Genomic DNA, 72,089 nt, shown 5'->3' on the forward strand with positions numbered 1-72,089 from the left:
CTGATGCTAATCTGAATTCTTCCTTCTATGGGCTGCTTCTCTACAAAGACGCCTCTGCCATGTTTGTACCAATAACAGGTTGAGGATGTTCTGCAAGGACCCCCTGAGTGGGGGTTAAAGGCCGTTATGCTGGCTTTTATCTTATTAAGTGGGTTTTGTAAATAATAAGCCAAAAAGAAAGGAGAGAGTCTTCCACGAAGGGAAGAGAGAAGTTTTCCTTGAATGGAAAGAGCAGGAGAATGGAATTGGTGACAGTTGGAAGCAAAACTCTAAGAAAAGTTATGATTTTATATGGAGCATGAGAAATATTTTGCTGTGTAACATGCTGTGTAATTCCTCTCCTAAGACATCTTCAGTAAGGACACCGTTTTGGGACTGGTTCTTTTTTCTTGGTTGGGAAACTGCAGTAGAAAGGGCCTAAAGAAGGGAGAAAGTCATCCCAAGAAGGCCCAATCAGTTTCTGGAACAGAAAAAGCAGGGACTTTGGACTCAGATGGTCCTAGGTCTGCAAAAGAGCTCTTTTTCTCAGCTTTAGTTTCCTCTTCTGTAAAATGAGAGGTGGGAGGAAAGGGGAAGTAACTTTTTTGCAAAGTTATTGTAAGAATTAAATAACATCCATAGGGGCCTGATATGGAGCTTGGCATATTCTAGGCCACATTCATTCCCTTCCCCTTCTATTGAATTATAATTGTCTTCTCCGTAGTTCCTAAGAATTGGCTCTAGCTCTACTCTGCAGAACACGAAGACATTCTATTACCTTCATGATAGAAGCTCTTCATGTGATATCTTCATGTGATAAAGCTCTAGTTTGTCTAGAGCTTTCAAGAAAAGGCATATCAACATCTCTATATCAATCCCTCTCAAGCTTTAAATGACTTAACTTTTCAATTACTGCTTTTACTACTCAATTAGAAACACTTTTATGAAACAAGAGATGAAAAATGAATCAACATACTGAACAAATCCTTCAACTATTAAAGAATAAGATAAGTATACATCTCATCTTGTAGCTTTTCTAAAGGCAAAGGATGTATTTTGGTAGCAAGCACCTTATTAAGTACTTACTAGGTGTCAGGGATGTCCAGGTCTTCTGCAGTATTGAGCTGCTCTTAACTACAAATAACTGAATACAAAAATAAGAGTGGCTTAAACAATGAGAAATATTTATTATCCATCCCTGTCCCCAAATAGATTCCCAAGGTAGGCAATTGCAGGGAGAGCTCAATGGCTCAACAATGTGCAGGACCCAACCTTTGTCATCATTCACCTCCTCCGTGTTACACTGGTTCTTTGCAAGATGGCTCAGAAGTTCCAGGTTCAGACATAAACGTAACAGCTTATGGTTGAAGAAGGCATTTTCTCTTGGGTGACTCTTATCGTTAGGGAGAGTAATCTTTCCCAGACCCATCTCCCAAGCCTTTTCCCTGGGTTCCGTTGGTTAGAATTACATCACATACCCATGCCTTAAGCCAGTGCTTCCCAATTTTTTCACATGATGACACAAATAAGAAAGATAATGGTTTGTTTGTTTGTTTTAATGTTTTACTTATTTTTTTTATTTTTTTAATGTTTATTTTAGAGAGAGAGAGACAGAGACAGAGTGTGAGTAGGGGAGGGGCAGAGAGACAGACAGACAGACAGACAGACAGACAGAATCTGAAGCAGGCTCCAGGTTCTGAGCTGTCAGTGCAGAGCCCAATACAGGGCTCAAGGTCACAAACCGTGAGATCATGACCTGAGCCGAAGTCGGACACTTAACCTACTGAGCCACCCAGGTGCCCTGGAAGATTATGGTTTTTATGACATACAGGGGTACCTGAGTGAGGTTGCTTGTGGCCAGACAAGACAGTCTCAGGTTTCAGTAGTTGACCCCTACTGGAATATTCCAAAGGCATAAGGGATCAATACTATGTCACATCTCTAACCCATTCAAGACATACCAGCGTGTGCTGGCACATAGATTGGGACACTGTGCTCTAGACTACAAGAGAGACTGAGAGAGCATTATCCATATACTAACTGTAGTGGGAGAAGGATCTACCAGTGAGAAGGAAAAAGGACATGGTGGTCAAGGGTGCCTCATCTATTCTAAATCTTACAATACAATGAGAAGAAGTGTACTTGACCTTTGAACAACATAGGATTGAACTGCGCGTGTCCACTTTTTCGAAGAATTTTTACAGTACAGTACTATAAATGTATTTCCCCTTCCTTACGATTTTCTTACTAACATTTTCTTTTCTCTGGCTTATTGTAATGATACAGTATATAATATACATAATATACAAAATATGTGTTAATATGTGTTTTGTGTTATTGGTAAGGCTTCTGATCAACTGTAGGCTATTAGTTGAGTTTTTGGTGAATCAAAAGTTATAGGCAGATTCTCAACTGTACAAGGGGTCAGCATCCCTAAATCCCTGCCATGTCCAAGGGGGTTGAACATGGAGAATGAAATTGAGGCTAATAATTTAAATGACTTGCTTAAGGTCACAGAGCCAGTAAGTGGCCCAGTTGGCACAATGGATGAGAACCAGTGGAATGCTGGTAAATGTGTAACAATCAGCTTTTCCAAATGTAGTTCTGACATGCCTGTTGGTTAATATTTAAGATAAAACTGAAACAGCAAACGTGTATGCTTTGTCAATGATCTGAGTAGCTCTAGTACAGAACTGGATGTTGTGTACCAGTCACCATGTAACAGCTATAGACATAATATGCTTTGTATTTGTATTTATTTATTTATTATTTATTATTTATTATTTATTTAGTTACTGAGTGAGAGAGAGAATGCTCCCACACACAATCAGGGGAGGGACAGAGGGAGACCCTTAAGAGAGAACCTTAAGAGTGTTCTACTCCCAGCTCAGAGCCCCACATGGAGCTCAATCTCACAATCCATGAGATCATGACCTGAGCTGAAATCAAGAGCCAGACACTTAACCAAGTGAGCTGCCCAGGTACCCACAACATGCTTTTTAAAGTTTAATCTGCATTGACAGTTTCTCTGTCACTTAAGTCTAGACAATCAACAAAGTGATAAGTTAAGTCCTGAATGGTGGCACTTGCTGATTTCTATGGTGTAAATACTCCTTTCATAGCCAATTTCAAGCCACTGAAGTGAAGTCACTGAATAGAGCAGTGAGAAGAGATGTGCAATAACACATTACAGAGAATTTTCACCACACAGACACAAGACAGGTAACCTCAAGAGCACAGATAATAATAAGCTATATTAAAATAATTTGGAAGTGGTGAGTTTTTAATACACATTATCTTTGCTTAAATTTTATTTACTTTGAAGTTTTATATAATTTAATTTTTAATAATGGCTTTATTTAACAAACTACTGGCAAACTCCTTGAAAATCTAAGTGTGCTCTCAATGCTAGTATAAGCCAGCTCCACACACCGTTGTTGACTCTAAGCCCATACAGTTTCTGCTGAGTCTCCTTGCTGCCTTTATTACTGGCATGTAAAAGCTAGAGATGATCTGTAGGATGCAGGGGAAAATCTGGGTACCAGCCGTTACTTCTGGTGCCCCTGGATTGCTGCTACTGGACACTTCATTTTCTCCTCTGGAAAGGATGAGAACAACAGTCCTTGCCCTGCCTACCCACAAGGGATGTTGTGAGCATTAAACTGGTTGGTCTAAGTGAGAGTGCTTTGAAAACGGCAGAGCCAGACACAGAAAAAAGTCTTTATTATGATTATCATTTCATCACTGGTGTTCAACCAGGCCACCACCAGTAAGGATACAAAATGGAGGGGGGGGGCACCTTGGTGGCTCAGATGGTTAAGCATCTGACTCTTAATTTTGGCTTAGGTCATGATCTCATGGTTTGTGAGTTCAAACCCCCACATCAGCCTCTCTGCTGACAGTGTAGAGATCCTGCTCGGGATTCTCTCTGCTCGCTTGTGTGTTCTCTCAAAAATAAACATGAAAAAAAGAAAGGATGCAAAATGTGTTGCAGCTTTCAAAGATATGGTTTGAGATCTTCTGTAATGCCTACCATAGACAGTAAACCCAGAAAAACTGTTTTTGAGAAGTCCAAATTTTTGCTAGTCTTCACTTACTGAGAGTAGCTATCTATATTGGGAGAAAAGAGATTCTTTTTACTCATTTCTAGCTGTTGTTGGATTGTCTGAGGGGATCTCTCCCTGGGGTTATAGAATGCTTCTTATTTTTAATTATTGAATAGAGATCTTTTGATTTTGTAATTTTGATTTTTCAAGCTGCTTTCCTTTTGGGGCCACACAAATTCACTAAGTTATTTTGTATGGATCATGCCCCTCTGTTGAAGGTGGTTTCTACGTGAATTTGATTAAGTATCCCAAATATCCCAAGTTGAAATTCTAAACTTGATTGCCTTTATAAAAAATGTATACCTTACGCTTGCTGAACTTCTCTTTGGCCTGTAGACAACTTTTCTGCCAGAGTCTTCCCACATCAGGCCCTTTGCCTATGCTGACCCCTCTGCCAAGAAAGCTTTCCCCTGATTCTTTGCAAAGTCAACTCCTCCTCATCCTTTAGCTCAAATGCTACCTTCTTTTTTTTTTAATTTTTTTTTTCAACGTTTATTTATTTTTGGGACAGAGAGAGACAGAGCATGAACGGGGGAGGGGCAGAGAGAGAGGGAGACACAGAATCGGAAACAGGCTCCAGGCTCTGAGCCATCAGCCCAGAGCCCGACGCGGGGCTCGAACTCCCGGACCGTGAGATCGTGACCTGGCTGAAGTCGGACGCTTAACCGACTGCGCCACCCCGGTGCCCCTCAAATGCTACTTTCTTACAAAAAGTCTTCTCTGAACACCTGTTTCAAATCATCTCTCCAATCTGTTTTCTTCATAGCACTGATCACAATCTTAATTTCCTTATTTGTTTGCTTTTGTGTCTATATTCCTGATTATAATATCAGATCTTTGAGGGCTAGGACTTTGCCCATTCATATCCTTATCTACTTCCAGCCTAGCATACCATAACTATCTGTTGAACAAATGAATTTGTCTGAAAGGATCCACACCAATGTTGTGGAGCTGTGGCCATATACAGTTCTCTTGAGGTGATAGCCTCCTCTAAAGACTCTCCAAGCCTTGGCCTGTGGTGTTCATGGCGGCCTGCACTTCCCTCAAAAGGCCTAGGAGGAGTCACAGTGGCAACACAAGACTGCTGGCTCGAGTCTGCTCCACCCTAATGGAGCTGCCTCAGTGATGTCACACAGGGCAGGATTCTCTAATCCTTCTCATTCTGTGACAGTCCTTTAAAGACCTAAGTGTTTCATGACTTGACATGGTGCAAGGGGAGGGGGACGATGGAGAAAATAGGACCAGGGTGGGGGGTACACCCCCCACCAACAAAATTAGTTTAGGGGCACTATCCACTGATTTGTACTGCTTCAGGAGAAAGTGCGTAGCAGAGGCTGTAATTTGGGCTAAGATAAGAAAAAGTGAGAAGAAAAGAATGGGGAAAAGAAGGGCAAAGGAGATCAAAAAAGAACAGAAGAAAGGGAGAAGAGTGATGAGAAAAGAGAGAAGAGGAAGACATATGAAGAGGATATATGTGAGAAAGAAACGCGGAACAGGTAATGAAGGTGGAGGAGGAAGAGTTGGATCTCATTCTGCTTGACTTTGTGACTCTTGAGTAGTGAGTGACTGACTTCAGTGGGAAAGGATGGATGGCTGAGGGGAGGGGAATTCTCAGGCGCTTCCTAGAGGGGTCACTTAAAGGGCGACCCTTATTTTGAGAGGCCCAAGCCAGGATGTCTCTTGGGTGACTCTCCTGGGTGGATTCACAATAGTAATTTGGGAACAAGTGATTTGACCTTCACTTTAAATTACGATTGTGGAGGGAAAGAAGAGAGAGTGTTATTGTTAACCAGACTGAGCTTCAGACTCCTCACCTCGGCCCCCACCCCCATCCTCACCGCATGCCTCCCAATTACTAGGCTAATCACATACAGTTAAATTCAGGACTTGAAAGCCCATCTTTCAGAAAATCTTCCTCTTTGGTAACTGTAATGTAAACAGATTTCTGACGCAGAGTAGGATTGTGTTGTACCTATAAAAATTACTAAAAAACAATTATGGGAATATATGCTCACTGGTGTTTCACAGAAACTCACTATGAACATCCCAAATATGTGTAGGAGGCCCAAGCAAAGCCTTTAGTTCAGACGAAAAGAGAACTTTTAACTCTCTTTTTTCAATGTCCTTTCCTCCCTTCTAAATAGTTGGGTTTTGCCCATAGCATATTTAGGAAACATAATATTTAGTATAATAATAAGGAGGGGGATATTATAAGATCGAGCATATTTATTCAGACAATACTAAGATATCTTTGTTCCAAACTTTAAAATGTTAGCTTATAACCCATGAGTTTCCTAGTTCATACCAAAATGTCCCTGCAAGCTGTATCCAGAAATAAGAAATAGTAGGAAGGTACAACTTTATCAGCAGTCTGTGGTACACTGTGCAGCCTTCTTCAAAATCTCTTTATGCTCATATTTTCTATTTTTCTGCCTCTTCTGCTCTAATTGACCCAGATTCTCCTCCAAGTGTAGAACAGAGAGAAGAAAGATATGGGAGCCTGAACGAAGGAAGCAGAAAGATAGGAAAGCCCTTCAAGTTCACTGTGGTCCACTACTGCCATTGGCTGTCCGGGCTCTGCCTTATGAATAAGAAAATTTGTTTTCCAAGGGCACTTCAAATGGTGGTTGCCACATGGGCTTTTCAGTTTCAGAATGGTAATGAGTCCACTAGCATGCAAATCATGCTGTTACTTGTCTGAAGTATTAAGGATTTCAATACAGAACAGTTTCAAAGATCTTTGATCTAATTTCCTTTTTTTTTTTTTTTTTTTTTTTTTGGCAAGTGTATGGAGAAGCAATTAGGAAATGTGTCCTCAGATGATACTGGGACCAAATGCATAAGTGAATTTTATTTTCACGTTGTATACCTGGAAAAGATCCATCGTCATCTTACTCTAAGAAATTCAAACACCATAGATATTGGGTAGAGTGACTTTTGGGTTCCTTGAAGAATGGGCCTCCCAGTGACTATTTGGTGATACTGTTTTATCCTGTTGTCAGGTTCCAGGCCTAAACGTGAAAGGAACAGAAACTTCCTCAAAAAAAGTCATGTAGAAAAAATTGGAAATGCCTTTCACAGCTTCAAAAACAGCTAAGTGTTCGTTGAATGACAAAAAGAAAAAAATAGATTGCTTTTTGATCTAGGAGGTGTGGGGCAAAGTGGTTTTAGGAGATAGTAAGTAGCAATGTAAAAATTGCTACAGTGAGTTCCTCAGATAAAAACGGATAGGACTCATCACATACTAACCTTTTTATTGGCCAGAACACAATTTGGTTAATATTTTCAGGTGTTCTTTTTAAAGTACCTGCCTCCTCCACTGAACTATTTGGTTTTTCTTTGTAGATACAAGAGCATCTTTTTAAAACGCGGATCTTGCTTTTAAACTTCTCTTCCAGCAAATGTGGTATAGGTCAAATCCCTGAACAGGTTAAGCCTCTGACAAGAAAGGGAAAGGCACCCCAGCCAATGGGAACTCGTGCTGGTGATGTACTGCTCCCAGTTCTGATTCATTGGCCGCCTAGGGTTTGTCATTCTATCCCGGCGTCTGCAAACAGCGTGGGTCGGTTTTCCGTAGACCAGCTAGCTAAACTGGATTGTGGCCGCCTGCATGTGCAGTTTCAATTAGGTTCAGTTGATCTCTAACTCTTAACAGAAACAGCTGTTACGTTTCTGATTATCCTCCAGATTTTGAAAAATCTTTAGTTCTTTAAACCTCGCTGGAGGTCGTAGGAGGTCCCCTGTGACAGAATCACGTGACTGTCTAACATGTGCAAATAAATACAATGTGGAATCTGATGACCTACAGATGGAAAACCTGCCAGAAACTCAGAGCATGTGCCCCGTGTATCGGTTGCATTCGCGTGTGAATGGGTGGTTGTAGGGTGTTGCTGCCCTTCGGGACTCGAGGTGTGTTGTAGCAGAAGCACCTGCGTGGGGCTCCCAGGGTCACTGGTGAGGGTGGCTTAGAGCCCAGGGGGAGGGGGTCTGGCCGCAGCCTGTATCCAACAGTGCGTTTAAACCACAGCAGCGAGGCGGCAACCAGGCCGCGACTGCGCCGGAAAGAGGTCGGTCCTCGGTGCTCAGAGAACGGCGTCTCTGCAGGGAGTGGGGTGTGTATTTAATACAAGTGGAAGCGCCGGGGCGGGAGGAGCCGACGCCCTAAGGGGGAGCTCCCGAGTCCCGGCTGGACAGACTGTCGGGCTTGGAGAAGCTCTCGACGGCCGGGGCGCCTTACACTCACACACCCTGTCCAGCCCCCAACGCCGGGGGCATAAGGACCCCAGTGCCGGTTCTGATCCGGCATTCGGATGCTCCGTTCGGCCTTCGCCTGGGGCCCTGGCCGCGAAGGGGCTGCGGCGAGAGAAGCAGGGTAGGGCAGTGATGTCATCTGCGGCCGCCCCTCCCCCGCCTGCCGGCCCTCGCCGCAGTTCCTGCCCAACGACATCCGGGTCTCTCCAGCTGCTCCGCCGCGCCGCAGCTGTAGCGGCCGCTGAGCCGCCGGGGCGGGGCTGACAGAGGAGTCGGGGAGGGGCCGCACGGCGCCGTCGTGAGCGCGCCTGCGCGGGGACGCGCTCGAGGCGGCGGTGGCGGCGGCGCTAGGGACGGGAGCGCGCGCGGGAGCGAGGGAGCAGTGGTCTCGGCGCCGGCCCGGCCCGCAGCTTCGGGTGCTCGGGCGGCTGCAGCGCCAGAACGGGTGGTTGGGGAGGGGGGGTGGGGGGGCGCCAGGCAGGTGGGGCGCGAAAGCGATGAATCTTTGGCTCTTCCTCCTCCTCCTCCGGGACCCGCTCTCCGCCTCCCGCTCCAACGCCCGGATGATCTGAGTCGCGAGGGCGCCGAGAGCCGGGGGCCCGGACGCAGCCCGGCTCCTCCCCTCCTCCGCCCCCTCCCCGGCCTGACCTGGCCGGCGGCCGCCGCGGTGACCCCCTTCCAGCCCCCTCCCCGGCCGCCGTCGCCGCCGCTGCCTTGGCCGACCAGGGACCTGCCCGCCCGCGGCTGCTCCGGGTAAGCGCGACGCTTGGGCCGAGGGCGGGCGGGCGGACGGCGCGGGCCTGCGCGGCGGCGGTGGCGGCCAGGCCTGGGCCTGGGGCCTGTAAACAAGCCGGGCGTCTGCCCGGGCGCTCCCGGGAGGAGACACGACAACTCCACCCCCTGGCCCGGCCTCCTTCCCGAAGCCGGGCGGCGGGCGGCGAGGGGTTAACGCTCCGCGAGGGCGGTGGCGGCTGGGAGGCGGGGGCGGAGTGTTGGTGGCGGCGGCGCGGGGAGGGGGCGCGACCCTCCCGCCGCCGAGGCCGGGCGGGTGTTCGTGGCCGCGACGCGGGCGAGGGCCGCAGGCCATCCTGGCTCGAGAGCGGCGGGCGGAACTTTTTTTCCGGGGCGAGGAGTGGGGCGTCGCGGCGCCCGCCCCCTCCCCCCCCCCCGCCCCTGCCCGCCGGGCCGCCCAGGGCTCCAACCCCTGGGAGGGAGGCCGGGAGAAAGAAGGGGGTTGGCTTCCTCTGGACCGGACTTAGCCTCGAGGCACCAAATTCTGGACGGTTTGCTTCAGGTTTATAGGGGGCTGAGCTGAGAGTGAGGCTCTTTCTGAACTCCAGTCTGTGATGCCTCCAGTTCATTCATTATTAAGGCATCGAACAAATGCATTGGAGTAAATCACACTGATTTCTTCTCGTATTTTTAACTGTGTAAATTGGTAAAAGTTCTTAACGTCAGTTTGATGGTTGAGGTATGGTTCTGTTCTGCCTGTAGATTTTAAATATTTTCTTGAAAGACAGCTGGCTGTGGAGAGCCTTTTAGCAACCGCAGTTTAGATACGTTTTGAACATTTCATCACCCACCTGAGGTCTTTTTCCTTCTCTCTTCTCAAGCACCGCATGGGACTTACAGATCCACAAAGGTCGTTCTTAAGTTGTCCAAAGAAATCTGCGCCGCCCCTCCCCTCCCCACTGAATTTTCTGCTAATTGGAATAATGAGCCGAATGAATTGTAAGAAGTGATTGGAAGAGTAATGGGAGGTGTAAAAATCAGTGGGATATAGGTATTAGAAATTCGAAATTAAAAAAATGGTTCTGAGGAAAAAGGCTTAATCTTTTCAAACTCGCACGATGGGATTTTAAACACAACCACTTTTTTTTTTTTTTTTTTTTTTTTAAGATGCAAAGAGCTCTGAAGAGTCAGGATTTATTTATTTAAACTGTACTCTGCTGAGCTTTCTGAGTTCCAGAGCTCACAGGAGTCCAACTGGGCTTACTCCCCAATTCCTCTCTAATTGGAACAACTTCACTTTTACAGCTTTTATCTTTTTAACATATTGGGCCTTTTACAAATACTGCATTTCTGTAACTCTTTACAGAGTAGAAAACTGATTAGAGAGATGGTGACCCACCCCACTGCCTGTTTTCTAATCCTAGATGTTACCTTTGATTTAATGTTTCTTTGGTCAAAAAATTGAAGCCCAGAGTCACATCCCTGGCCTCGTGTTGTAGTTCTGTTCTTATGTATAACTCACATATGTCTGAATAAACATTCAGTCATGTAGGGATGATTACTTTTAAGTTGCAGGTTGCAGCCATTAATGAGAACTTCACGTGGAAGTTGCTTAAGACATTTTCGATTTGATATCCTCAAACATTTTTCACCTCAGTGAAGTAATTTTATTATGGGAGGGGTATATTAAGACCAGTAAGGTTTGGCTAGCTATCTCAGATTATATTTGAGAAATAACTGTGTTAAATGCTGGCGTCATCAAAATTTCTTTTTTGGTGGAAATTTACATAAATTTGTTTTCACATTCTTTTTTAAAACACGGGTTGTATTTTTTTATATTTTAGATTGAAGGGCTGAAGTGATCATAATTACAATATAACCTGTTGAAGGGAACACTGCGCTGGGAGATAAGAAATGTTTAGTCATGGCTGTGCTCCAAAATATCTGTGTCCATGGACAAATCCTTTAACCTTTTGAGTCTCAGCTTTTGCATATTGGTAAAGCTAAAGTGGTATACTGTATTGTCAAATGCATGCCCAGTTGTTAAATTTTTTTATTCTGTTAACATTGCCTATTCAGTATGCCTTGACCATACCAGGCATTTAGATGTTTCAGTGTTCTAAAGATGTGTGTTACTTAGAAATAAGTGTCTTAATTAAAAGAATTTTAAATTTGTGATTCTTCTTTAGGGAAGATAGTCCTGTAGGTAGGCTTTATTGATTTTTCTGTTGGGATTGGGAAGTCTAGAAAAACTCTTAGGAGAAAAGAGGAAGGAAGAACTCGTAGGTCGGAGACAGGGGGTGGTTGAGACTATAGGCTTGAACAAGCACAGGACCCTGGGTAGTTTGATGTGAAGGGCATTATAAGAACACATTATATCTTTCTGTGAGTTCAGGCTGGGTCTTGCTATCTTGACTTGTTAATAAACCTTTGTGTGAAAATTTGTTTCCTAATACCTAACTTTTTTCCAAAGGAATCTATAGCAACATCATGTTGTCACATTGTAAACATTGCTAAACAGTTACCAAAAACTTACAGTCTTTGAATTTGTTCACATTATGCCTAGACTGTATAATGGCCAACAGAATGTGTAGCTGATTCTGGTTTAACTATGAATGTTTATTTAATAATTTAAAGACTGACATGTCCACAGAGAGCTTATTATCCTTGAAGTGTTCACGCATGAGAGCTGGATTAATTTCTTAAGGTGTAAGTCTATGATCATGTAGAAATAATTAATTATAGGGTGATATTTTGATGATCCCCCTCCTCCTCCTTCTCCCCCCCCCCCCAATGATTATCGAACTCTTGCCTGAGCACCTGCCTCTGAGTGGTACTGATTACTTTCCGTCCTTAGATCAGAGAAGTGAGGCAGCCATGTAAGAAAATTGGCTCAAGTGGAGTCCTATAAGAGTTAAGCAAGAAGATAAAACAAGGTGTGGCCCTGTGAAATATGTGGACGATGGGTGAAGGGAAGGTGTGAGGCAACTGGGCAAAAGTTTGTTTCTTCTTGTACCTTGGGTAGTAATTTTATGCCAGAATGTGTTCTTACATTTCAAATAATGTTGGTGGCAAAATTTTTAAAATTCAGTTGCTTCATCTATTATTGCATTATTAACCAAGAAATTCAATGAATTTCTATCTGGGATGACGAACTGCCCTAATATGAAAGGAGCTTGGGTTAAATGATATCAAAATCAAAAGGTTGATTATATTCTTCTTTTGCTCTTTCTAATGTGCTTCATATTACATGAGTAAAGATTTTGTATTTGATTGAGTCTCCAGAATATATTCCTTGATGATTTTGACCTTTGCAAGTCCTAGCTATCTGTATACTACCTAGATAATCTCTTTACCTAGCTTTTCTTTTGCTGAGGCAGGTAGGAGGAGCTAGAGAAAGTAAAGGTTTAAGAGAGGTGAGCTTCTGTGTACCTTTATCTAAAATCTAATAGACTTTAGAATTTTTTAAAGAGACTGAGGGAAAAGTACTAGATGTTAATGCGTATTAATAAAGTAGGCTATTGATACATGTGTTTATAAAATAAGAGATGTTTTAAACATTCCTTGAATGTGTGATGAAGAAGGGAACTTGAGCTTTTATAATTCTTAATATGTTTATTTGGAATCCATTGACTGAGTTTATGTAGGATCTGGATTGAAAGTCATTAGAGTTTTTGTCACTGGTATGATTTAAATTAAAATCCTATGAGACCAAACTACTTCTAGATAAAGTGAATAATAAAAGCCATAGTTTATTATTTGTCAAGCTTTAATTTTCACCACAACCCTCTAACATATATGATGTTATCTCTGTTTTACAAATGAAGAAATACAGACTCAGAACCTAAGTAACATGCCAGAATCAGAACTATGTAGATATAAAAGTATTTTCAAAATCTTCCTAAGTGAATTTGTCCCAATTAAATGAGCCTTCTTGTTCCTAGGAATCAAAAGTTGAAAAGCTGAATGTTAACACTATGATTCAGATTAAGTCATCCATTACAAGAGTGTCTTCTGAAAACATTCAGAAGTTAAATTCATTTTGTCATTCCCCAAGTTTCAGAAGTCAACAGAGCTAGACAGTTTTATGTCTTCACCTATCATTGTTCAGGTTGAGGAATGGAATCAATATTAAATTCTCAAATGGTTGGTATCCTTAATGAAGGATTAAGGGAAATGTTTCTATGTACATACAGTCAATACAACCACATTAAAGGCTTTAGAGGGGAGAAGGTGGTAGAATTTCCTAGTGGGGTTATTTGGAGCAAGCCACTTGATTTCTCTTAGTTTTCTTTATTTGTCATATGGAAAAGTCTTTCTCATAAGATATTCTTGAAGATTAAGTGAGATGATTGTGTAAAATACTTCTTCTACCATGAAGAAAGTACTAGATAAATAGTAGCTGCTATTGAGTTTGTGAAATCTTGAGATACAGGAATAGAGATTTACTGAGTCTTTGAGCACAGTTTTAGCAGTGAACCTGAAAGCCATACTGTAAGAGATTGAGTAGAGACTTTAGAAGATATTGTAAAGATTGTAGGCATATAGAACTTATAAGAGGTAACGGAAGAGAGTATGATTAGATCTATTTGATTATATGAAGCTGGAGAGGTCATGGGTTTGGAGTTAGTGGTTAGGTGGGAATAGACAGTTAAGCAGAGGATAAAGAATAAGAGTAATAAAGCAACCGTGAATGTTTAGACTAGAGTGATCAGTAAGTGAGGAAAGACAAGGGTTGCTATTTTGAAGAGGAGTTACAGTCTATGATTAGAAATGGGCAAGAAGATACTGCTACAGGAAAAAAATGTGAGAGAGTGAGAAAACTAAATTATTCTAATTAACCAGTTCTTGTTAAAAAAAAAATAGGGAGTCTTTACATAAATATATTAAGGTTTTCAGGTGGCTCCTGTGTCCTTTAAGGTTGAAAAATTGTATTGAAATACTACAGGTCTTGTCACTTCATACCCAGACCATGGTTTCAGCACTCCAGCTGGTCTTTCCCACTTTCATCTTGTGCTGCATCTCCCTCCCCCATTCTATAAACCATTACAAACCCCGTCCTAATAAACTATTTGCACCATATTATTTCTTTGCTCAGCATACTCAGTGATTCCCTTTTCCTCCAGAATAAAGTTTAGAAATCTTTGTTGGGCTTTTGACACTTTCCATGACTGAACCTCAGGACTGATCTATTTCAGCCGAACTGGTACACTTTCCATCTCTAGAACACACCCTGTACTTTTCTCTCAGTGGATTGTCTGTCACTCATGCTAAGTGGTAGCTTGGAATTCTTGCCCTTCCTTTTTCAGCTTTTGCTTTCCTCTGTATCAAAGCTCTTTTCTAGTATTTCCTCTCCCACAAAGCCTTCTCTGATCACAATGTTTCATCTCTCATTTCTCTGTACTTCTGTATTCTATAGTAGTATCTATTGTATTATTTGTGTGGCTTTAATAGTATACTGCTAGGTGTCTGTGTTGTAATTATAATTGTTCAATTTAATTACAAATTCTGACGGGGAAAATACAATAGCTTTTTATTATCCTTGAAGCCTACCACAGGACCTTGTGGATAGTAGATACTCAGATATTTTGTAAATATTAGGCACAATCTACCTGAGAGTGGGAGTGATTGCTTTGGAGGTGGTGGAAAAAGTTAAGAGCTTTCAAGTAGTGGACATTGCTGCTTTTCTTCCTATGTATTATTTTCGTTGAACCTGGATATTTAAGTGTGAAGATCATACAAATCAGAAATGTGGGAGAGTTCTTACACTGGTGTAGAAAATTAGGTTGATTGATTCTAGACCTAATGGTTTCATTTTAATTTCCAGTTAAAGGTTAATAGGACATTCATAATCTTGCATCTCTTTCCAGAGTTATATTTGCAGATATTATGACCTAGGCAACCTTTTAACCGGAGTGGTGGAATCACAGTAATTAGATGATGTATTAGTTAAAGATGGGAGATAATTCAACTGATTTAATTTAAACCAAAATAAATGTCTAACATTATGAATAGTCTGTTCATATGAACCTTAAAGCTAAACTTTAAACCATATCAAACTGTTAAACTACTTCCAGTATTTGAAAAATGCATAGTAAAATTTCCTTTATTGAATTTTAAAATGAATAATTTTATATAGACAGTCTGTGGCTGCTTAGATTCCTTTATTGAGGTATGATACTAATGAGACCAGAATCATAAATTTGATTCTTTGTGTGCCTTTTAAGTTTTTCTAGCTTTAACATTAGCTACTAACACTGATAGCTAATATTATTGAGCAGTATGCCAGGCATTATCATAGAAAATTTTTAATTACTATCTCATTAAATCTTCATATTTCTGTATATGAGGTAGATACTACTGTTAGTTGTATCTTAACAGATGAGGAAATTGAGACAGGTTAAGTTACTTGTTCAGTTTCACAGCTAGTAACAGAAGCTAAACACATGTCGTTGGACTTCTCATAGTTGTTATATATATGCAGTTTTATTGCTTCTGCTAAAAGAAATTGTTGGCAGTTGTGATGGTTTAGAAAATCTTTGATTATACTGGGGTGCCTGAGCGGCTCAGTTGGTTAAGCATCCAGTTCTTTAAAAAAAAATTTTTTTTTTTGATGTTCATTTATTTTTGAGAGAGAGACAGCGTTGTGGGGGGAGGGGGGGAGGAGAGGCAGAGAGAGGGAGAAACAGAACTTGAAACAGGCTCCTGGCTCCAGGCTGTCAGCACACAGCCCGATGTGGGGCTTGAATTCACAAGCTGTGAGATCATGACCTGAGCTGAAGTCAGATGCTTAACCAACTGAGCCACCTACGTGCCCTGATTAAGCATCCAACTCTTTTTTTTTTTTTTTTTAATTTTTTTTTTTCAACGTTTATTTATTTTTGGGACAGAGAGAGACAGAGCATGAACGGAGGAGGGGCAGAGAGAGAGGGAGACACAGAATCGGAAACAGGCTCCAGGCTCTGAGCCATCAGCCCAGAGCCCGACGCGGGGCTCGAACTCCCGGACCGCGAGATCGTGACCTGGCTGAAGTCGGACGCTTAACCGACTGCGCCACCCAGGCGCCCCAAGCATCCAACTCTTGATTTCAGCTCAGGTCATGATCTCACAGTTCGTGGGATCGAGCCTCACATCGGGCTCTGCACTAACAGTGCTGAGCCTGCTTAGGATTCTCTCTTTCCTTCTCTATCTGCTCTTCCCCTGCTCATGCACGCGCTCTCTCTTTTTCTCTCTAAATAAATAGATACAAAGAAAATCTTTGATTTTGAAGCTTATAACTACATTTCCATCATACTCAATGAGTGAATCTTGTGATTGAGCTGGGTCTGAGGTAGACGTGTACACTAAATTTGAAAAGTATAGTGTCATGTGTCACATCATGTCAGCTCTCTTTAGAGCTTTTTACCAAGTACTGGGGCCACTGGCTGGCTCACGTCCATGGAGTATGTGACCTTTGATGTCTGGATTGTGAGTTTGAGCCCCACTGTTGGAGCTTTTTTTTAAAAGGAGCTTTTTACCAAGAACTATTAAATTTTGTTATATAAAAAGAATATAAGATAAAGGCATAATATAACTGGTACCACAAGCCACATGCAATTTTACCTTACTTATGTTCACTGCTTTGCAACCCACTGACATGATTTCATCATTCCTTTATTCAAATGAAATTCTTAGTGAATTTAAGAAGAATTCTTAGTGAATTTAAGAATATAGCACAAGCTGGGGCGCCTGGGTGGCTCAGTCGGTTGGGCGTCCGACTTCGGCTCAGGTCACGATCTCACGGTCCGTGAGTTCAAGCCCCACTTCAGGCTCTGGGCTGATGGCTCAGAGCCTGGAGCCTGCTTCCGATTCTGTGTCTCCCTCTCTCTCTGCCCCTCCCCCGTTCATGCTCTGTCTCTCTCTGTCTCAAAAATAAATAAATGTTAAAAAAAAAAAAAAAAGAATATAGCACAAGCTACCTAATTGGGCTTACAGTAAAAGTTATACTATAAATGGAATATTTCATTATTAAGATTTTTAAAAAAGAAATCTTTGAAAGCAAGGACCAGGTTTCATTTAAGTAGATGTTCAATATTGGATTGTTTAATCCTTGTAGTCCCCTTGCTTTCTGATGAACACATGACAAAGAAAATTGATTGTGAGCCAGAAATATAGCAAACTATGAGAGCATAGGTCACGTACAATCCATTTTAAATTTAGGCTCGTTCTTTTTATTCAAATCTGGGTTATGACTATCTCGGGCAGGGATGTAGATAGATAAATGGGTTTTTTGTGTGTTTTGAGTCATGCTATATGTAGCTTAATTATTTCTCTTAATATGTTATTCAAGAACTATTCTGGTGTTTCTAAGAATGTAATTCATTACTGACTGAATAAAGGCCTTGGCTTTGTTTGTTTGTTTTTGTTTTTTAAGTATTGCTCCTTTTCTTTAGTGTGAGTGGTAGAAAAGTGCATCTAATTTGACATTATATCTATAGGAGATGCAACTTGCTTACTTACCTGTGTTACCAAATTTCAGAAATGAAAATATTAAGGGTAAGCAATGAGTGGCTATATATTGGTTCTTCTCTTGTTTTGCAAACAGGATTGTTTACAAGGTTTACAATTGTTTACAGATTGCTTACCAGGCTTTAGAAAACATCTTTGCAGTATGCCATTATGCTTTAGAATGTAAATAGATAGTAAATAAAATTTTCACTATTTAAAACAGTAGTTATTATCCCTGCTGAGAGTGTGTAAGCCTGTTTGGGATGTTAGGGGCTGATCTTAGAAATAGCAGATTTTGTTTTGCTGTCAACCCACAACTTAACCCTGTATTAATTACTCCATATCTGTCATCTTCATTTTTCTCTATCTATGTAAATGCTTCCTGATAGTATAAGTAAGTACTTCTACTAGTCAGCGGTCTAGTGTGATCTAATGTAATGGTTTGCTATAGTCAATAGAATAAGGAGCTCCTTAAGTGCAAATGAGATTAATTCATTTTATACAGTAAAACTCCCAGACTAAGTTAAAGATACTTTTGTCTAAAATACATTGAAAGTGGATTTCTTAGCTCTCAGAAATTATTCCTTTGTGTCTAAATTACCTTGTACTTGAGGTGCCTGGGTGGCTCAGTCGGTTAAGCGTCCTGCTTCGGCTCAGGTCATGATATCACGGTCCGTGAGTTCGAGCCCCGCGTCGGGCTCTGTGCTGACAGCTCAGAGCCTGGAGCCTGTGTCAGATTCTGTGTCTCCCTCTCTCTCTGACCCTCCCCCATTCATGCTCTGTCTCTCTCTCTGCCTCAAAAATAAACATTAAAAAAAAATTTTTTTTAATTACCTTATACTTTGTTTCTCATATAGAAAAGACTTTTAAAATTTTACCCATTCATGACTATTGATTGAGCAGATAAATAGCACAGGGAAAGAGACTGTATAGGCTCTAACTTACAGTCAAAACTACATCTTTCTCTTTTGTTTCCTCTGGTATGTCTTCTGTGGCATTTTTCAACAATAAGAGTATGTAACTAATGATGTCAAGAAACTTTTAAAAGTCATTAATGAACACTAATCTGAAAATCAGATTTTTGATTAATAGGCTGCACATTTGTTTTAAGGTCCAATATTTTCTTATTAGAAATCAATTAAATTTCTGTAGAGATTTTAAAAATTAGATTATGCATTTTGTAGAATAACAAGATGGAAATGGTAGGATATAGTTTGTTTGCAGAGGTCATCGTCCGGGAATACCTTTCCTGGGTAGAAAAGAATTCCTAACTCTGTTGACAAGAGAGAAGTCATGATAATGGCTGTCACTCCTTTGTCCTACATATTAAACAAGTGTCTGACTATATGCAAAGTACTATGAACAAAAAAGATATAATCCCTTCCCTCATGGATCTTACAATCTAAAATGAGTGAGAATTCACAGGGTCTTCTGTGCTATGATAAGGGTAGAATACAGGATTCTGTGAGCTTATGACTAATGGTAGATCTATTTCCTGAGACAGGGAACTGAGTAGAAGTGGCAGGGCATTGAAAAATTCACTTTAGGTCATGTCATTTGAGGTGTGGCTAATCAAGTATAGGAGGTAGTTGGATATATATATTTTTTAAGCTCTTAGAAAGATAGAATCTTCACTTAAAAAAAAAAAGTTTTCCCTTCCCCAACACCCTTTTCCGTACACAAAATATCTCATCAAAACTTGTGGACTCAGTGAATGAATCTGTTTTGAAATGTATGGACTGAAGTCTTTCTTTTAGAGGCAAATATTTTTTGGTCCTCTTTTCTGTATTTTGTGTAAAATATTTAGAATTGCTACATATTGTTAAGACAATAAATCTTTTATTGTCTTAAATATTTAGTAAGTTTTATTTCCGCTTCTTTCAGGTTATCAGCAAACATATAAATGCTCAGTCACACGGGGGTTTGTTTATTTTAAGCAAAAGGAAAAAGGATGGATTGGCTAAGGGAGTCAGTTATTTTCTAGGTCAGTCTGAGTCTGAATCCTCAAATATGCAAGGATTAAAAAATAACAGACTGGAAATTGAATCCACTTCTGTAGACAGTTATTCAAAACTGAGAAATTTGAAATAGTTGACAGATGAGGCAAATTGAAATTGTGAATACTATAGAACATTCTTAGAAAACTTTAAATAGCTCCATGTTTTCCACATCTTTTCAATGTTTTGCTCATACTATAGCTGTTAGTGAAAATAGGTCAGTATCTAATTTTTATGGTCACTAGAAACCTCAAACTAAATTGAGCTTAGATATTTTTCAGGTAATTATGTACTTCTAAAGTTTACTTTTAAAAATTATGCAGTACATACCTTTGTATGTACTTCTAGTACATACCTAGAAGTTTAATAAGACTACCTTATGGAGCATGTAGTTCATATCACAGCACATGTCTAGAAGATATTGACACATTAAAAATCATGAAATATGGGTCACCTGAATGGCTCACTGGGTTGAGCAACTGACTCTTTTTTTATTTTATTTTTTTATTTTTATTTTTTATTTTTTTCAACGTTTTTTTATTTATTTTTGGGACAGAGAGAGACAGGGCATGAACAGGGGAGGGATAGAGAGAGAGGGAGGCACAGAATCGGAAACAGGCTCCAGGCTCTGAGCCATCAGCCCAGAGCCTGATGCGGGGCTCGAACTCACGGACCGCGAGATTGTGACCTGGCTGAAGTCGGACGCTTAACCGACTGCGCCACCCAGGTGCCCCAAGCAACTGACTCTTGATTACCGCTCAGGTCATGATCCCATGGTCCTGGGATCGAGCCCCACGTTGGATCATGGAGCCTGCTTGGGATTCTTTTTCTCCCCCTGTACCTTGCTCTCCACCCACCCCCCCATAAATAAATAAAAATTTTAAAAATTTAAAAATAAAGTAAATAAACTGTGAGAAAACATGGAGGAAATATCAAAAGCAACAAGCTCTGACTTGCACATACCATGTGAAATTGAGACTGCTGCTCATAGCCTGCACAAAGTAACTATGGTTTGGGTAAGTTGTACATTTTTCTTTAAGTTTATTTATTTATTTTGATAGGGAGAGAGCCATTGAGCACGTGTGTGCATTAGCAAGGGAGGGGCAGAAGGTGAGAGAGAATCCCAAATAGTTTCCCTGCTCAGTGCAGACATGGGGCTAGATCTCGGACCATGAGATCATGACCTGAGCCAAAATCTAGAGTCAGACACTTAACCAACTCAGCCACCCAGGCACCCCCAAGGTAGTTGTATATTTTTACCTAATTCAGCAAAGACTAATTATTTTTGAATAATTTTTGGTCGGAAAAAAATGACCTGTGTCATGGACTTCATGGAAATGCTATTTAGCATAGAAGAGCTGTATTTGACTTATTTTGTTTGGTTTGCTTGGTCACTTTTGGTTTGCTTTTTGAAATTTCATTTTTAAGGTTTTAATTTAGGACATTTAAATTTAGGTATTACTTAACTCTGTAACAGTCTTTTTGCATTATAATTCCTCTGGATGAAATTTGGTTTTTTGGAAGAAATAATTTAAATCAAAGAGTGAAGTCAATATTTAGTTGAAGCTGTAAGATGAAATATTGGGCAGCTAAGGAAGTTTTCAGATAATCTTTGAAAAAATTTAATGTAGTATTTTCCATGTTGTCCCATATAATCTATAGTCATCTTTAAAAATCTTTTAATGCAGGAATACCTGCGTTGCTCAGTCAGTTAAGCGCTGGACTCTTGATTTTGGCTCAGGTCAAGATGTCAGGGTTTGTGAGATGAGCCTCACATCCGGTTCTGCCCTGACAGCTCAGAGCCTGCTTGGGATTCTCTCTCTCCCCATCTCTTTGTCCCTCCCCCCACTCATTCTCTCGCCTGCTTTCAAAAATAAATAAATAAACTTGGAAAAAAATAAAGATAATCTTTTTATGCAAAATAAAATATAGATACAGAAAACCGTGTAAAACCATCTTTTTAAATGGCTTTATTGAACAGTCTTTATTGAGATATAACTCACGTAGCATAAAATTGACCCATTTAAAGTTTGTATCTCAGTAGTTTTTAGCGTATTCGCAGAATTGTGCAACCATTAACCACAAGTTAATTTTAGCACATTTATATCTCCCCCAAAGAAACTTTATACTCATTAGCAGTCACTCCCCATTCTCCTCTCCTCCAGCCCTTGTCAACCACTCATCTACTTTCTTGTCTCTATAGATTTTTTTTTGATATTTCATATAAGTGCAATCTTAGATAACTTTTTGATCAGTTTATAAGCATGTTGTATATCTTATGAGATAACCAGTGATGAATAATGTAGCCTCCTTTTATAGCTTGAATAATGGTGGTTTCCTTGTCCTCTGACCAGGAAAAATTATTCAGTAATTGGAAGACTGTATCCAAATTTAAACCAAGAATCAGGCTCTTCACTAGTATTAAAACTTCAAAGAACATGTACCATTAGTCCTCATCTCCAGTACTGTGGGTTGCTCAGTAGCCCCTCAGCTTTCCCTGAAGTGTGTGTTAGTAGCCATTTCTCTTCTACCTTGTAAACTCAATCTTGATGAGTTCACTGAAATGTTTCTCCTGGCAGCTGACTTGCCTGAACTCTACCTTCTTACTCCCCTAAACCCAAGAATGAGAAACAATTAAAGGCAAGAACAGGAAAATAGAACAGATTGTGATCAAGGTTGTAAGAACAGGAAGAGAAATGGTATAAAGTTTGCAAGGAGACTGAATTTGTAGATACAAGAATAAAACTTGGAGGCTGTGTAGGAGAGAATAAGACCTAGAGGGAAGAAAAGGCAAAGATGTTATAATGTAGTAGAAGAAAGGAATTTTTTTAAGTTCTCAGTTCTGAATGTTGAATTTTAGTCATAATGTCAGTGAGACACAAACGATAATTCCATTTTCTGATGAGATTTAATGCCCTTGATATATTTTCTTTCCAGAACTTTGTATAGGAACTTTGAAGCTTAACTATAGTCATGGTTTTTTTTGTTTGTTTGTTTGTATGTTTTTTTTGTTTTTTGGGGGTTGTTTGAAGATCTTCAGGTTTGAACCAGTGCAGCATGGGAAACCCTTATTAGCTTGGGATTATTGTTCAGAGATATTCCACAGAAAATTGAATGGCACTGTCCCCCCTAGAATTTCAAATTGGAGGGGCAGAATCACGCTAATTGAGAGGTTGTTTCTGCCAAAGAAGATTTGATTTAATAGATTAGAGGCCTTCTGGTTGGATTAGAATTGTCAGTAGGATTTTAAGAGCATTTGCTAAAAGTGCCCCCAAAGAGCCACAGTCCTACATCAAGTTTTAAAGGAGTAAAATCCTATAATAAGCAAAGTCAAAATTTGGGAGGAGGGGAGTACAAAACTGATGGGAACTGTTTGTGCGTGTATTTTACATTTTGGATGACATATTTAAAACCCTATATTCAGTTCCTTATCAGAAATATTGCCAGGGTGCTTGGGTGGCTCAGTTGGTTAAGTATCCAACTCTTGATTTCCACTCAGGTCATGATCTCACAGTGGTGAGATCCAGCCCTGCATCAGGCTCCATGCTGGGTGTGGAGCCTGCTTAGGATTCTCTCTTTCCCTCTCCTCTCTCTGCCCTTCCCCAACTCGTGCTTGTTCCCACTCTCTCTCTCAAAAAAAATATTGCGTACTGTATTTGTATATAACTTTTTAAAGGAGCAGGTGATGAAGATAGTTTTCTTTAGAACAATTGAGATTCATTATTTAACATGAAATATGTTATATGATTTAAATGTTTTTAGTATTGGTACCCTAAGTTTATAAAATGTGTGAATAATTTTTTTAATAACAAGGACTTGTTTCTTTTCAAAAGAACTCTATTATAAATCTGCATAATTCTTTTATAGGTTATATTGTAGGAGAAACTTAAGAGTACAGTTATTTGTTGATTTAACTGACTATCAGATTGAGCTTTATTAAAAGAATATTTAAATTTTATTTTTTTAATGTTTATTTTTGAAGGAGAGAGAAAGAGACAGAGCATGAGCAGGGGAGGGGCAGACAGAATCTAAAGAGGGAGACAGAATCTAAAGCAGGCCCCAGGCTCTGAGCTGTCATCACAGAGCCCCACATGGGGCTCAAACTCACGAACCATGAGATCATGACCTTAGTGGAAGCCGGACGCTTAACTGACTGAGCCACCCAGGCGTCCCTGAAAGAATATTTAATAAGAAACCTGTGAAAATATTTTAGGCCTGAGGGAGATTGGAGCAACATTCCGGAGGTCTTAGCCCTATGAGCTGCAAACTAATGGACCCTATAAGAAACTTCTAACTGAAGTAAGATGGGGCTGCCTGGGTGGCTCAGTTGGTTAAGAGTCTGACTTCAACTCAGGTCATGATCTGTGGTCTGTGAGTTTGAGCCCCACAAGGGGGGTGGGGAGCTGACAGCTCAGAGCCTATAGCCTGCTTCGGATTCTGGGTCTCCCTCTCTCTCTGCCCCTCTTCTGCTTGCACTCTCTCTCTCAAAAATAAATAAAAATTAAATAAAAATAAATAAAGATGTACAAATTTAGAGACTATGATTTATGTATATTTAGAAAATAGATAATGGGTCACCTGGATGGCTTGGTTGAGCATCTGACTCTTGATTTTTGGCTCAGGTGATGATCCCAGTGTTGTGGGATTGAGCCCCATGTTAGGCTCCGTGCTGAGTGTGGAGCCTGTTTAAGATTCTCTATCTCCCTCTGCCCCTCTCCCCTGCTTGCCTGTGCTCTCTCTCTTACATACACAATTAAAAATAAATAAAATATGAGATACTAGAGGAGCGTTTGTTAAATGAGATTAAGCTGTATGTATAGAGTAAGGTACCATTATTTTACTGGTGTTTTCTGGTTTCATAGTGGAATAAATATTGATTATAGAGTATAAAGAATTCTGCTACTACTACCATGTTCTAGGGAGTTGACATCAACAGAGAGAGATTAGTTAATAGTTCCTGGGCTTTCAGGGGTCCTACAATGTCCAAGTCTTAAATTTCTAAGAACCTACTTATGTGGACTATTTATGCTACTTTCTGTTTATGGAGAATTCGATTTTCTATTTCTCCTTCCCCTTTCCCTCATCCTTTGGTTGTAGGTTTTTTTGAAGTGAACATAATTTTATTTATTTCTTCAAATCAGTCAACTGCATTTATTACGTTCGTTTTTAGTCTGTTGTCATCCTTTGAAATTTTGTTATCAACAAATTTTTAATTCTTTTAAAAAATTTTTAATTCTCGGGGCACCTGGGTGGCTCAGTCAGTCGGGCGTCTGACTTCAGCTCTGGTCATGATCTCACGGCACTCATGAGTTAAAGCCCCGTGTCAGACTGTGTGCTGACAGCTCAGAGCCTGGAGCCTGCTTCTGATTCTGTGTCTCCCTCTCTCTCTCTGCCCCCACCCCGCTTGTGCACGCGCTCTCTCTCTCTCTCTCTCTCAAATATAAATATTAAAAATAAGTGAATAAATTTTTAATTCTTAATTTCCATAAGTGGCATTTAATTCTTTCCCAATTTGCCTGGTGATTTTTAAATGATTTCTTCTCATTTTCGTGTGTGTGTGTGTGTGTGTGTGTGTGAGAGAGAGAGAGAGAGAGAGAGAGAGAGAGAGAGAGACAAATCTTGTTAAATACTCCTTACATAGTTATTTTATATCTTTTGTCGTGTTAACTCCTACTCATGGCAGCCTGTTTCCTTGTATATTTGGTGAGTTTTTTTTTTTTTCTGTGAGCTCATATTTGATTAAACACAACATTCCTTTATCTTCTGTATAACTGTCTATAATTTTATTTCCTCTTTTTGTAGCATAAAAAAGTCATTTTCTTTTTTATATTTAATACCTAATGTAATCAGCCAATATATTTTATTATGCTTAACTGTTCCTTATATCTCATTCCTGGATTTACCTTTCTTGCTAAAGTATATCCTTTAGTAATTTTGTTAGTAACAGAGTGTGGCCTGTAGATATCTGTAGTTTTTGTCTGAAAGTCTATTTTATACATTTCTTTCTTTTTTAGCAAATAAAGACTTTTTGGCTAATAGGGTACCCCCCTTTCCTATTAGTACCCTCAAGGTATTATTTCATTGTATTATGAAACTTGACTCCCTGAGAAGTCTGGTTTCTACCTAGCTGTTAGGCTTTTGTATATAATTTTTCTCTCTGATAGTTTTAAAAAGATTCCTTTTCTGTATCTGTCACCACTGTGTGACCTTTGGCAAGTTGCAAACAGAGATAATGAGATGTTATCTGTGTTGTGGGGGGGGTTGTAGCAGTGATTACATTAATCTATGTAAAATGTATGTAGGACAGAGTCCTGTTTTTAAGTGTGATATAAATATTACTATTCTAAACACATTCTCATATGCCTAGATATGTGTATGCTGTGCTGTATGTAAGTATTCCTTGAAATACGTGGTTGATATGCATTGTTGATCTAAAGACGAGTATCTTTCAATTCTAGAAAATTCTCTAACCTTTATATTTTTCTTTTTAAAAAATTTTTAATGTTTATTTTTGAGAGAGAAAGAGACAGAATGCGAGTGGGTTGGGGCGGAGAGAGAGGGAGACACGGAATCAGAAGCAGGCTCCAGGCTCTGAGCTGTCAGCACAGAGCCTGGTGCGGAGCTCGAACCCACGAGCTGTGAGATCATGACCTGCGCCGAAGTCAGACGCTTAACACAGGCGCCCCGTCTTTTTAAAAAATTTATTTTTAAGTAATTTCTACACCTAACATGAGACTTGAACTTAGATTCCTGAGATCAAGAGTCACATGCTTTACTGACTTAGTCAGCCAGGTGCCCCTAAATTTTTGAATATTGCTTTTGTGGTGTTTGTTTTAATCTCTGTGTTATGTTCCAGATACTACCTAAGTATCAGTTTTCAATTTACTAATTACCCTCTTGACTTTATTCAGCTAGAGTTTACGTGGCCTCAGTTGTTTTAATTTTCAGTGAATATTTTTTCCTTTTCAGGATCTCTGTCTCTAATAGCCACCTATTCTGATTTGGTTTCTGTTTAAAATTTTTTCCTCTTCATGTCTATTGTTTTGTTTGTCCATGTTAGTTGGTTTTTTTTTTCCCTCATGTGTTTTGGAATTCGGTTTTGCATTCTCATGTTAGAAGTTTTTTGTTTTCACCCTTATCCAGTGTTTTTGTATGTGCCCACATCTTGGCCCTAGGGTGTCCAGTCTGAAACCATGTCTTATATTGGAGGTGTGGTTCCTGATTCTCAATAGCATCAGAATCAGCCTTATCTCTCCCAGGAAAAGACAAAAAGATTTCTATACTTCTCACTGGGCACCTAACTTCATTCAAAGTATAGCCCCAGGTAAGGATTAGTAAGTAGCCTTTTCCAGCTCCTTTTATAGGCAGCAGGGCCCTTCCGTCCCAGGCATTAGTTTCAGTGAGGTAGAATTCTTTTTCAGCCTTGCACAGGGCATTTTTAATCTCTGTTACTATCTCTACAGGATGTAGACTCTTGTCCATCTCTGGGAGTTGAACCCAGGAGGCTCATAGTTTCAGCTTCACAAAGAGCTTTGTATTTCAAGAATTTATCTTTAGCAAGTGGCTTGGTCTTCTTAATTTTGTTTTATAGTTCATTTATTTATTTAAAAATACTTCTGTAGTAGAAGGGCACTTCAGAGTGTGAATATACAAAACCATTTAAAGGGCGATCAACATTTAAAATTAATGTGTGTCGTATATATCCTTTAGAAAGATGGCTGTTTACTCTTTATCTAGGAGAAGCATATTTTTTGTATTCCTTTGCCAATAGTGGACATTATAAATTTTTAATCTTTAATAATGTGTAAAAAATGAATTTATGTTTAATGGCTAGCGAGCTTGCTTATTACTCCATGTATTGTCCATTTGTATGGACAATTTTTTTAAAATTTATTTTTCATTTTATTTTAATTTTATTTTTGAGAGTGAGCGAGACAAAGCACAAGCAGAAGAGGGCAAAGAGAGAGAGGGAAACAGAGAATCCAGAGCAGGCTCCAAGCTCTGAGCTTGTCTGCACAGAGCCTGATGCGGGGCTTGAACCCATGAACCGTGAGATCATGACCTGAGCCAAAGTCGGATGCTCACTGACTGAGCCACCCATGCACCCCTGCAAATAGTTATTTCAAAGATACTTGCCTTTCAACTTTATAAGCCTGGTTTTATAGTGTAGAAGTTTTATTCCTCTGGAGTTGCTTTTTATTCCTTTAGAGTCTTTTTTTGCCACAATGGCAAAAAAATGTCATACTCAGAAAGTCCTTTCCTACTATAAGATTATCGAAATATTTGCCTAGATGCACTTGTATTGTTTTATTATTAGTATTTCAAGCTTAAATCTTTAATTACCTGATATTTATTTTAAGCTGTGTGATAGGGATTCAGTTACTTGCCATGGGAGAGGGGAGGATTAGAATAGGCCAGCTGTTTTAACACCATTTTTTGAATTTTTGTTTGCACAGTTGTCTTTCTGGAGTCTCAATTCTATTCCACTGATCAGTTCATTCCTGCAATAGTATTCCCTCTTAATTACCATAATTTGAAATTGTTTAATATTATGTATGGCAGGTGCTAATGTTTTTTAGAATGTTTTGGATATTCTCAAACATTTATTGCTTCATAAGAATTTTGGAATCATTTCATCAAGGTCTGGGAACAAAAGGACCCAGTTGTGGTTACACTGAATTTATCGGTTAATAAAGTGAGGATAACTGTCTTTGTAATATTGAATCTTCCTGTCTCAGAAATAGAAGTGTCTTTTATTCTGAGGCTCTTTTCTTTTTTTGTGGGGGGAGGGGGGGTTTAAGTTTATTTATATAGAGAGAAAACACTTGGGCATGCATGTGATTGGGAGAAGGACAGACAGAGAGGGAGAGAGCGAATCCCAAGCAGACTCCACACAGGGCTGGATCTCAGAAATGTGTGAGATCATGCCATGAGCCAAAATCAAGAGTCATACGCTTAACTGACTGAGCCACCCAGGCGCCCTGAGGCTCTCTTCTTAAAGGTCCTGAATATTTCTTTGAATATATATTCAGATATACTTCTGTTGGCATTTTTTCTTTATTTTGTAAGTGGTTATTAATAGTTTTTCTGTAATCAGATAACCTTACTGAACTTTTTTTTCCTAAAAATGTTTTAGATTTTGAGTTTGTCATGACATAATAATTATTTGCAAATAGCAATTTTATCTCGTCTCATAATTTTACACCTTTAAAAAAGTGCTAACTGTATTGATCACCATTTCTAGACATTGCTAAAGGATAAGAGCAGGTGTCCTGTATTCGTTTTTTTCCTGGGAATTGTCCTAATCACTGTGTGTCCTCTTTGGCTTCAAATATATGTTATATTATGGAATTAATTTTATCAGATCCCTTTTATCATATGAAGAGATGATCATGTGTTTTTTTTTTCTTTGAACTTTTTTTAAGAAGATGACATCTTAATAGGTTGTTAAATATTGGCTCATAGTTAAATTCTTAAAATGAGCTCTACTTGTTGATTTGTAATATATATTCATATTTTACTTAGGGTTTTTTGCTTCTGTATTAATATGTTCAGACTGTAGTTGTATTTTTGGGCGCTGTCTTTTTCAGTTTTTAATCAGGATTATGGTAGGGTTGTAAAAAGAAATGGGAAGCTTTTTTCTCTGTTCTTTAGGTAATTTAGGTAAATTGGGTATTATTACTATTTCTTTTAAGGCTTGTAAGATATTGATTGTGAAATTATCTGATACACTTTTGTTTTTAATAACTTTATTTTGAAAACAATTTAAATTAACAAAATTTTAAGAAAAAAAATACAGCGAACTTTAATATTAACCTGAATGACTAATTAACATTTGCCACATTGGTTTTACAAGTTTTATTTTTTTTCCTTTTGTGTGTATACTCATGTGTGTTCTTTTTGCACACACAAATATGTATAAGCCAGTGCACTATTATACATTACACTTATATCTCTTTGGTCTTCTTTACCCTGGAATGGTTCTTATGTTTTTTTTATTTTATTTTTCATGAACCCTAGAGCTCTTTAGTTCTTTGATAACTTTCTCATTTTGTTCCAGAGTTACTGGTATCTATTTCATAACTGCTTGAAAAAATTTTGATAATTTATTTTTAAGAACATTGCCTGTTTCCTCCATATTTTCAAATTTATTGGCAAAGAATTGTACAGTGTGTTTTTATTAAAAAAAAAAAACACCTCTCCGTGAGGCAAGTACAGTTTGTTTGATTTCTAATTTTGTATAATATTTTTTCTTAGACTAGTGGTTTAACCTATTTTTACTCGTATTTTCCTCCTATAACATCATATTTACGTTAATTTTTTCCTTTTTTTTGTAATGTTTATTTATTTTTGAGAGAGAGACAGACAGAGTGTGAGAGAGGGAGGAACAGAGAGAGGGAGACAGAATCTGAAGCATACTCCAGGCTCTGAGCTATCAGCACAGAGCCTGATGCAGGGCTCAAACTCACGAACCGTGAGATCGTGACCTGAGCTGAGGTCTTACCGCCTGAGCCACCCAGGCGCCCCTTACCTTAATTTTTCTTAATATATTCCTTAATATATTTCTCTCCATAGGTCTTGTGTGTAGGTGTGTGTGGTTGTTCTTTTTACTTATTGAGTTGATGTTTAGTATGCTGATTTTTACTTTTTTACTAAGGAAGTGTGAGTTTTCCTGAGTAAGGTTTGGTCACATCTCATTAAAATTGATACAAGGTTTTTCTCATTATTATTGGATTATATAGGATTAAATATCCTATAATTCTAAAAATATACAAACTCAGTGCAAGGTTTATTAGACGCATGCCTTATTTAAAGCAATATCCAGGTCTCAGAAGTGTTCTTCTTTCTTTACTGCTACCAGCATCTACTGTTATTGTAGTAAAGTCAGATAGTATGGTCTGTGTCATTTGTTTTTCTCTTTCTTTTTTGGAGGGGAGAGGGGTCCTGGGGTAGGATGAGTGGGAGTATGTTAGGAAACTTTACCCCTTTCGTTTTCCAGTATACAATCAAGTAAATGCTTGGTTTTTAACTAATGTTTTAAGCATGTTTGAACAGAGCATATAGTCTTGATTTCAATATATAGTATATTTGAAAGATTGTTCTGTATTATCTGGCATAAAAATATTTAGCCCATAAAATTTGGAAGTTATAATTTTAGAGTACACTCTCATCAATTAAAAAAAGACAGTCGTATTTATTGACTTAGTCTTATGCTTTTCTTTGTCTGAAATTAAAATCTCAACCCTTGACTTTCGTTACGCAGTTGACCCTTGAACAACATGGAGGTTAGGGGTACCAACTCTCCACGTGGCCAAAAACTCACATATAACTTTTGTCTCCCCCAAAACTATTGATAGCTTACTGTTGATTAGATAGAAGCCTTACTGAAAGCATAAACAGTTGATTAGTGCATATTTTGCATGTTATGCGTTGTATACCATATTCTTATCATAAAATAAGCTAAAGAAAAAATTAAAAAACTCATAAGAAAGAGAAAATACATTTATAGTACTGTACTGTATTTATAAAAAGGAAATCTGTGTATAAGTGGACCTGTGCAGATCATTAATGAAAAACCCAGCCACGCAAACATATACTTTCTATGGTTTAAAACTAAGTTCATCTCTATGACTTGTCATTATCTCTTAAGTAATCTCCTTCTTAAGGGTCACCTGTATTTGCTTAGCATATTTTGCCCACCCCAAAGTCCTCTATATTATGACATCTCCATTACTGAGTTTCTGGTTTTGATTAATCTCTTGGTGACATCATTTTGGCTTTAAATAGGTTGTTCATGAATGGTACATGGATGATACTTGTTTAATGCTGTCATAGTTGATGATACCTTTTCTATTACCTTCACATATAAATGCCAGCTTTGCTGGGTATAGAATTCTGGGAATATTCCCCTTTACTCTCAACCATGACTTCATTATTGCATATCATGTGACAAGTTTGAGGCCAGCCTGATTTGCTTTTGTTTTTTGGTATGTTTCACTTTTCTGAATTTGTATATTCTTGAAATTCATTATCAAATTATACTTTGGTGTTGGTCATTTCTACTAAAATTATCTAGTATTTGATGAACATTTTAAATCATCAAATTTTCCCTCAGTTTAGGATTAATTTCTCTTTTCTTTGAAGTTTATTCTCCAGTATTTGATTTTCTTTTTATAATGTACTAATTAAATTGTTAGATCTACATTCTTTGTATCTTTAATCTACCCACTTTCATCTCTTTATTCTTATCTGCATACAGGATGATTTTTCTCCTGTTTTGAATTTTACCCCTTGCAGGTTGTTTTCTATAGGTTTTCTGTTTATTATTGTTTTTCATGCCATTTAAAATACTACAATAATTTTTGCCTCTTAAATTTCTTTCCTTAGCTCTATTAATATTTTTTATACTCTAGTTTCTTATTTTTCATACATGTTTGTTCTCTTACCGATCTAGAGGGCACAAGTCCAAAATCATTTGCAGTGGGCCAGAGTCAAGGTGTTGGCAGGAATGTGTTCACTCTGGAGGCTTTAGGGAAGAATGCAGCATTCCTTGGATTGTAGCCATATATCACTGTAATCTTCAGTGCCAGCATCTTCAAATCTCTCTTTGCTCTATCTTCACATCACTTCTCTGTGACAATTCTTCCACTGTCTTTCTCTTACAAGGACCCTTGTGATTGCATTTAGGGACCCCAGTATAATCCAAAATAATTACCCCATTGCAAGTTTCTTAACACACCTGCAAAGATTTTCCAAATAATGTAATATTTATAGGATTTGGACCTGGTATCGTTGGAAGCCATTATTCAGCCTATTACAGATATATTTTGTTTTGCTACATTGAGATGAGGTGACCACTCATGAAATAACAGATTAGAGTTCATCCTCATGGATTATATGCTGTTACCATCATAGTAGATATTGTCCTCTTTATCAAATGATACAAGCTCAGATGCCGTGTGGTCAATAAAAAGTAGTAGGGCCTCTGAAGAATGCATGTTGTTCAGGGAAGGGGCTAACCATAAATGTGAAGGTCAAATTCAGGCTACCAGCTTGTAGTCCTACAACTGTTGGTGACTGTTTTTCTCTTTTTTCTTTTTTTGTTTTTTGTTTGAATTTGGTTTTGGTGTTTGTGTGTTTTCTTTTTTCATTCTCTACAAGTTGATTTTTCTGTTATAAAATAATCTTTGTCTCATAACCTTCATCTTGGTATTGAGAATAAAAGTTTTTAAATAGGATTCATCAGCATGGTTTTAGATTGAAGTATTAATTTACTAATGCCATTTACCTAAGTATTCCTAAAACTTTAGGCTTCTCACTTCTACATTTCTCAATGTAGAATTACCTTGTTCTGAGAATGGTTTATCTTTCACTTAATTTATCAATGTTTATTTATCAATGAAGAGAGTTAGAAATTAAGTGAAAGGATTTGTCCAAAGTCACATATTGGATACATCCACAACTTTTCAGTTTAATCTTATGAAAGGTATTTCCATTTACAGACATAAAACGGGTGTCTCCTTATTATTAAATTGGATAAGTGGGCAATTTCTCAAGTTCTTTTTACTTTATGTACAGGATTTTGTTTTTCTAGATTATTTTTAAGAAGGAGATTACGTAAGAGATAATGACAAGTCATAGAGATGAACTTAGTTTTAAACCATAGAAAGTATATGTTTGCGTGGCTGGGTTTTTCATTAATAAAGTATGAGTGTATACTTTGAGTCCTTGTGTATCTGTTCTGTTTCCCTTTCCTCCTATGTATATTAATAATAGTTTCGAAGCCAGCATAAAATGAGAAAAGGGCTTAGGTTTAAGCCTTGAATGTCAACATTTAATGGCTTGGAAAATGAAGATGGGTCTGCAAAGGGAACAAGGATGGAAAAGCTAAGGGCAGGAGGAAAGCTGGGAGTGTGTAGCCTCTTGAAAAACCAGTGGGAAATTGGAAGAGGGAGTGTTGAAAGCTTTTGTAAGAAATCAATCAAATGAGGACTAAAAATGTCCATTGTAATAAGCAACTTGGAGAAGTTTATTTTGGTGGAATGGTCAGACAACAGTGTAGAGAGCATCAATACTTGTTTTTAAGAAGATGAACTGCAAAGGGAAGAAAAAGGCAGATGAGCAGCTAGAGGGGCAGGAGTCACGTAAAGACTTATTAGTAATGGGTGGCATTTGAGTATCTTTTTTTTTTTATTTTTTTTTAACGTTTATTTATTTTTGAGGCAGAGAGAGACAGAGCATGAACAAGGGAGGGTCAGAGAGAGAGTGAGACACAGAATCTGAAGCAGGCTCCAGGCTCCGAGCTGTCAGCACAGAGCCCAACGCGGGGCTCGAACTCACAGACCATGAGATCATGACCTGAGCCGAAGTCGGAAGCTCAACCGACTGAGCCACCCAGGCGCCCCTTGAGTATCTTTAAAAGTTGTAATCCAGGGGCACCTGGGTGGCTCAGTCAGTTAAGTGTCTGACTTTGGTTCAGGTCATGATCTCGCGGTTTGTGGGTTCCAGCCCCGCGTCAGACTTTGTGCTGACAGTTCAGAGCCTGGATCCTGCTTCAGATGCTGTGTGTGTGTGTGTCTCTCTCTGCCTCTCCCCAACTCACACACTGTCTCTCTCTCAAAAATAAATAAACGTTAAAAAAAAAAAAAAAAGTTGTACTCCAATTGAGAGAGGTTGAATATAAAGAGGATAATAGTGTAAGGTTCCAGAGAAGACATGTAAGTAGTGTAAGATTCCTTTGAAGCATGGGCTTTAAAGCTCTAGTAGAGGGATTTATGTTAAGTGAGAGCATAGAGTCCTCTTTTGTAACAGAAAGGTATGAGGATAGGATGGGTATAGATATGGGTGGGTTTGTATGTTTGGAATTAACAAGATGAGGAAAGACCTGAGTTCTAAAAGAATTTCTTGAGGTGATCTCATGTATAGGTTTGTTTTCTCTGTAGTCTCTGATTGGCTATTCATTGAAATTTTTAGTTCAATAATAGTTTTTGATTTCCATGAACCTACTTTCAGAGTGCCTTTTGTTTTTTTGTTTGTTTTTTTAATTGACAGCCTGCAGTTTTTATTCATTCAGTGACCTCTCATACCTTGTATGTTGATGGGTAGTTTCCAATTTGGAGCTAATGAATATTGAGGTACTCCCATTCTCCCTGTAACTTGTGAATCTTTAAAAATATATCCCCTAACTTTTCTTTGCTCATATTTTATTAAGCCTGAGTATTTGAGATTTGCTTTGCCAGAAATTTAATTGTTCACTGTTGTTTTCTCTCTGTCCCAGACAAAAAAAAAAAACACCGAAGTTTAGATTTCTTGCCTTTTTTCCTTTTCTCTTTACCTTTCCTTTGTTTGTTTGTTTGTTTTGGTCATTTATCTTTGGTAGGATAGAAGGTTAGAAGACAAGTTAGAATAGGCAGAGGAAGAAATGGCACTTAAGGAAGTTTCAGCTTTATTCTGACAGCCTCCCCTGCCTATGTGCTTTGTGTTTTGTCTTTAAAAAGCCTATGTTTCTTTGGCGCCTGTGTGGCTTAGTCAGTTAAGCGTCCGACTTCTGCTCAGGTCATGATCTCATGGTTCGTGAGTTCAAGCCCCGTGTGGGGTTCTGTGTTGACAGCTCGGAGCCTGGAGCCTGCTTCAGATTCTGTGTCTCCCTTTCTGCTTCTCCCCTCCTCAGACTCTGTCTCTTTCTCTCTCTCTAAAAAAAATAAACATTAATAAAAATAAAAAGTCTATGTTTTTAGGTTTCCATTACTTCATTTGCAAGTACACAGGATAGCATGTGTAGAATTGGAGTAAAAGTCCAAAACCTAGGTCCTATTTCTCAGCCTTTACTGCAGAACTAGCTTTGTGGCCTTGAGCAAATCATTCTATTTCTTGGTGCTTTCTCATTTGTAAAATAGGTTTGGACAGATAATTTCTACCTTTTGGCTCTGATGAGTTATACAAGTTAATCAAAATCAAATTTGTAAATATAAATATGTGTGATTATTTTTTAAAGTAAATGAGATGAGAAATTTCAGACTCCCAATGAGAGAAAAAATATCCAAAGATTAACTTTTTTCCCTCAAATTGGTAAAAAGTTTTTTCATTCATTCATTCATTCATTCATTCATTCATTTATTTTGAGAGAGAGAGAGGAGAGGGGGAGAGAGAGCAGGAGAGGGGCAGAGAGAGAGGGAGAAGGAGAGAGAATCTTCTACAGGCTCCACGCCCAGCATGGAGCCCAACAACATGGAACTCTACCCAGGGCTCAATCTCATGACTGTGAGATCCTGACCTGAGCCAAAATCAAGAGTTGGCCACTTACTCCACTGAGCCACTCAGGCGCCCCTCATGCACTTATTTATCATTACCATAGATAATTTTGAGGTGACTGCCTTGTGTTACAAAATATAATTTATGAATTACCATGTCTCATAGTGTAGGAAGTTAAAAGTAGTTTGTGTACCCTAAATTATCCTTTATAGCAGATATACGTCCACAAGGAATCTGTGTTTCTTTATTGAACCCCAGCTGTGGAATATATTGCTTAATATTCTGTTATTTAGTAAATGTGCATTTCCAGGGTCAGCTGAGCATTTGTCCTCTTCTTTGACAAAATCTATAGATAAGCATTAGTGGGCAATGTAGAATATGCTAAATATTTGGTAGTGGTAGAGGGTTTACTTCCCATATCTCACTGCAAATGACTTGAATTTTGCCATGTTTTATACACTGCTACCAGTTAGTGTTCCATTTTTTCCCTCTTCCCCCAAGGAGCTTCTAATCTTTCTTGTATATAATCCCTCTGGATCCCCCCTAATCTTTAAAATATAATTTCTTCACATTGTTTACATATGTGTATTTTGATTTCTGTGTATGGAGCCCACTTACTATGTGTCCATAGGTAAACAAAAAAAACCACAGTTTTTTTATTAAAAGACTACCCGAACGGTCACTTGAAAAACTCTTGTTTCTGGACTAGTATGTTGCTTAAGGATCTTAACAGTTGAATATATAGAGCTTTTATGGGGAGGAGGGGAGGATTTATGAGCAGATTAAACCAAATGACAAGGTTTATTAAGAGTTTATGCTGTCATTATAAGATCCGTTTTTCTTAATAAAAGCCAATGGATGGACTTTAATGAATTATTTCCTGGCTCAGCCTTAGAATTTTTCAGTTTAGGAGTTAGTTTTTAAAAAGACAAAAAATATTCACCAAATTTTCTGATTATATCAAAGATGAATACAGTCTTGTGATTGTCATAAAACTGTTTTGAAAAGTTCAGATCAACTGATAAGCTAGTGTTGTGGTGAGATCTAGTCAGCATGTGTGCAGAGTAGATTTAAGATGAGGTGAGGGGTACCTGGGTGGCTCAGTCAGGTGAGCATCTGACTCTTGATTTTTGGCTCAGGCCATGATCTCACAGTTAGTGAGATCAAGCCCCTCCTTGGACTCTGCTTTGAGCATTGAACCTGCTTGGGATTCTCTCCTTGTCTCTCTGCCCCTCTCCCACACTCACTAGTGTTCTCTCTCAAATAAATAAACATAAAAAAAAGATGAGGTGAGAACTAGAATTTCTCTCAGAAACTAGCTTAAGCTTTCATTGGCATATTGAATCCCCTTGGAATTTACTATTTCTAGATTTATGCCATTTTAATAATTTGACTACATAATTAGTAAGTAGTCCACTTCTGGAAGATGATTATGTAAACATAGTATTTATAAGAAAATATATTTCTGGTATTAATTTACATAACCATCTGCTGTATTTATGTAGCTATTGTTAGCTGGTTCACTAGGATTCTACAAATTACTCAAAATTCCAGGAGGTAAGATTTCTAAATTGCCTGTTTTTGCTATGTGAAAGTCCAACCACAAAACTTTGAATGTGTCCTTGACCCATATTTTTATATTTATGATTGAGCAGGACCTAAAATTTTATCAGATGGTTGACGTGGTTTGTTACATTTTTACATTTCTAACATGTATATTTCAAACATATATATATTTCAACATATATATGTTAGAATATATATTCTAACATATATTTCAAAAGTTTGGGTTTTGTTTTTAGAACTTTTACCCTATTTGTCTTCAAAAAATTATTTACTTTGTAATTTCATACATATATATCTGGAAAATAACTATTGGACTTTTCTATAAAAGAGTAAGTTCCCTTTTAGGTAATATCAGAATCTAAATGTGACTGTGTGTGTCAGAATGTAGTAATAATTAAATACTTTGTTTGCTGAGTGCCTCATTTAAACCTCAAAGCAACATTCAGAGGTAAGTATAAATGTGTCCATTGTATAGAGAAGAAATGCTAGATTAGTAAATATCAAACATCTTAACTATTTATCTCCCTCCTCCCCTTTAGCTTAGCTAAAGGAATTGAGGTACAGAAATGAGGCAAATTGCTGTTGACTTTCAGCAGATGACTTAACTTTATGATGACTCAATCATCATCTAATCACATACCTATCTAGGCGTCCCATCTAATCTTTTCTATGGATACCCAGATGCCTAGGTTCCAACCCTACCCTGGAAATTCTGATTTGTTAATTGTTATTTTTCAAAAGGTCCACAGGTAATTCTTTTGTACATCTATCATCAAGACCATTGCCTTAGTAAAATGGTACTTCAGAGTCAGGCTTGAATTAGAGTCCTGATTCCTCTAAACTTAATCAGTTGAGTGACCTTGGCCAAGTCCTTTAGTCTCATTAAGATTCATCTATAAAGTGAAGGTATTATTACTCACTTTAGAGAGTTGTTGAGAATGAATGAATGATTCTTAAACGTTGTCTGCTATTAAGGTGTCATCATTATGTTATCCTTTGTCCAGTCAAAACACTCACCCTTGTCATGATATGTATCAAGTTGGTATCTGGTAATCTGATGAATATGAGCATAAGGAATAAATGGCTAGTTTTCATTATTTACCTTCATTAGCGGAATTGTAATAAGGGACAGAGGAGTAGGCAGGAGATTGTTTTATCACACCAATCAGTCATACTTCTCTCTTGTGTATTACTTTGGCCCTGATAGGGAAAGAAGGGGAAAAAGGTTACTGGAAACTATTACCTTCCTGAGGAGTTATTCTTTCCCTTTCTCTCCCATCTTCTTCTGAAAGCTTAGCATCACTGGCATCATCAATCCTTTAGTCTCATAACTGCATCCTGATGTACCTAGGTACTTTTCCCTTCCCCCTACTTCCCCTTCCCCCTTTACCTCTATTAAATTTCGTTCTATCCTTTGTTCAGATTGGTTTGAATTGAGTTGTGACTTATTTGATGACTTGCACCCCAAGTCTCTGCATTCCTAGGCTATTACTCAAGTAGAGGTCGACCTAAATTATAACCAACTGTCTCCCTGTGTTGTCTGGGTCCATTCCAGACCAGGGTTTGTAGTTACTGGTTCTTGGGAAAGGATTAGATTAGCTAAGCCTTCAGGCTTGTCCACATGGCTGTTTCTAGACCCTCTAATCTCCTTTACTATTTATAACTAAGGGTCATAGAGTATAATAATAATGATACATGTTATTACCATTAAATTAATACATCAGTAGATTATAGTAGGTTGATTTTGTCTGTGTAACAAGCTTTGCTATATGTATGATAATCGCTTTGCACTTTGACAGTTGAGGCTGTACTACTTATAGTAATTTAATAACTTAATGGTTTTGTCAAAGACTGAAAAACCTATGGAAATGGTAGAATTTGCAGTAAACTTTAAAAGATGGATGTACTTTTCTCAATAAGTAGGGAGGAGGGGAAGGGGATTCCAGTTAGGGGAACTAACATGAGCAAAGGCTTGAAGGAGTGTGCAAATTTGGACCATTGTGAGTAGATCATTTTTTACTTTTTCAGAGAGTTCATGTAGTAGCAATAAAACTATAGATAGTTCAGAATTAAACTGGAAAATCCTGAATCTTCAACCAAGATGTTTGAATTAGTAGGCTTTTGGTATGTTGTGAATTCATTTGGCTTTTTCTTGATTAATATACACATACAACTTAGGTCTGAGATTTCCTAAGAGATTCACCTGTTTATTGCATTCTTAAACACTTGGCCTGGCTCTAATAAGCTGATGACTACTGCCAGATCTCTTTGCTACCTCAAATGGTTGTGCCTCATGGGGGCAGTGTCAGGTCAGCTACCTTTATCCTGATGCTTTAGTTCTATTTGCCTGGTTCTAAGCTGTGCCTGATCAGCCTTTCCCCCAACTCTTTCCTGTTAATCTCCAGGTTCCACATCAGCAACACAATGTCTGCTTATAAGAGTTGTGATTTCTAAATCTCTCTCTTTTTTTTTAAGTAAACCCTACGCCCAACGTACGGCTTGAACTCACGACCCAGTGACTGAGCCAATCAGCTGGGCATCTAAGAGTTGTGATTTCCTGGGTGCCTGGGTGGCTCATTTGGTTAAGTGTCCCATTCTTGGTTTTGGCTCAGGTCATGATGTTGAGGTCTGTGAGTTCAAACACCAGTGCGGTTTGAGCCCCAGTCCTCTGTACTGGCAGTGCAAAGCCTGCTTGGGATTCTTTCTCTCCCTCTCTCTCTCTGCCCCTCCCCTGCTCTTGCTGTCTCTCTCATAATAAATAAACTTTTTTTAAAAAAAGTTGTGATTTCTTATTTAAAGGTTTGTCTCCTTCACTCTTAAAAAGGTTGTTGGAGGGGCGCCTGGGTGGCGCAGTCAGTTGAGCGTCCGACTTCAGCCAGGTCACGATCTTGCGGTCCGTGAGTTCGAGCCCCGCGTCAGGCTCTGGGCTGATGGCTCGGAGCCTGGAGCCTGTTTCCGATTCTGTGTCTCCCTCTCTCTCTGTCCCTCCCCCGTTCATGCTCTGTCTCTCTCTGTCCCAAAAATAAATAAAAACGTTGAAAAAAAAATTTAAAAAAAAAAAAAAAAGGTTGTTGGATATGTATTTTGTGTGTGAGATAGTTATTAACTTTCCTGTTTCTCTTCCTTTGCAGACCTAGAATATCAAGACATAATGGGAGCATTTTTAGACAAGCCAAAGATGGAAAAACATAATGCCCAGGGGCAGGGTAATGGGTTGCGATATGGGCTAAGCAGCATGCAAGGTTGGCGAGTTGAAATGGAGGATGCACATACGGCTGTGATCGGTTTGCCAAGTGGACTTGAAACATGGTCATTCTTTGCTGTGTATGATGGGCATGCTGGTTCTCAGGTTGCCAAATACTGCTGTGAGCATTTGCTAGATCACATCACCAATAACCAGGATTTTAAAGGGTCTGCAGGAGCACCTTCTGTGGAAAATGTAAAGAATGGAATCAGAACAGGTTTTCTGGAGATTGATGAACACATGAGAGTTATGTCAGAGAAGAAACATGGTGCAGATAGAAGTGGGTCAACAGCTGTGGGTGTCTTAATTTCTCCTCAACATACTTATTTCATTAACTGTGGAGACTCGAGAGGTTTACTTTGTAGGAACAGGAAAGTTCACTTCTTCACACAAGATCACAAACCAAGTAATCCTCTGGAAAAAGAACGAATTCAGAATGCAGGTGGTTCTGTAATGATTCAGCGTGTGAATGGCTCTCTGGCTGTATCGAGGGCCCTTGGGGACTTTGATTACAAATGTGTCCATGGAAAAGGTCCTACAGAGCAGCTTGTCTCACCAGAGCCCGAAGTCCATGATATTGAAAGATCTGAAGAAGATGATCAGTTCATTATCCTTGCATGTGATGGTATTTGGGATGTTATGGGAAATGAAGAGCTCTGTGATTTTGTAAGATCCAGACTTGAAGTCACTGATGACCTTGAGAAAGTTTGCAATGAAGTAGTCGACACCTGTTTGTATAAGGTAGCTAGACTTTCTTTTAAAAGATAAAAATGATTTTATGTCATCTTAATTATTACTCTAGTATTTAATCATTTTAGAAACTATAGTTCTCAGAAATAAGTTTTTGGCACAAAAACTGCAGGATACTCTTTACCAATTAGGAAAATTTAGGAACATTTTTTAGAAATAAATTACCAAGTATGCAAGAGTTATGATCTGAATGGTCTTTTACTAACCATTACTACTTGAGTCTTTCAGTATTGTGGAAGATTATCAAAGGCAAAAAGATCACATCAGAGTGCATGTTTTAAAAGGAAAGGGAGGGTTAGGCCTTTGTCTATAATTGAAAAGCATTTTAGAATTCTAATATTTTATTTTTATCATGTGATATCTCAGTATATTCATGGATGTACTTTGAGACTATGGTGTAATGAATCTGTAGCACCAGCAAAGAATTTAGTGATCATTGGTGTGATGTAATAAGAATAGCCTTGGACATGGAGTCAGAAGAACTTGGTCTGAGACTATGACTTCAGGTAAGCTATTTAAGCTGTGTGGAAAAAATCAGTTTCTATCATTGTAAAAAAGGTAAGAGAGATTATTATATTGTCACTGGGGTTGTTGGGGAGGATCAAAAGGGGTAATATATATAGATGAGCCAGGTCAGCCCCTTTATTTTACAGGTGAAGAAGCTGAAGCAAGAGGAAGCACACTTAAGAGTCAGGCCTTGAATCAGGCTTACCTCTGTTACTTTTGTACTCTACAGTCTTGGACAAAGTGTTCAACCTTTCTCAGCTTTTGAATGGAGATCATAGTATCTAACTCACAGGGCTATTGAGGAATTAAATTTTTTGTCAGTAGTGTTCATTAACTAATTCTTTGATTTTTCCCCCCCAGCAAATGTTGATTTTATAAAACTGAGGCTACATATTTGATTTTCTTTCAACATGCAGAAAATGAAAGTCGTCTAATGTTCTGTGTAGTTTTATAAGCATACTGCCAGCTCTACCTAAAATCTTAATTAAAATCTGATCATACTTAGAAATCAGGTTTATGTAACATCCAATACAAATCAAGTTTATGTAACATCCAACGCATGTTACAAAAAATCAGTAGAGCAACAACTTAATAGTGCACACTGTTAATTTCTGAATTTGATGAGAGGCGAACAATGATGAACAGTGATGCTTGTGTTTTTTTGTCCCTTTTAGTATGCATAAAAGTAGTATCCATTTGTTGGTCTTATTCTGTACCTCTTGAGAATTAAGTAGTTGTTAGCTAAATTCAAAGCTGTTTTCTTGAGAGAATTATCACATTCAGAAACTAGTAAATTATGACTCAGCTTCCACTTTATTTCTTCTGCATTCCACTCCATTTTAAAAATTATTCAGTACCTTATCATTTGCCACATTTTATACTGTTTTTCTCCAAGATTCTTTTTAATATTAAATTCTTTGTATGGTTTGCCTAAACTAATGTTATAAGGTCAGTTTTCCCATACAGAGGCATCAAATACTTAACATGTAAAAGTTAACTCCAGTTCCCAATAGGAAGAGGAGTATGGGGAGGCTACCATTGATTCAAGTATTTTAATTATAACATTTTGAATACCTAGGTGTCTTTAAAAGTTAATGTACTTCCTAAAAAGTCAGTTGTTTTTAACTTATGAAAGTTAAAAACTGTTTTATAAACTATATACATGTATTTTTACTTTTAATTTCATGTTTCTATTATGAAGCAAGTTAATTAGCCCATAATTTATTATGATTCATTTTAAATATAAATTTGTCAAGCATACATGTAACTACAGATCAAATCCTCTTGTAAGGAATACCACTAGAATTTTCTGTTTTGTTGAGTGAGTATGTACATGTATTCGGGTTAGGTATCACTGCAAGTTAAGTAGGCCACCAGTAGTAAATGTTCGGCAATATTTTTTTTTTTATAGCATTTAAAAAAATTATTGTTGCAGTGGAGGTTAACCTGTAGTGTTTCTTCTGTCTTTTGGAGTGTTAGTTATACTGTATACCATACGTACTATTATGTGTATGGCGGGGGGGGTGCCTCTCCACATATGTGTATTTTTTTCTCCTTAAAAACCGTATGTGTATATGTTTTACTAGAACAAGTATAATTAAAATTGTCGTGGCTATAAAGATTCTCAAAGCTTTAAAGAGCAAGAAGAAAGCATAATATTTCTCAAACTTTTTTCTTCCTAGGGAAGTCGAGACAACATGAGTGTGATATTGATCTGTTTTCCAAATGCACCCAAAGTATCACCAGAAGCAGTGAAGAAGGAGGCAGAATTGGACAAGTACCTGGAAAGCAGAGTAGAAGGTGGATCATTTAACAAAAAATAAGTAGCTTTCTTAAAGAAAAACCTCAACACAATCAAACTTTAATATTTTAGCTTTTAGACCTTTACATGCCTTTGACATTTAGTGTTTAGTGTACAAAGGTGGGAAAGGGCATTTCTGTAGTCACTGTTCAGATGTTTTTGATTGTCCTATCACAGTTATAATAGAAATAAGAACTAATGTGGCGCTGTACGTTCTGTTCAGGATACTTTTGTTTAAAAAGGCTAAAAAGTGTGTGCTTTAAAATTCTTGATGAATTCACTGGCATGAGTAATTTTATGCCAGGAAAGTCTGATTTGTGATTTATTTAATGATGAACAGATTGTTTATGATGGTGATAATTTAAATACCATCTTTCTGTGTAAAGCTATGTATATGAATTTAAGATTTTTAGGACTTTTTTTTTTTTCAATAACTTGAAGATCACAGCCTGGTTATTAGCAACTTTCATGTGCCACAGCTTTTAAAAATTTATTTTAGGGGCGCCTGGGTGGCGCAGTCGGTTAAGCGTCCGACTTCAGCCAGGTCACGATCTTGCGGTCCGAGAGTTCGAGCCCCGCGTCAGGCTCAGAGCCTGGAGCCTGTTTCCGATTCTGTGTCTCCCTCTCTCTCTGCCCCTCCCCCGTTCATGCTCTGTCTCTCTCTGTCCCAAAAATAAATAAACGTTGAAAAAAAAAAAATTTTAAAAAAAAATTTATTTTAAACTGTTTCAAGTTTAAAGACTTGAAGACATAAGACATAAACTGCCTCATCGAGATAACATAGACCTGAATAGAAGATATGCTAGGTCTCTACTTGGCAGAAATGCAAATGCTGAATAAAATCAGCATTTTATTGGGAGTTCCAGCAGTGGATTTGTCATAATTCTGCAAATTATTTTGAGACAATTAGAAAGATGTCTGTAACTGTCAAGTGTAATGGCTTTAAACATTTGAAAATATATAACCTTTTACTCAGCTACTACTCGATATAAATGCTAAGTCTCCCCAGAGAATTGCATTTTGCTGCATATATGCAGTAAGCATGTAGATTATGCAGTTTCTTTAAGAAGAAAAACTTAACATGCTTATAAAAGCGTTAAAATACATTTTGGGCTCCTGATGTTATGAATTTGCACGTTAAAGATCTAAGAGCATGTAAGCATTGACCTACACACTATTATATCCTGCTGTGCCTGCATTATTAAAATTAATATGCACTTTAATTTTGTTTTCTCCCTTTTTACTGTTTGATATCAATTATCAGTCTGATACTAGAATCATGATTGGTTTTGATTTTCAGTACTATCTGGAGCTGCTCTTTTGTTTTTATTGCTCTCCCCCCACTTGATAGCGATATATCTAGTGTGTGTATGTACTATTTACTATTTCATTCATTGGACCTACTTATTCAATGACTTTGTTTTCTCACTATTATCCAAGGATCTTGGAATTTTTATATTTTAAATGAGTCATTTTGATATGTTATTTATATAATACAGTAAAATAAAATATTTAGAATGCTACCAAGTTATTTCACATTGATTCAAACTGCTGGTTAGTGGAAAAATGAAACCGTAAGAATCTGTATTGGGATAAATTGGTATTTGATTTATTGGCACTTTAACTTGGGTGTACATGTTTTCTTATTGATATAAAGAATAAATACTTCAGTTTTATTTGCTATGAAATAGGGTCACATTTTTGAAATACAACTTTTCTCTTTAGTATGCACTCTTTAAGTTTTTGGTGCAATTCTAAATAATTGCTTTAGATACATAATTTTATGTTACAATATTAAGTTTTAGATTGCTTTTTATCCAGCAAGGATTGCCACCTGAACAGAGTTTACATCAATACTCAATATTTTTGATATGTTGAAGTGTCATACTTGTACCATTCAATTTAAGATTATTGTGTCAGAAGTTAAATTTTATATTCCTTGAGATAGATTTGATAAGACTGCAACTAGAGAATAAATATATTACATTAATTAAAATTGCTACTATATTTTAAAACACAGAATGTAACTATTTAAATTGCAAAAGTTGTTCTAAGAAAAAGACTGCATTCAGCCTCCAGAACAGGCACTGAATATTCTCTTCTTTTTTTCTTTATTTTTTTAAACACATGCCTTCAAAATTGCTGTGACCTATCAAACCTCATTTTATTTGCTTTGAATACTTTTGGCTTCTCTGTCCACACCGTAGAAAAGAGAAAAGGCTTTTCAGCTCTCCTGTTATCTGTGTCCTTCTAAATACTTGACTCTGTAGGGTTGTGAAAAGATTCAGCTCATAATTTAAACCACATCACTTAAGGTTGTGGTCCTTTTAAGCCAATGTAAGATTGTTCTTCTTCTACACATATATTTTTTAAATCTTTGCTGCTGACTGCCCAAGCTTTAAAGTTGCTAATTTGGAGATAAATACTAGAATCCCTCAAACTTGGTGTGAAGTGGAGTGGGGAAGAGTAGAATGTGTTTATATGAGTGTGAGAAACATCTTCTATACATATATATTCTTTAGTAAAAACATTCAGTCTTTTTACAGTTCTAATTAAAATGTATAGTCCAACAGCAATTAAAGGAATATTTCTTAAGATTCATTTTGTTTTCCTTTTTAAAAGCAGAAGAGGCAATGTTAGTATAGTATTAATGGTAAGACAGTTTAAATGTATTACTGTCCCATGTGGAATAGGAGATATTAACTGTTTTTAAAGACTTACATTCATTTTTTTTAAAGAATTTGTCTTCCTGTAATTTTCTTCACAATTAAAATACCCAAATATATATTTTAACAGAGGAGATGTAAGATACATCAAATATAGATGAATTAAGGTAATGTTTTTTAGACCTGAAACTATCATTGATTGAATTTATCATCAGTGTTCATTTCTATTGTATTTAGTTATCTATCCAATAATTGTGTTGGCTTAGCAGAGACTGTATGTTAAGTGTATTACAGCTTTAGATTGTGAAATTGTGCAGCTTAGGTAAACATCAAAACCCTTTATTTTTGTACGGCAGATTTCCAGCATTAGAACTATGTAGAATAAATATACTAGATGTTAAAGATTATACAATAAAGGAACTTGGCAAACCAAATCTGAGATCCTTGCTTTTTGTTCAGATTTAAGACTGGTTAAAAAAAAAAAAAAATAATAATAATACATGGTAAAATTTGGCCTTAATTCCAAAAGGACAATTTGAGCCATTTAAAGAAATACGGGTAGCAATGTCTGTCTTTTAATATGCGGCTTTAATGAGGAATTAGTATTTTAAAACCTGATCAGAAGACAGAAGATCTTTATATGCATTGTGACTTTCAAGGGTATTTACAAATTGAGAACTAGAATGATAATTTTATTGCCCTAATGATGACAAAGAAAATCTCTTAGGATAAACATTTAAAAACAGAAAATTGAATCAAACTTGAACCTTTAATTTACAGATACCTTTGGTATGATCTTGCGTTTAGAGTAAATACGCTGAAACTCCCATGTAAAGATTTAGTCTGAGAGTTAAGTCTTTTGTACGTAACTGTTGGTATTCTGTGGTATGAGGAACAGTATGCATCTACATGGCAACACTGCAGATCATATCACTATACCCATTTAGTAACTGGATGTTTTGAAATTAACAATTTAAAATGCAGTTGTATGGTTTATCAAATTAAAAGTTACGAAATTTAGACTTTTTTCCATTCTGTATGCCTTGTTCAAATAATCAACTAAAGAAATGGTATTATATATCTGTTTATTGCCTAAAGTTACTTCAGACAAAAACTAACTGTGAGTGGTATTCAGTTATATAACCTAATCTGCACATGCTACTTAAGTATCGTTTTGCAAATATAAACATGTAAAAATGATTTGGGTTAGTATATAATCAATAAATTCCCCTATACTTAAAGGGTTTTTTTCCTTTCAAATTTTGAAATTATTTTTTTTAAATCTGTGTAAAATTCAGGAAACATGTTTCTAGTGTAAAGAGAGGAGTTGACCTCCTCCAAAGTAAACTAGTTGACATTTCATTTTTATACCTATATCCTTGATTAGGTAATGCATTGGTTTTAACATGAAAATTTTTTCACATGTTTATCGTGTTCATTTTCATTCTTTCAACTTAATCTGGAAAGTATCTCATTTTTGTGTGTCATTTTGTGCATCCCTTTGTCATAAATTTTCAAAAGTCAACTTAATTTTTTTTCTAATACCAGCTTAGAAAATCTCAGATGTGGTAAATGCCATCTTTAAAAACCTAAGTTATCTTTGTTTCGTTTTTTTTTTAATTAAATTTGAATAACACTTACAAAAAAAGTACTTCTGATTCCCAGAAATCATAAAGAAGCAGGGGGAAGGCGTCCCTGACTTAGTCCATGTGATGCGCACATTAGCAAGTGAGAACATCCCCAGCCTCCCACCGGGGGGTGAATTGGCAAGCAAGTAAGTTACATTCTGCACACTCTTAAAATTTGTCTCAGTACATAAAAATATTAGGTGTTCATTGATCAAATGTGTATTTACCTAATTTCTGAAGTGATCTTCAGGATGTTTAACCACAATTCAGTGTTTTTCATTATTAATGGTACATGGTGCTTGTTCAGAACAGGTGTCAGGATGTCATTGTTTGTAACTTATTACACTGAAGGCCGTCTTTAGTGGAGACGTGGGTTACGTTGATTTCCTCATGTAGCATAAGTATAATAAATATAGTGAAAGAATTTTTTAAGCTAAATTACATAGCACTACAATTTTCATTTTTATTGCTGCTATTGTAATTTGATTTTGTTGATCCCTGGATAATTTAGCACCCCAGGGATAAGCATTTTTCTCTTCCTCCATCTGGGCCATTTTTCTATATCTCTGATTTTCCCAGTGTTTTTGGTTGTTGATTCCTGGTTGGGTGGATTTTGTTGTGAGGGAAGATAGAGGAAGCATTTCTTGCCTTCTTCTATGTGCACCTCAGTTCACAGAACTGGACTAATTCGTGTTAAAAATTAAGCTTACATCTTTGTAGGATATTTTATAAATCAAGCATTTGTACCTTAACTATCCATATAATTGACCTACAAAGATATATTGACAATTTCCTTGATTTTCTACTGTGTTATAGAAATGAAGCCAGGTTCCTTATGATCATTTGTCTAAATAGAAATTGTAAAAATTCCTGTTTGAAGCTTTTATTTCTTTTCTTCCAATGTGACCTTCTGTGAAATGACTGTCTATAAAATTGCTTCAAATCAATTTTGGAAGTAGGGAGGCTATAACTTATAATACCACTACAGAGTTTTTAACAAAATATTATTCAAAAATTAATTCCTAGACTTTGCAGGGAAAATGTCATATTTGACATTTCTGTTTTATAGAGCTTTTTAAAGGGGGCATTACAAAAAGCAGAAATTCAAATGTAAAAATTTATCCAAATTATTTTACCACAGCAGATGTTGACGTTACTTCTATTTCAAAACTAACGTTCAACTCTTAACCAGAATATGTTACTATTATATCTTAAGACTAGCATCACTGCTGAGTCATAACCACGTAAGCCAGTTCAAATGAAGTTGACCCTACTGACTGATTTTTTTCTTTAAACCATGATTTTCAGTCTTCTATTAATTGGTTGGTGGAATGTTACATTTTAGAATACATTCACATCTAGTTTAACATTGGGGTTCAAATATCTTAAAGTGGATCACTTATTGACAGTAAGAAATAGAATTAAAATAATTTCTAAGTGTAAGATTATCTGACATTTTAATGAGCACCTATGAGTTATTAAGCAGTTCTGTGCTCTAAAGAATTAACTTTCTGCATTTTTTTAAATTTAGGCGGAATGTAATTGAAGCCGTTTACAATAGACTGAATCCTTACAAAAATGATGACACTGTAAGTAGCATTTTCGCTCCCTCTGCTTCTTCCCCTCCACTCTAAATGTGCACACCCTCGTACCTGTATTTTGCAGAGCTGTTCACTGTACCCATTTGCCCTTACACACACCCCTGATTGATTGTTCTGAACTCTGGGTGCACCAAAGTTCTCGTGATTGAGGACATAATCATGGTGAGTGGCCACCTCTCTCAAAAAAGAAGAAAGTCCCTTTGAATTATTGCTGGTTTTTTAAGCCTCGGCAAGCAATCAACTTCAGAAGGTTTGTCTCCACTAAATGTTTTTTTTGAAGTTGCTCAGAATCTTGAATTATTCTGAGTTTTATAAGAAGCTACAATAGAACTTCAGATTGCCCAGCTCCACTCAATAGTTTTTATGTTTGGAAATACCTTGTCTGAGAACCCTGAAGTATATACTTCATTTAAATACTAAAGTAGAGAATTCTACTTATGTGAAAAGAATGCCCTATTCTCCAGTTTCCTGTTAGAATTCTGTTGCAGTATGGTGTTTACAGAAAAGTGGTAACTTAAAAATCATTTGGGCACAGCTCAAAAATATATACTGCTCACATCTGTATTCCTTACATCTCTTATGACTTGAGGTCTTAATCTCTTCTTGTGTAATAAAAGTTTATAAAAGTGGTCTAAAAATAAATTGGGTTTTAACTGAAGAAAATAAATTTTTATTATATGGTTTAGAAATACATTTGGTCCACCTCATGGTAAAATCATATTTTAAATATTTTACTCCAAAACAGATTTTTTGAACAACTTGAATACTGATACTTCATATTAGACACACACACATACTTACATACTTTAAAAAGCATTTATAGACTGAATGTCAACTTTACAAAACCGTATCTTGCTGCATTATCCCAAGAGTAATGTGCTTTGGCACCTCTCAGCTTTAATGTAGTTCCTTCTTTTGCTTTGTTTCCTTTTATAAAGGATTCTACATCGACTGATGATATGTGGTAAAACTGCTCATCTAGCCATGGAGTTTACCTTCACCTCCAAAGGAGAGTACAGCTCAACTTCCTTGAACCTTTTAAACATCCCTCCTCAACTTTAAAGAAGGACATGTGTCATGGGTGAGAGTGGATCACACCAGAGAACTTCAGCAGTACAACAGCTAGCCCAGAACTGATTTTTTTTTTTTTGTAAATTTGAGACTTATGTAAACGTGATTTCAAACCATAATTCATGTTGTAAATCAGACTCCAGCAATTTTTGTTGTATGATTTTGTTTTTTGTAAAGTGTAATTGTCCTTGTACAAAATGCTCATATTTAATTATGAACTGCTTTAAATCACTATCAGAGTTACAAAAAAATGTTTGGCTTGTTGTGTGATGCAACAGATATATAGCCCTTTCAAGTCATGTTGTGTTTGGACTTGGGGTTGGGACAGGGAGAGCAGCAGCCATGTCAGCTAGGCACTCAAATGTGCACATGATTAAGGAGAAGAATTCCCAAATCTTACAAAGCCGGACATCCAGGGAGTTAACTGAAAACTGTCTTCATGTTTTGGCAGTGGGGTTGGCACTGTTGATAAAGCTGGTCCCTTCATTTAACTGTCGTCTAGGTTGTTCTCTCCTTGTTGCCAGGAGTATTGCAGGTAATACAGTATATTCATAAGAATATCAATCTTGGGGCTGAAATGCCTTGATTCTTTGCACCTCTTTTCCGAGTCCTTACATTGAATTACTAATTGATAAGCAGCAGCTTCCTACATATAGTAGGAGACTGCCACATTTTTGCTATCATGATTGGCTGGGCCTGCTGCTGTTCCTAGTAAGGTATTCTGAATTCCATTTTATCAATAAAGCTTGATTTAACAAACAAGAAATTTAATCATGTATGTGTAATTCCTCCTTTACCCCGCCCTTTTAAAACACCATGCCATTGTAAGTGAGAAGTTTCTCGTGGGGAAAGATGTTTGTCTCTTTTAATTGGGAAATAATGTTACTCACGGCACAGATGGAACTGTTTCCCTTCCATTAGAAAGACTAAAAGATTTAAATCTCTGTTGTTTCTTAATCTGTTTTTTAATGGGTTTCTTTCTGGCTGCTTATTTTTCATTCTATGTGTATCAGCTTGAATTTGCCTACTGTTTAATTAAAATAATTGTCAGAGCTTGACAATCTAACACTCTATAGTAGGGGTGTGCGTGTGTGTGGGTGGGTGTGCGCGTGTGTGCACGTGCGTGTGTTTGCCTGTGATTTTTAATGGACTCATGTCTTTAGAATCCAAGTAGTTAAGATGTATTTGTGATTTGAAATAGAGCATGTTGCTAATATTTAGCTGTTGGCCTTTAAAAATAACATTCGAAGCTTAAGGAATTGTAGATATAAAAATAACCTAATTTAATTTAGGCTTAAATTCCTCTGATTAAGCATGTGAAAGTAAGTTTTAAAATCTGTCACGATGAAAAGACTACTGTTTTGTGCCCTTCTGTATTTTTGTCTCTTTAGGTTGAATATTGTATTTATTGCCGTGTAATTTAATCATTCAGTAGGCAGATTCCCCACTAGAAATTATTAAAATGTCAGATTACAATACAACATGGAATACAAAATCAAAACTCTGTGTATAAAAGGTAGTATAATCAACTTTGTTACATTTGTTTTTTCCCTAACTTGGAAATATACATATTTGTATATATAGCCTTAAAACTAATGTAAAGTTAGGGGAGTAGTGGGAAAAGTAATGTGAAATGTCTCAGATTTAAGTAGTTACATACCAGCAAAACCTTTTCATTATCCCCCTTATTTGTGAGGCGATTAAATGTAATTTAATTGTATTTAATTTATATCTCAATCCAGCATGAATGAAGAAAAACAAGTACTATTTATATTTAGAAATTCATAAGTTGGAATTACAGAACCAATTCCATACTTAACAAATAAATGCTCAGTGTCTAAATCTGTGGTAGAGTGCGAAGTATGATAATGTTCTAAGTTATGGCTTTGCAAGCATCTCAGTGTGCATTTAATGAATACAATGCTTCTAGTATAGAGTGATTACCAGACATACTAGTACTGAAAACTAAATTCCTATTATAAGCCAGGTTCTTAATTTTTTAAGTAGACTGAATTTTTTAGTTCTAGAAATTGCAAAACTTCAAATTGGATTTTGATCTGCAAAATCATAAATCACAAGTTAAAATATGTGATGGAGAGCTATATTTCAAACCATAACAGCATATTTAGAGCTTTTTTTTTTGAGAGTTTTTAAATAAAAAAGAGGAAGTTAAGCTATTCCTCTGTTAAAATTATTAGTACTGAAATGAAGCTTGGAAGTGAGAGAAAACTATTAAATGTTCTCTGAGAAGACTAAATCTTTTCCACATGAGTCAGCATTGCCATACTAGATATAACTTTTCATTATAAAAAAGGAAGTATCCATTATTATAGCAGACTATGTGTGTTCTTGATTCCTGGGGGTAATGGTGGTGGTGGGAACCGACCACACGTTTAAAAGGCACTTTTGCACCTCTATGGTGCACTTCATTTTTGTACCACTTAAGTTCTTGCCCTCCCAACCCCCTTTTGTGTGCTAATTAGCATCTCAGGGCAATGCCTCAAAATTTTTCGATGTGTTGTATGTTATTTTCTTTGGAGGGTGAAAGTTCTTTTGTGATGATAATTTACCATTCAAAATGTACTTTCATTTAAGTGTTTTCTTAGGATGAACTCATTTTGCTGCTTGTAATAGGAAATTCATTTTGTGTAGCAGACTCTTAACCCTAACATTAAAAAATTTCACTGGTCTCTTACTGTCGTAGCAGTAAGCTCTCTTAATTTCCACTTTGTTAAGGAATATACTTTTATAGATAACAGAAGCAGTTCTCAATATTAGCATTAACTTTACAAAATCCAAATGGTATTTTTCTTATTTAGCTTTAGAACTATTTCAAACATTTTTAATTATAATGCTTGCTTCTAGAGTACTATGCAATTAGTATACTGCTCCAGCCACTTATTTTTTATTACTACATTAAGAAATTTAGATTAAAGAATAAATTATGTAATTCAAATAATCTGAGTTATACTAGCATTTTTAATGATCATCCCATCTGACCACATATTAATTCCATTAATCAGCTTTCCCACAAAACATATTGAGTGTTATCTGCAAAACACTGTTCTAGGCGAAATACCTTGGAACTATAAAGAAATGACTAGATCCTTGCCCTCAAGGAGTTTACATTTGAGTAGAATTTATAATCTAACACATGTTAATATTATAGCTGAATCACTCATCCAAAAAAAAAAAAAATAGCTGTCATCCTCCTACTGTCTGCCAGATAATTTTCCTGAATAAGGCAGGTCTCTCTGTCCTAAAAAGCTCATTTATGCTTCCATTATTCACTTGAAAACTCTTCCATTTGTTTTCCTCTCCCCAAAGTTAAAAATCTCATTCAGAAGAAAATTTTGCTCAGCATAGTAATAATATAGGACTGATGAGGCTCAAATCTATTCAGTATGCTTGACTACCTTTAACAAATGGCCTTTTACTACTCCTGCTATAAAATTAGTTTCCTGCTATATACAGACAGCTAAAATTTAAGAAAAATTCTGTTTCTTTGAAACACACTGCCGTTAATAGCTAGTTTTAGCCAAATGATTATTATGCATTAATTTTTGAAAATAATTTCACTGCCCATCTTTACTGGACAAGTTCATATGTGAATTCAATTTGTGATTTCTGAAAGAAGTGACAAAATTGGTTACAGGTTTTCTTTTTTAATTTTGAATTTCATGATGTATACTTTTAATTCATAAAATTTGAATTAGAGGTATAAGCCTATAATGTTTTGTTATTTGTACAGTATTATATTAGGATTTGGTAGTAGAAAATATGTAAATATTTCAGTACATAAATGTTTCTCTTTTGAGGTTTCTCTTTGAAGGAACCTTAAAGAGTTTCATACTTTTGCTTGCAGATACTGCCGGTGAGATGACCATTTTGTAACTGAGTGATCTAGTCCTCTCATTAGTTTTTCTTCTAGGCATTAGGAAGAGTTCTTTATAGTTTAAAACTTTAGAAGCATAATTTGACTTTATTTTCTTCAATAATGTGCCATGAGTTTTGGATTGTATTTTTAAATTCTATATTACTTTAGAATATGCTTGAAATATTTAAGATACATTTTCTAAATGTTGCGAGTATAATACTGTATTGTTTTGTAGGTCAGAATAGTTAAGTCTCAAGTGTTAGTTATTACTGATAATCAGAATGCCATCAGAAATGATGAGAGGCATTTGGTTCCACTTGATTGTCAAATGAACATTTCTACTTTTGTTCACCTTCACTCATTCTTTCCCTTTTACCTGCTTTATGTATTAACCTAGTGGCCTCTGCTCTCGTATTTTTCTGGTTATATTACCAGCAGGTAGGAGTGCGCCAACTAGAAACACTCAGATGTATTGAAATTATAGTTGACTAACTTGCATTTCATTAGATGGGGGAAAATGTTGTTTGGATTGATGTAACAAAGAAGTGACTTTTTTCCCTCCCTTATCCAGCACGAAATGTTGCTTTATTTCCTCTACTGCCCTCTTTGTGGTGGTTGTCTCTCTGTCTCTTTTTCAAACGTAAGCAGGCTGATTCCATTTTCTTGAGCAAGAGTTTAGGGCATTACTTCACCAAGGCCAATTTCTACTGTACAAAACTGGGCCGAAAAAAAGAAAATTTGGGAGATGCCAGTGAGGAGGACAGAGAGGATTACTCTTAGTTGTTGTAAAAGCCATAGAGAGATCTTCCTCTAGCCAGGCTATTAAGAACTGTTACATAAACCGGCAAGAACCAACCTTTGCTTCTTCAGATCATTTGATTTTCCATCAAGGGAGATGATAAACAAAAATACTGCTGCTTCAACTTAAAAACAGAAAAAATAAATGCAAATGTTTATTCACCACAAAACCCAATCCTTCCGGTCTTTTAATTGCTCCAAACCTCAGTTTCTACTAGCTTTCTCATCGAATTAAGTATTCAGAAAAATTTTATGTTTTTCCTTTCTTTTCCATAGTCGTCCTGGTCCAGTAGAAGACATTGAGTAACATTTGTGTTTGTATTGTACTACCTGAAGTAAGATTGGTGTAGGAGATTGTAGCCACAGGACAAAATTAGTAATATCTCAATTAGGTATAGTGAGTGCTACAAATCCATTTTAGGAACAATTCTTAACTTTGTAGGTTCCCAGGCCCTTTGAAAATGATGAATCCTAGGAACTTCCTTACCCAGGAAAATCATATAATGTACCTAACTCCCCAAAGTTTACAATATTGCAGGGGTTCATCAGCCTTTTTTCCTGCAAAAAGCCCGTAAAAAATATTTCAAAGGTGTCAAAATAATTTGAGTAATTTAAGGAAGTGTTTAACTTTTTGAGAGAGAGAGGAGGTGGATGGGAGCCTAGGCTAGAATCTGATATTAAAATAACCTTTTTGAAGGTTGTATTTTGGGGGAAAGGAGAGTAATTAAAGGTGAATAAAATAATCTTATTTGGACCAGTTCTGGAGGATAACATCACTCTAAGTTTGCCACTTCTGAAACTCAACAGAAAAGAGGTAAGATGGAAATTGAAAGTTTGGAATGTTTCTGACCTGCATAGTGCAAATATAGTATATTCACAAGACATTTAACTGTCTGATCGCACTCAGGTTTTAAAATTTTGAGCTTCCTAGTTTTAGAGTTCATTAAATGTTTAATTCACTTCAGATTCTAGGGTATTAGGTATTTACTTACTGATACATAATGTTAAAATAGGATGTAACATATGGCCATCAATGTACAGGATTAATGGGATTTCTACTAAAATGTAACGACCATGAAAAAACTGATTAGCTTGTCTCATTTGTTGCCCAAATTGGATGTTCAGTTACAGCTTATTTAATTCCCATGTGTGGGAATTTTGAAACAGAAACCATTGTCTTGCTTGGTTAGCCCTTCACGAAGACATCAGCATATCCGCAGGAAGTATCTTGTTTGTAGTAATATGCCCCAATAGTACTTGGTTTCACTCTTGAAATGGTTTATTTCACTTAATTTGCATAAATGTTACAAGTGGAGAGTCCATGTACATGTTAAAAGCATGTTGTATTATACATAGATTCGTTTTTTAAAAATCTATAAATGTAAAACTAATACAACTGCAGAAATATTTTTCCTAAACAGTGTATAATGAAATTCTCCACAGTTAACTCACCCACTGTTTGCTGTTTATGTGATCCAAACTTTTAAAGAAATTCCATAAATGTATATTTTGTATTATGTACCATTTTCTTGGTCCAAAGAAGACATGTGAATTCAGTCCTAATTTTAAGAATGTACTTTTTGTTTTCAAGTCTGTTGAAGAAATTGCATTCAGCCTGTGAATGGTTGCAGATTGTATGTGAGATGAAAAGTAGAAATAATTTCTAGTTTGCAAAACTGGTGCCACTAAATAAACAGGCAATTGCATAATGTGTGTGTATTTATGATTGTTTGATATTGCAAGCAGCATTTTTGTTCTGCCTAGAAACGTGGAAAATTTGAAGTTATTAGGACAAATTAAGAGAATTTTTGTTCAACTGAATTTGGTTAATTGGCTAAAGAACATGGAACTGATAGTCTTGTGCCTTCTTGATTTTAGGAAGAGTACTGAAAGCAAGTTTGAATTGATGGTTTTCATAAAAACATCCCAGAAACAAAGAGGTTCTTTGGCAAGAACATTTACATTTGTCTTCTTACAGATGATAAATATTTCTTACTCTCTTGAAGAGTTGAGATTAGGAATTGGAAGTGGTCTGGAAAAGGCCTTACCCATTGAGTATCCCTGATGTAGTGCTCACTTCATAGTAGCAGTGTGTGTGCGTGTCTGTGTGCTTTGATGCTTCTGCTAATTCTGGTATTTTGTATTACCTGTGTTCATGTCTGAAAGTGTGACTTACTTTATAGGCTTGCATAATTAGAGGGATTTTAAAGTACACCGAATTAGTGACGGAAGTGAAGTTCCAGGAACTGCAAAACCTATTTTCATTGTGGAATGTATAATGAAAACACGTTAATTAATTAAAGGTGGGAAGTCTTGGAAATGAGGGTTGAGGCAAATAAGTTTTTTTGGCTCACATGTAATGAGTACATGTTCACGTGTCAAAGTGCAGTTTTGTGTCCTGGGGTTTTGGTTTTTTTGTAATTCTTTTAAACATTGAAGGTAGGGTTTGTTGTGTGTGTGTGTGTTTTTTTTTTAAGTAAAAATTGTTTATTTCAATTATTTTTTTCCCTTTAAGCTATTATTTACCGAGCAACGAATATTGGGGTGCTCTTTCCTTGCTATCACTTAATTGCTTAGATTGAAATTCCCATCAAATCACAGAAATTTTGATTCAAGTTGAAAAATCTATTCTTCGGTGAACTGCCCCAGACAAGCTTAGCTTGCATGCCCTCTACAGCATTTTGTTTACTTGCCTCAAAACCAGCCACTTGCCAGACATGGGTAAGCGATTTGGACTCAGCTGCTGCATGTTGTCTAGTGAAATTCATATTAATTTCTCTGATACCTTATATAAGGTGATTCAGAGTATCTAGAAAGCTTTTTATAAGATTGTTTAATAGTTGTACTGTTACCTAGATAGTGGCTTACCTCAACATACTGCATATGTGTCCTCTGCTATAGTTTAGGTAGAGGCTTGGGTCTCCTAGACCAAAGCATTTTCTCTGTGGCTTTCCTTACAGCTACGCAAGAGTACATAAGGTACATTTTTTCAGATGTCAGTTTGAGTCAGTGAAATTTCTGATATTTGACCATCTTTGATCTATAAAAATGGCAGTTTTTTTCGTTAAATTTAGTAGTTTCTAAAGGTTTTTTTTTTTTTAAGTTTATTTTTTTATTTTGAGGGAGAATGAGGGGGGCAGTAGAGGGAGGGAAAATCCCAAGCAGGTTCCACAATGTCAGTGTAGAGCCCAACGCGGCACTGGATCTTATGAACCATGAGATCATGACCTGAACCAGGATCAAGAGTGGGATGCTTAACTGACTGCGTAATCCAGGCACCCCTGAAGTTAGTTATTCTTGAATGATCAGACTACAAATCAGTACTTCTCTCATTACTGCAATTTAGTTGTGTCTCCTTGGAATTGACCCTTAGAACTGGATGACAGGTTTAAAGAAAAACCATACGTATGTAAAATTTGCATATATGAAGTTTGGTAAAAACAGACAATACCAAGTTTATGATTCCTACCTTGAAATTAAATCTCCAGTTTTTAAGTCACTAACTTACTCTTTGTCATTTCAGCTTCTCGTAGAGCCAGCCCTCTAGATGCGCTGGTATCAGATCAACTTGCTTGGACATTGCTATGAGAAATGTTATTCCAGCAGTTGACCTGGAAAGGAAATTACAGAGTTTAAATATTAATGCTGGATTATAATAAAGCATAAAGATAAGACGGGAAAATGATTTTATGGTTTTATTTTGAATTAACATAAAAGTAAGGTGAGCAGAGTTCCTTTCACACATTAAGGTCATAGAGATTTATGGATCCAACTCAATCTGACAGAGACATCACTCGAGTCTCTGAAAATTACTCTTTTAAGTGCTGTCTTTGTTATAGGTGGATGAAGGCTCTAACTAGATGACAAATTCTGACTTAGATTGTAGTCGTGCTGTGTCCTTCCTAAAAATCTTTTTTGTATTGTATTTTGCTATTTGTGTTTGTTTTGCTAGCAACTAAAATTGTTTCATATTTAAAAATCAAAGGATTTGCTAGATGAGTTTGTGACTGTTCTAGGTCAAATGGGTTTATATATGTACCTCACATTAGCATACTGAAACCATTCCAAAGATTGTCTTTTAAAGTTTCAATAGAACAATCTTCAATGTGTATTTGATCATATTTAATGAAGAAAATGAAGATTCACTCTATATATATCATTATAAGAGCAGAGTTATTCTGTTATTTTAGCCATTGATCTTTTAACTGCTTATAACAAAACAAAATGTTCTAGTGATTTGATACAGTAGAATCACATGGGAAGTGAGTTTTTAACTTGGCATTAGGCAAATAAAAGTCCTCATGTTACTTATATAAATTCAGCTTTTATAACTGTCCACTTTTCTTGACGTATTTTGACAGATTTTGCTGCAATGATCCTTAATAAAATAAAAAGAGGTCTTAGCATTTAATAAGGGCAACAAAACTGCTAATGTGCCAAGATCACAGAAAGGAAGCTTGCTTGGGTGTCCTTCCTTAGTATTTACTTTTATGTCTGAAATCAGAATGCTTGCCTTGTTTTTGTCCTTTGGCTTTGTTTTAAATATGTAAGTTCCTAGACTACATTCACTTTAGGACTTGCGTAAACATTTTTTAAGGGAAGTCTCAGGGTGTTGAATTCTGCATCCTTGGATATCATTGTGCTCTGTCCTGATTTCTACAATATAGGTAGGTTGGACTGTTTACTGACAATATGGTTATAAGTGTGTTACATATGCGTATATAAATATCCTTGTTCAAGGTCAACTGCAGGTGCCTGTCACTAGTGTTACTGGTTCAACTTGACCTTCAGAGAGGTTTGCTGCTTCACTACCAGATGGATTTGGCATCTGACAGAACTACAGTGTCAGTAAAACTTCATCTCAGGAGGAGCAGGGCTCCAAGAAGGAAACTTCCTGGAGGGCAAGTCTCCATGATTTGAAATAAGGAAGAATGCAGTAGCAGTTTCTGAAGATCACATAGTTGGTTCTCTAAGTCGCTTGGAACTGTTTTGATATTTTAGTTTCTTGGACTGAAAGTCAAACACTTTTGTTCAAAACTCATTTGTTCAGATATAAAAATTTGAATGTTTATGTGAAAATAATTGTACTTTTTCATCTTAGAATCTGTGACTTTCGTAGACTTTAATAATTTGAAGTCATTTGATGAAGTTGGCAGTTTTCTCTTTGGTAAAGGAGGAAGAGGAAAAGAATGTGGAGGAGGGGAAGAAAAGGAGATAAGGGCAAGAAGAGGTTCTAAAGTGGAAAAACAAGGTATTTTTTTTTAACTTAAGAAAATTCTACTTTTCTGAAATTAAAAACAACCAATTTAGGCTCCATAAATCCTCCTTATGTTTTATAGCAGTCAATATAACGCATCACCGGTCGGTAGATTAGTCGTCTTGTTCTCCCTCCAGTATGTCCCTCCAAAGGCCTTGTATAAAGGGAAGGAGGGGATAACCCAATATCATTTGTCAACTGTCACTTGTAGGTTCGATTAGGAAAGTGATTAAAATGAAGTTTAAGGTAAGGATTGCAGGTTTCCCTTCTATTCATTGTTTCCCTGTCTTCTCTGAAGCAGTGATTCTGAACCTGCCTGCAAGATAGAATGACCTGGAAAACTAAAAACTCTTTCATCAGTTAAGGTTAAGCTGGAAGGTTACCCCACCACCATCCCAGTGATGCCTACATTCCCTCTTGCTCCTCCTTGGATCTTTTGTTCAAATTCCTGAGGTGGCTCCCATTTCACTAACAGCCAAAGTCCTTAACAGTGGCCTACAAAGCCCCCTATGTGATGTTCTTGAAACCTCTGACTCCTCTCCCTTGCTTTTGCTTCAGCCACACTGGTCTCCTGGCTGTCGCCAAACATGCCTGTCTCCTTCAGATCCTAGGGTCTTATGGGAATTGCTTTACTGTTCACTCCACCTGGATTGTTTCAGTGGTCAAAGCAAGTCGAATCTAACTTCAGGAAACCTGAAAGGAACAAACCACAATAATTGTGGATAACCCTAATAGCTACCAGGGGGCCACAGTATGCGTTTGGATAAATAAGCCTGTGCATGTGTGTGTGCCTGCAGAAAATGAGATTGGTGTTACATACACTCCAGGAGACGTGGTCTTATTTGAACTGTGCGCTTTGAGATAAGTGCTGGTGGCAGATGCAGGGACCACATGGGATTATCTCGGATCGCAAGTGCTCCCAATTATGAGAGGTCAGTGTTTCTGCATCTTTGGGTGTTGAAGCGGACTACCTGGCATTAAGGGTGAGGTTGGATTTGCATAGACAGGGCTAAACAGGATGTTTTCCCAGCAGAGAAAACAGATGAGCAAAGGAAAAGGTAAGGCGGCTGAGGCCAGTGAGAATGCCTGGGTTAGCAGGAACTTCCCACACTCAGATCCCCAAAGGGGAGTAAGAGAGGTTTAAAGGCACAACACTAAGAAAGCCTGCTTTTTATGTCCTTTGCTTCCTGAAGAGAGCTTTTCACTAAGTCTATGTTAGGAATATGGCATTGCTTATGTTAAATCAGCTTTACTGTCAAGTTCAGTGGCATTTCCACAACACATAGAGGAGCTGTGTGTTATTCTCACACACCACCCAGGACAGTGCTGCCCCAAACCTAACAGTCATTAAGTAATTTGGGCTGATTACCCAGTCACAAAGTTTATCTGTTATTTCTTCCACCTGAGGAGTGTTCTGGAGCCTCTGGAAGAGATAGGGGCTGTAGAGAGCCGTAGTATCTGTGGCAGAACTGTGACTCCATGAAGGAGACGTTCATGACCTTAGCTGAGCCCCGACTTAGCTGGCCTAGCTATTACTTGGCCAGCATGACCCAGGAGCGGTGGTCTAATTTGAACTGCGTACTTTGAGGCAAGTGCGTGGGAGCAGACAGGCGGGGACCACATGAAATGCTGTTTGAGGTTTCCTGTTTGCTCTAGCTCGCTGCTGCCGCTGCCCTCTGCCACCACCGCCCTCCCAGCCAAAACAAAATAACATTAACATTCAGAACGTAGAGTCAGCTAAGAGCAGTTCGGCATTTGACAGTGTATCCTTTTTTTCAAGTTTCAACAATGGACAACATACTTCACAATTCAAAAAACACTTTACCAAACAGAGCCTCCAATTTATCAGCAACTTATTTCTGAGGTGACTCTCTTCGGGTGTACAATTATCATGCGCCTATTTTTGAGCTGCTTCTAAAGCCGCTACCCAAGTCCATTCACCGTGAATATGACAGTTTGGGTGTGAGCCCTGCCAGAAGCTCTGTGTTATCAGAAAGCTTCCCTCCTCACAGTGTGCTCCGCTTCCTTCCATTCTGAGCCAGTAACCTATGCCAGTTGTGGCCAGGACAGGAGGTAAAACAATAATATGTTTTTCTTCTTAGTAAATGCAATTCTTTGGAGTAGAAATTTTCTGAATATAAGTGATGAGCAAAAACAAAAGACGAAAAGCAAAACCCACCAGCGTGGGCTCTGCCCACTTGCTGGCTACTTCATCCTCCCGCTGTCCCAGCCATGCTGCCCATTGCTGGGCAGAATTATTAACCAATATTAACTAAAGAAAGCCCTGCTGTCACTAATCCTCAGATATGCTAAAGCCGCCCTGTCAGAGGCCCCTCCACTGCTATCCTCACCTGCAACTGCTCCTGTGTGCCCGCAGACAGTTGGCCCTCAGTCCGGTCTTCTGCAGATAATCTTACCCCTCAGTGTTTCTGGGAGCATCAAAGTGAATGTGATGTTTGCCACAGAGCCTATTATTTGAAGTTAGACTAACTTAAGCCTCCAAATTTGGTGACAGTCTTTCCAATCATTTTCTTGTGACTGGGGGAAAAGACAAAGAGGAATTCTAGTGTATAAGGATTATTGTGCAAGCTGAAGAATATTAATGAAAATATACTAGATACACCTCCATCCATGATTTAGATAACCCATAAAAAAATAACCTGAAGCTGGGAAAAACAAAAACCCAACATTTTTTTCAAACATCTCTGATCATTAGCCACCCAAATTAACTTCTCAGAGAAAATCTCACCAGCTTTATTATCTCTTCACATAATTTTGTTACTGTAAGAGATACATAACAAAGTTACCATTTTAAGTGTACAATTCAGTGGCATTAGGTACATTCACAATGTTGTTCAACCATTACTGCTGTCTAGTTCCAGAGCATTTTTCATCACCCGAAACAGAAACTGTATCCATTAAGCAGTCACTTCCCATTCTCCCCTCCCCTCAGCCTTTGGCAACCTCTACTCTACTTTCTATCTTGAGAAATTTACCTATCCTAGATATTTATGTAAGTGAAATCATACACTATTTGTCCATTTGTATGTGACTTATTTCACTTAGCATAATGCTTCCAAGTTTCATCCATGTTCTAAGATGTATCAGAATTCCATTCCTTTTTACAGCTATTATCCCAACAATGCATATGCCACAGTTTGTTTACCCATTTGCCCATTGATGGACAGGGGTTTTTCCACCTTTTGGCTATTGTGCATAATGCTGCTATGAACATAGGTATACAAATTTGAGTCCCTGTTTTCAATTCTTTTAATTTTTATTTTTCTAAATTTACATCTAAGTTAGCATCTAGCGCAACAGTGATTTCAGGAGTAGATTCCTTAATGCCCCTTACCCATTTAGCCCATCCCCCCTCCCACAACCCCTCCAGTAACCCTCAGTTTGTTCTCCATATTTATGAGTCTCTTCTGTTTTGTCCTCCTCCCTATTTTTATATTATTTGTTTCCCTTCCCTTGTGTTCATCTGTTCTGTGTCTTAAAGTCCTCGTATGAGTGAAGTCATATATTTGTCTTTCTCTAACTTCACTCAGCATAATACCCTCTAGCTTCATCCATGTAGTTGCAAACGGCAAGATTTCAGTTGTTTTGACTGCCAAGTAATACTCCACTGTATGTATGTGTGTGTATGTATACACACACACACCACATCTTTATCCATTCATTCATTGATGGACATTTAGGCTCTTTCCATACCTTGGCTATTGTTGATAGTGCTGCTATAAACGTTGGGGTGCATGTGCCCCTTGGAAACGGCATACCTGTATCCCTTGGATAAATACCTAGTAGCGCAATTGCTGGGTCATAGGGTAGTTCTATTTTTAATTTTTTGAGGAACCTCCATACTGTTTTCCAGAGTGGCTGCACCAGTTTGCATTCCTACCAGCAGTGCAAAAGAGATCCTCTTTCTCCGCATTCTCACCAACATTTGTTGTTGCCTGAGTTGTTAATGTTAGCCATTCTGATAGGTGTGATTGTGGTTTTGATTTGTCTTTCCCTGATGATGAGTGATGTTGAGCATTTTTTCATGTGTTGGTTGGCCACCTGGATGTCTTCTTTGGAGAAGTATCTATTCATGTCTTTTGTCCATTTCTTCACTGGATTATTTGTTTTTTGGGTGTTGAGTTTGATAAGTTCTTTATAGATTTTAGATACTAACCTTTTATCCGATATGTCGTCTGCAAATATCTTCTCCCATTCTGTCGGTTGCTTTTAGTTTTGCTGATTGTTTCCTCTGCTGTGCAGAAGCTTTTTATTTTGATGAGGTCCCCGTAGTTCATTTTTGCTTTTATTTCCCTTGCCTCTGGAGACGTGTTGAGTAAGAAGTTGCTGCAACCAAGATCAAAGCTTTTGTCTGCTTTCTCCTCAAGGATATTGATGGCTTCCTGTCTTACATTTAGGTCTTTCATCCATTTTGAGTTTATTTTTGTGTATGGTGTAAGAAAGTGGTCCAGGTTCATTTTTCTGCATGTTATGTCCAGTTTTCCCAGCACAACTTGCTGAAAAGACTGTCTTTATTCCATTGGATATTCTTTCCTGCTTTGTCAAAAATTAATTGGCCATACATTTGTGGGTCTACTTCTGGGTTCTCTATTCTGTTCCATTGATCTGAGTGTTCTTGTGCCAGTACCATACTGTCTTGATGATTACATCTTTGTAATACAGCTTGAAGTCCATGTTTTCAATTCTTTTGGGTATATACCTAGGAGTGGAATTGCTGGGTCATATTGTAACTCTGTGTTCAACTTATTGAGGAGCTGCCAGATTGTCACCCACAGCAGCTGCACCATTTTACATTCCCAGAAGCAATGATGCGGGTTCCAGTTCCCCATACCCTCACCAATACTTTTCTCTTTATTTGTTTGAAAAATAGCCATCCTATGATGGTTTCTCACTGGTTTTGATTTGCATTTCCCTGATGACTAATGATGTTGAGCATCTTTTTATGTGTGTATTGGCTATTTGTGTATCTTTTTTGGAGAAATGTCTAGTTTAACTTTTGCCCATTTTTAACTGGGTTGCTTGGTTTTGTTGGTGTGTTGACTTGTAGGGATTCTTTATATATTCTGGATATTAATCTCTTATCAGATAGATGATTTGCAAATATTTCCTCCCATTCTGTGGGTTGTCTTTCTACTCTGTTGATAGTGTCTTTTTTTTTTTTTCAACGTTTATTTATTTTTGGGAAAGAGAGAGACAGAGCATGAACGGGGGAGGGGCAGAGAGAGAGGGAGACACAGAATCGGAAACAGGCTCCAGGCTCTGAGCCATCAGCCCAGAGCTCGACGCGGGGCTCGAACTCACGGACTGCGAGATCATGACCTGGCTGAAGTCGGACGCCTAACCGACTGCGCCACCCAGGCGCCCCGATAGTGTCTTTTGATGTGCAAAAGTTTTTAATTTTGGTGAAGCCTGATTTATTTATTTTTATTGCCTGTGCTTTTGGTGTCATAACTAAGAAATCATTGCCTAACCCAAAGTCATGAAGATTTTCAGCTGTGTTTTATTCCAAGGGCTATATAGTTCTTAAATTTAGGTCTTTGATCCATTTTTTAGTTAATTTTTGTATATGGTGTAAGGTAAGGGTCCAGCTTCATTCTTTCACATATGGATATCCAGTTTTCCCAGCACCATTTGTTTAAAAGATTAACAACTTTATTTATGAGGATGGATTTCTCTTCCTGCTTCACCTGGCCGTGGGCACAGGCTGGAGGCACAGAGCTTGCAAACCGCTTTTTCCCCTTCCTCTTATCTGGCTGGTGAGGATCAAATCCGATTCCCACAGTAAAAACTGTACTTAGGATCCCCATTTAGAACTCTCGATTAGCTGAGACAAATGGATTTGTGGTTCTTGCTACTAGCAATTAGCCTTTATATGCCTGTCTTCTCCATGAGGCTGGTAGAGGGCTCTGAGAATTGTTGACAGTGTATGCAAAACACCTACCACAGTGCCCACCACACAGTGAATGGATCAGTCAGGGTTCTTCCTTTTCAGGCCACAGATCTTGACTCTAGGAAATACTTAAGGAAAAAGTGAAATTTATAGCAAGGCTCTTAGATGCTCACAGACTTATAAGAAGGCTGGAAAACCAGGCTTGGAAATGAGTGAAAACCAAGGTAATCAGAGGAATGGTCTATCCTCTTAGCTTCATTGTAAGACAGATGCCAAAATTTAGTGATGCACTGAGACCAGACATAAGGCTGTATAAGAGATGTCCTAGAGGAGATCAGAGCACAGGAAGAGGGGGTGAATACTGGGCAACAATTTATGGCAACTGTCTTCTGTAAATCATCTCGCAAGTCTCCCAATATCTACATCCACATCTTTTTCATTCAAATGCTTCCCAAAATGCTCCTGGCCTCACAGAATGCAATTTTCAAAACTGCATTAACCCCTCCCCAGAGGGGACAATACAAAGTGTCATCAATTACTGTTCCAAGTCCAGGACATCTCAGTGATGTCTACTCTTTAGTCCTTGCCTTCAGTACCTTACATACTAGATGGTGAATTTAACCAACTCCTGGCAATAGGAGGAGTGGGCAAACACTAAATTATCTAAAATATTTAGATAAGTACACTATTGGTTGTATCAGCAGTTACTGTTTTCTGAACCATTTGAAAATGAGTTGAAACACTGTACTTCTTCACCTCTGAATACTTCAACGTGTATTTCCACAGAACAAGGATGTTTTCTTACATAATCACAGCCCAATTATCATAACCAGGAAAGATAACATTCATAAAACACAGTCACCTAATCTACAGTCTATATTCAAATTTCATCAATTACACCAAAATGCCTTTCATAGCCCTTTCTGCCACTCCAAGGTCAACCCAGGATCATGCATTGCAATCAGCTGTTGTGTCTCTCTAGTTTCTTCATTCTGGAACAGTCCCTCGGCCCACCTTTGTCTTTAATGACTGTGCCACTTTTGAGGAAAAGAAGCCAGTTATTCTGAGACTATCCCTCAGTTTGGGTTTTTCCAGTGCTTTCTCATTACTAGTTCAGATGATGCAGTTGTGGCAGGACCACCACAGAACTGATGCCATGTCCTCCTTGGTGCATCACATCCAGGAGGCACATGTTACCTATTTGTCCCATTATTGGTGGTTTATGTCATCTTTGATCACTCAATTAAGGTGATATCTGCTGGTTTTCTCCACTGTGAAGTCACTGTTTTTCACCTTGTAATTAATGTGGAATTTGATTGAGACTGTGTTGTCTATTCCTCATCAAACTCTCACCTACCAGTGTTAGCATCAATTGATTTTGTACCTCCATACTTTCTGTATTCTACTGTAAAGAAAGGCTTTCCCTTTCCTTTCCAACTTTTAACTTTTTAAGAATTAATACATGTGCCTAGCATATTCTCACTCCATCCTTGAATTCCCTGTCCTGAGCTTCAACCCCCTATTGGTCCCTGATCCAATCCTGAGCTTTGCCTTTGACTGACTGCCATCCCAGCCTGCCTCCTGCTCCATCTCTGAGCTTCATCCATCCCCAAGCTTTCCTGGCTCCCTCACCCCACCCTATTTTTGGCCTTGGGTCTGGACAATGTGCCCTGGAGAGTAGACTGGACATTGATAATGTGCTAGCAAAAGCATTTATCTCAGAGAGAACATTACATCAATCTTCACCTCCTTTTAAGGAGGTAGATTTCAACTATCCCATCAATCCTGAAAGTTTTAGACATACTTTCATTGCTAATCTTTGTCTCATTGGCTTTTCCAAAAGTCAAAGCTAGAATTTTTCTTTGCAAAACAGGAGTCCTGATTTGACTATTTGTTTATACCTTATTCTCAAAGGTAGTTTTCAAAAATATACTAATGACTTTAAGAGAGAGAATAGGGATTAAGCTATGCAATGAGCTAAATGTTCAAATGTCTAATATGTTCATATATAAAAATCCGTATGTCAAGGGGCACTTGGGTGCTTCAGTCAGTTAAGCCTCCAACTCTTGATTTCAGCTCAGGTCAAGATCTCATGGTTCATGGGATACAGCCCCATGTCAGGCTCTGCACTGACAGCATGGATTCTGCTTAGGATTCCTTCTCTCCTTCTCTCTGTGTTCCTCCCCTACTTGCTCTCTCTCGCTCTTAAATAAACTTAAAAAAAAGCAGTATGTTGAAACCCTAACCCCAATGTCATGGTGTTTGGTGGTGGGACCTTTAAGAGGTAATTAAGTCATAAGGGTGAAGCCCTCATGAATAGGATTAGTGCCCTTATGAGAAGAGGTCAGAGATGGCTAGCTCTCTTTCCACCATGTGAAGATATAAGAAGTTGGCAGTTTGCAACGTACAAGATGGCCCTCACCAGAACCCAACCATGCTGGCATCTTGACTTTGGACTCCCAGCCTCCAGAACTGTGAGCGATAGCTTTCTGTTGTTTATCAGCCACCCAGTCTATGGTACTTTTGTATAGCAGCCCCAACTAAGACAAGAAGCAAGAACAGCAAAAATAAGATTAAGCCCAGAGTAAGGCTGGTATATAGAATTCATGTCATTCTGTATGCCCATGTTTGGGGCTTTCTAGTAGCCAGTGCAAAAGGGAGTTATTTTGGTCATCTTCATTTATCAAGTAGAGGGTGATACTTTTTAAAATTCTCTAAATTGAGGTCACATAAAGTTTGCTACTGAATATGTGGAATATTTATACATTATCCAGTACTGGGTGATCCTGTACCTGGCCTTATGTAGTTTCCCCATATGCATGTGCTGGCTGGAGCTCAGCTGGAGACTTGCAGGAGCCTCTGCTGCTCTCTAGAGCCCTTTCTCTTAAGCTTTCTCAGAGACGCTCTCCTGAGAACTCTAGTGCCTGAGCTTCCCCAGACTCCAAACTCTGTCTACCCAATGCGGAAGGGTCACAAGGCTCCACCTAATCCCCCCCTCCCTGTGATGTAGCCTCTCCCCAGGCAATAAGCTGGGGCATTCACAGGTTCATATTTTATGTTTCTTTTCTCTCAGGGATCCCTGTGCCTTACTGCCTGGTTGTCCAATGTCCTAAAAATCTTTGTTTCATATGTTTTGTCTATGTCCTTAATTGCTCCATGTGGAAGGATAAATCTGGTCCCTAATACTCCTTCTTGACTGGAATCTTAAGTCCCTTGTTTCTTGACAACCTCACACTGTTAAGTTCTAACTTGGATGCACTGACCTGTGATCAGAACTTTCAGGAACCACTGTCTTCTAAGAAACGTTTATATAAAAATATCCAAACAGAAACTCTATGACATTTTATTTCCTCTAAGTGCATTCAGATTGGATGTCCTCATATCCACAATGAGTTAGGAAAGGGGATTTTGTAGTATTACAAAATCATCTTATGTTATATAGACTGGCCAAATCACTATGTTTTACACCTGAAACTAATGTAACATTGTGTGTCAACTATACTTCAATTTAAAAAAAGACAATGCAAAAGGATTGCAGAAGAAATATGAACTTCCAGTGACCATGGAAATATGCTGGTCTTGAAGCTAACATCTCAGCTCCAGATCTGTTCTTAACTCCACCTTGTGATGCTGGGGCTCTGATCCCTTCAACTACATTTCTCCTTTGCCAGCTGATTTTTTTTTCCTTTTTAAGTTACTTCATGCTAATTATAGGAGATGGACCAGAAAGCTGGAATAAATTTTCTGTTTTCCTGACTAGACTGTGACTGATAAAAACCACCACCCATTAGAAAAAGGAGAACTAGTGGTTGCTTTGTAGGTATGATTCTTCACCTCTCAGATGGGCAAAAACTAAAAAATGATACGATCCTGTGTTGGTCAATGCATGAGAACATATGAACGTATATGCTCTTGAATGTAGATTAATACAGCCATTATTTTTGTGGACAGTTGGCAATACCTATTTGCAATGTGCATGTACTTTGATCAATATATTTTATTTCATGGCAAAAAAAAATCCTGTTATGTTATTAGCTGGTCATGTTATTAGCTGAACCCAACACTTACTTTCTACAGTGTAGTTATTTTTGGTTATGTCACATTTGCTGGCAATACCCATCATGTAAACATGTTTGCATCTTATATGGCTATGTATGGAGATATGCAGATTTACTGAGAATACTCAATTCCCCGTTATCTGGAGACAAACTATAATGAGGATAGAAAAAGACAATGTACACTGAAAAAAATTAAATTACCTAGAAATTGACAAAAAGCACCTACCATTTGGCACTACAGGGAACAGGAGACCACATGCTAGATCTACCATGTCCAGAGAATGCCCCTCCCTGGCCATCCAGAAATACAACAGTCAGGCAGAGTTTGATTTCCCAACCCACAGACCATCTGGAAAACAAGGCAGTGACCCATTGTCTAGGTATAGCAGCCTGCGTGGCCAGAGACCCCTTTCCAGTTAGCCATGTGAGACTATGGAATCGGGTGAGGAAGGGGAGGAAGAAAGCAGGTGCGGGCAATGGACAGTGCTTGGCCTTGTCCTGAATTTGAAAACAATGGGCTCAGCAAAGAGAAACCCTTTGGCTGTTTTTCATTTTGGTTTATGTTCCCAAATTCTTTTACAGCATTTATACATTTGGATGATGGCTGTAGAAGAGTACACATGTTCCTAAATATAGCACTTAATTTTAGTTAGACAAATAGAGCCTCAGGGTTACATCATTCAAGGATATAAGGGCTCTAGCCTCTTACATGTGGGCAGACATTGCTTGTTCACTTTCAGGATTCCACCATATGTGTGACTCAACTTATTTCTTCTACTTTTGCTGCCACCAACTGATGAACTCCTTCCATAGGCCTTTAATCAAATTTCCCCAAGGGAGAGAATCTGATTGCCTGGCTAGTCAACATCCATTCTCAAGAGTCTCATTCGACGGTGCTCCCTCTCTGGACCAGCCATCTCACAGACCACACCCAGCCTGAGACAGGAGCCTGAAGCTCAGGTGCCACCCTCTGACGTAGGGCAGGAAAGTCACGTGGGATAAGGCAAGATCAATTGTGAGCATGGCAGGCATTCAGTCGATGACATCCAGTACATACATGGAGGATTTTCCTTCACATTTCCAACAGTACATGCAAGCCCCTGAGCTAATTCTCTGTAGGAGATGAAGATGTGGGAAAGACTGGATTCCGGTCTTTGAGAAACAGTGACAGATGCTGTTCACATTTATGAGACAAGCCAGTGAATGAACAGGGGAGTGGAAGAATGGCAGCATTCAGCTGATGCAGAATGTTAGCCCCCTGAGTCAAGCATGTAGGTCAATTGCTTAACTCAGGGACGCTCCCTAATAACAACTCAGTAAGTGATAGTTGTTACTATGGAGACAGCAGATAAAGCCCCATCCTGGAGCCTCCCAGGCATGTGCTTGTGCCAGTTCTGCTAGACCAAGAAAGTCTGGGGTGCAGGCACAGCCAGTCTGTAGTGGTACAGCTGCTTTTGCAAATAGGAGAGAGCAGAACGGGGGCAGAGACCACATGGGCTGCCACTGTCATTCCAAAAAGCTCCTACCTGTTGTTTCAGGGCTGCCCTGAGG

General features: G+C 37.8%; 1 protein-coding gene across 2 annotated transcripts; it reads left to right on the top strand.

Moving 5' to 3' along the window:
• The first annotated feature begins 5,264 nt into the window (after window positions 1-5,264).
• Window positions 5,265-57,021, top strand: PPM1A (protein phosphatase, Mg2+/Mn2+ dependent 1A). 2 transcript variants are annotated; one of them, XM_006932902.5, is made up of 6 exons: window positions 5,265-5,581; window positions 40,501-41,354; window positions 43,553-43,670; window positions 48,003-48,111; window positions 49,497-49,554; window positions 50,505-57,021. In XM_006932902.5, exons 1-6 carry the CDS (start codon window positions 5,290-5,292, stop codon window positions 50,532-50,534), a joined length of 1,461 nt encoding a protein of 486 aa, XP_006932964.4. In that variant the 5' UTR covers window positions 5,265-5,289; the 3' UTR covers window positions 50,535-57,021. The 2 variants fall into 2 exon arrangements, with proteins under 2 accessions (XP_006932964.4, XP_023111510.1); XM_023255742.2 differs by lacking the exon at window positions 5,265-5,581 and adding an exon at window positions 8,958-9,089.
• Window positions 57,022-72,089: the final 15,068 nt, after the last annotated feature.

The sequence above is a fragment of the Felis catus genome, chromosome B3 (genome assembly GCF_018350175.1).
Source record: "Felis catus isolate Fca126 chromosome B3, F.catus_Fca126_mat1.0, whole genome shotgun sequence".
NCBI classification, from domain to species: domain Eukaryota; kingdom Metazoa; phylum Chordata; class Mammalia; order Carnivora; family Felidae; genus Felis; species Felis catus.

What these genes read in the sequence shown, in the direction of transcription:
- PPM1A (XM_006932902.5), top strand. Translation starts at nt 5,290, where the DNA reads ATGGTGCAAGGGGAGGGGGACGATGGAGAAAATAGGACCAGGGTGGGG. An exon ending in TCGACACCTGTTTGTATAAG is followed by an intron (nt 41,355 to 43,552) that starts GTAGCTAGACTT and finishes TTTTCTTCCTAG; the next exon opens with GGAAGTCGAGACAACATGAG. An exon ending in CCTGGAAAGCAGAGTAGAAG is followed by an intron (nt 43,671 to 48,002) that starts GTGGATCATTTA and finishes TCTGATTCCCAG; the next exon opens with AAATCATAAAGAAGCAGGGG.